At 26.6% G+C, this 60,948-nt stretch overlaps 2 protein-coding genes and 1 long non-coding RNA gene across 4 annotated transcripts; 1 reads left to right on the top strand and 2 right to left on the bottom strand.

Annotated features, from left to right (window-relative positions):
- Positions 1-3,893: 3,893 nt before the first annotated feature.
- Positions 3,894-24,932, bottom strand: LOC135926276 (ADP-ribosylhydrolase ARH3-like). Its single transcript, XM_065462082.1, has 8 exons — positions 24,799-24,932; positions 24,652-24,754; positions 24,521-24,612; positions 24,190-24,338; positions 19,725-20,005; positions 12,706-12,815; positions 12,376-12,473; positions 3,894-4,659 (listed from the first exon to the last, which is right to left on the bottom strand). The coding sequence occupies exons 3-8, from the start codon at positions 24,549-24,551 to the stop codon at positions 4,360-4,362; spliced, it is 969 nt and encodes a 322-aa protein (XP_065318154.1). The 5' UTR covers positions 24,552-24,612; positions 24,652-24,754; positions 24,799-24,932; the 3' UTR covers positions 3,894-4,359.
- A 26,256-nt stretch (positions 24,933-51,188) lies between these two features.
- Positions 51,189-52,514, top strand: LOC135926254 (uncharacterized). 2 transcript variants are annotated; one of them, XR_010571813.1, is made up of 5 exons: positions 51,189-51,435; positions 51,490-51,555; positions 51,610-51,851; positions 51,905-51,955; positions 52,001-52,514. It is a non-coding gene; the product is annotated as an uncharacterized LOC135926254 (long non-coding RNA). The 2 variants fall into 2 exon arrangements; XR_010571812.1 differs by having other exon boundaries at positions 51,610-51,974; positions 52,017-52,514.
- A 97-nt stretch (positions 52,515-52,611) lies between these two features.
- Positions 52,612-55,140, bottom strand: LOC135926491 (uncharacterized). The gene is made up of 8 exons (XM_065462380.1): positions 54,143-55,140; positions 53,899-54,096; positions 53,769-53,858; positions 53,606-53,725; positions 53,488-53,568; positions 53,398-53,442; positions 53,161-53,350; positions 52,612-53,114 (listed from the first exon to the last, which is right to left on the bottom strand). Exons 1-8 carry the CDS (start codon positions 55,080-55,082, stop codon positions 52,772-52,774), a joined length of 2,007 nt encoding a protein of 668 aa, XP_065318452.1. The 5' UTR covers positions 55,083-55,140; the 3' UTR covers positions 52,612-52,771.
- Positions 55,141-60,948: the final 5,808 nt, after the last annotated feature.

Below are 60,948 nucleotides of genomic sequence, written 5' to 3'. Positions count from 1 at the left end.
TTTAATTAAGATTTCGTATCGGTTTTCAAAATTTCCTTGACTCAGCGAAAGAGTTTGCGCGGGAATTGAAAATAAGTTTAGAAAAGCAAGGCTTTCCTTCAATAACATTAATTCGTAAATGGAAAGTTCAAAAACAATATGAAGGAGATGACACGCCTATACATGATCCTCAAAAAATATGAGATTGAATTTTTAAATCTATTTCCATATCAATTTATAAATGCGCCTGAAAAAAAGCTAAAGAGAAAATTTTGACAATTAAATATTACAGATCAAGATATATTAGAATGCCATATTAGTCCGCAAGATCTACTAATTGAATTAAAGATTTTAGTGAATATATTAAGCAATTCTCAATTCCATTGAAAATTTTAAGCTATATTAATACTAATAGGTTAAATGAAGCCTTGCCAAACATATCATTTTATTAAAAAATTTTTACTATTGTGTAACTTATAAAATTTAATAAATAACATTAACCTTTACTCAATGTTTTTTTCATCTGAAAAATTTATCAAGGAATCCCTCTGACTATATTTCAAAAAATAAATATAATTTATTTAATTAATTTTGCCATAATAACATATGATACATAAACTATATCATGAAAATAATGTTACAATTGCAATACAAAATAATGGAAATATTACAAAACTAGTATGAAATATAGTAAAGCATTTTTTTTACATTATATTACATTTCTTGTTTCTTTTTTTCATAAAATTTATCTGGCATTTCTTATTACTACTTATATTTAGTGTTGTTAAAGTTTCTCTTCAAAGGTAACTAGTTACATTAAAAGTTATAGTTACACAAATTTAATTGTTACCTTAATTTTTCAAAGTGTTAATTATGTGACTTACTTATGCACTTAACAAAAGTAGATTTTAGAAAAAAAATGCCAATAAACTATTTATTTTATATATCTATTCAATCCCAGAAATCAGCCTGAAAAATAATTGGAAAAAATCTGCAGGAAGAAAAAATTGGGGAAAAAAATCTCTAGGAATAAAAATATTGTGAAAATAATTTTATAATAAAAATCGATATATATTTAAAATTTAAATCAATTACTTAAGGTAAGATTTAAGGTTAATAATTAATTATACATGTCTGTTTTTATAAATTTTGAAATCAGCACGATTCAGGCATAAACGGTCCGTCATGAATTTGATAACGGTGTTTTAGGTCGACTGGTATAATTATCTACCCGGCCCCTCGCAAGTAATATTTTTTTTGTGAAGAGAAAATCATAAATTTTAATTATATAAGGTTTAAATAAAAATTTTGAGTTGGCCTTTAAATATATTTTGCACAAATAGTACGGCCCAAAAAATGGTTAGCATAGGTTATACAATGCGGCTCAAATGTTTTAGCCCAACTTGCTGGCAAAGATTTTGAAGTAGGCTCAGGCGAGCAGATTTCTGATGTCTATTATCTCTAGATGAAATTAATTAAAATTTCCTTAAAAAATTTATGAAATTTAATATCTTCAAAATTGAGGTTTGAATACCTTTCTCCAAGGTGTTCATAAAATAAAATTACTAATAGCGTTGTCCTTCCTAATTCCGGAATTCTAATGGTTATTTCATTTTAACAAAATTCAGTTATATTTTTTTAATTGCTCTCGGTCGATTAAAAGAAATGTTAAATTTTTGAAATTTATATAATTCTCTAGAATTATGTTTTGGGCATGCTTATATTTTTATATAAAATAGTTTATTTATATATTTTCATTAAAGTTTCGATGTGAATTTAATTTTTTGGACACAATAAAAAATTTATAAATTTTTATGGCCTCTTTTTTCTAGCGGTCTCAAATATTGGCACTTTTCGCACTATGGATAAAATGCCTACTTGGCTTTATGGCCAGTGCACCACATGAATGGAAGCCATCTATCGGTCTTAGACTAAACCCCATTGACGGGTCAGTACTAATATATTAAATTTGTATTCTTCATACATTTTATAATGTCTTATGATAATATTTATAAAGTAGATTTCTTTCCAGTGATCTTTATCAAATAAGTGTATTGAAAAGGAAAAGTTATTTATAATTTTAAAGAAAAACAGTTAATTTGAATATAAAATTTTCAAGGATAGTTTAAATTGTAAAGGTAATTGAAAGGATTAAATTGTAAGGAGATTAAATGAATCATATGAAATGATTATTGATGGTATAAATTTTAGTAGTATAGATAGTGAAATCGAAAATGTAATTCAAGAAAAAGAAAAGAGAAAGTTTTATCATTTTTACATTATATTTTTACGTTTTCGTTTTATTTATGTTATTTTAGAATAATTTTGATCAACTATATATTTAATTTGTCGTGTTCAATTCTTGATTTTAATAATTAGTAATTGAATTAAATAATCTTAAGTTAAGTTATTATTGTTAAACTCTGCGTTAGACATATTAAAGATGTCTTAACGTAGTTTATTAACAAATTAAGACAGTTCGTTTTTTGAAAAAAAAATGGTGAACGGCGTTCCTTTTATTTTTGACGAACTTTGAACATGAACGCGTTCCCTTTTTATGACGAACGCGCTCGAATTTAACGTTCGTTCAATTTTAAAAACATCTTTTATTTTTATTTATTTGAAAAATGTAATATTTATCCTAATTTTATAAGAAAAAATTATTATATTACAATCAACTGTTTTTCCTTTTCACATTTCATTTTTTTTAACACACCATTATTATAGTTTATTAATTTGAATATTATTGTTTATATTTTAATTTAATAGATTAGCATAAGCATAGATTATTATTTCAATCATTATCTGATTCTGAAAATTCAAAATCAGATGAATTAACATTACCATGGCCCAAATATGATAAATATTTTACAGTAACATCCTTTAGAAACTAATTCAATACTTACCAAATGTAAAATGTGTCCAAAAAGTATTATATCAGTTTCAAAATTTTTAAGTTCCAATTTAAAAAGACATTTGATTGTAATATTAATTATTTTATTTTATATAATATAACTAAGTAAAATTATTAAACTTGAAGAAAAAATGCATTTAAGGTTGTTTCACCCTAACAATAATGATAGTTATTTAAAATTAAAAAAATTAATGGCGTAAATTATGTCAACTATTGATAGGCGCATTATTCAATGGGATCAGTGGCGTAGCTAGGAATTTTCCTTAGAGGGGGTCCATACTTATAAAAGCCTGGGAAGCGAAGCCCCCCAGGCCCCCTTTAACGGGCCTTCGGCCCTTTTGCCCGGCCTTAGGAGGGTTTATTTTATAACCATATCTTCGATAATATATATTACATATATTTTTTAAATGCATCAATAATATGTTATTATAATTTAGTAGATTATTATCATTGACTTTTTAATAATACTATCCAGAATAATTTCAATAGTAAAATAATATCCTTCCACAAACATCAAAACCAGAAAAATATAAATATTAATGGTATTTATTTGATATAAAGTCACTTTTAAGTCTTTTTGAACGTATAATCTAAAAATAATTTTTGCTCTGGGAGGGGTCCAAACCCGAAAACCACCCCCGTAGCTACGCCACTGAATGGGATCAATAAAAAGTACTAAACCTATAATTATCAAATTAATTACATATATTTTTTTTTTAAATTTAAATATATATATTAAGATCAATATGTTCTTTCTGCAATTATACATCCAATATTCAAGCTTCAATAGCCATGGATAAAACTTCCACACGAACCTATAAAAAATAAACTTATAGCACTATTGAAAAAATGCATTGAAAACCCTAGAAATGATAATGCAAGAACTTCTAATTTCGAGATATCCTATTTTGAAATCAGATAAAAATTTTGAAAACAATTGTTATTAAAATTTAATAAGAAATTTTTTTTATAAATAATAATATTATTTTATTCGCTATATTTTATTGCATTTATAATTATATTATCAAAATAAAACTATATTATTTTTTAACATGGCTAATATATTGTGTTAAAAAATATAAGACATTTATTTATATTAAATTAAATTTTAAAAAAAATTTATCATAAAATTTTGAAAACGTGAACACGTTCACCTTTTTTTTGAAAGTGAACGCGTTCGGTTTTTGCCAATGAACGTTAAACGCTTTAGATTTTTAAGAAAAGTTTACAGCACTATTTTTAGATTTATTTAAGTCATTGAATAAATATACTGAAGAATTTTTTTAAAAAATATAATATGGCTAAAAATGTAAGCCTGATTTTATATATTTAGAAAATGGGATAATAATTTTTTTCCTATAGCGGAGTTAAACAAATACTGACCATGAGTGCAATTTCAATTGATTGGTCTTAAAATAAATTTTTAGTATTGGTGAGCAAAAAGTGAGACGATTTAAAATCGTTTTTTAGATATCTTCTGACAAGAAAGATATATGATATAATTTGCTGGAGAGCGATAAAGCGACGTCAAATTTTTCGAATTTTTCGCTCCCATTCGTATTGATTGGTAGGAGGTTTTGTAGATAACTGTTTTTATCCTGACGTGATGTAATGTTATAAGAATTTTGATCCCCATGTTCCTCCTCTATTTCGTATCCTAACCAGGAGCCTAGTAATGCCCCTGTCATACTGGCTATCGTGTCAGTGTCTCCACCTAGACTTATTGCATCGTATAACGTATCCAAGAAAAGGGTTGAAGAATTAGGCTTTATTTATTTTAAATAATATGATTTAATATTCCATATATGTTTTTTATGAAATATTTCATTTAATATCCTTTCAAACCGAAAAATGATAGTTTAAAATATATTATCGAGTTAAATACTTGTTAAACGTTATCAAATTTTTGACAAAACCTCCTTATATAATTTTTCTTTTAACTTTAAATTAAATAGCATCAACTTGATTAAGGCATTTAAAATTAGAATAAACATTTGTAATTATCAAAGACCCTTAAAAGGCAGTAAATCAGTATGATTTTAAAAATTCAGGCCATACCTAAAAATCAAGCTGTATCTAAAATAAGAAAAGTCACAAATCTGTGTCGAGCTGAATGATTATATCAATTAATCAATTAAAAATTTACATAATAAATAAACCATTCATTTGCGTCACATATTTTAAATTTCCCTTTTATAAAATATGTTATAAATGATTTAGAATGACCAAATTTTTAAAACCCAGGCCGAGCCTTGAAAAGAACAAAAAGCTTCTTTTCAATAATTTTCAATTATTGGTGTCATAGGTAGGCAATATTTTATTTCCCCAAATTTTTAATATAACAAACATTAATTTAAATGCAACTCCAAAGTAAAATTATATTATAATTTAATATTATTCTTAGAAAATACATAATTTTTATCAAATACAAAAGATAAAAAATTCTTTTAGAGCGGCATATCGAGTTAATTAAATCAAGTGACTAAAATCATATGTCATATTACCCTTGAATTCTCATGTGGAAATAAAAACGCAAGTGCTCAGATAGAGTTTGACAAATCCTAAGAAAGAATTATAATCAATGCTAAAATTTTCTTAAAAAAAAATCGCGAGCGAAACTATATATATAATCATCATAAAAATCAATAATATCCAATCGATATATATATTTTTCTTTACACTTTAATCAATAACCTAATTTTGACAAAAAATCAATACATTTTCATATCATATTACAACATGTACCCCCTTCTAAGGATAAAATCCAGGACTAAAATTTATTTATATATAAAAAAAAAATATTTACAATACAACAAAAAAAATCATGGGACCGGAGCGTTTATGAGGGATTCCTCTATTGAATCACTCATTTCCACCTCCGTTCCATTGAGCTCCGGTCCATTAATATTAAAATCTATATTTTTTCTAACCAATGACACCTTTTTGTTTTCCGCTGCTTGACCGAATTTATATAACCAACGTCTTTTTGCAACTTCTTCTGCTTCCCTCGCTATTAATCGTGCATCGTCCATTATTCTCCGCTGTTGACCTCCAGCCCATTATTCAACGTATAAGATGTGCTTACCCCACTCGCGCAATCCCTAGCTTTGTGTCCCCGTCCACTACAATTAAAGCAATTTATGTTAGTTCCTCTCATTCCCAGTTGTCTCATGGGAATAGTAGCTGGTCCAGACGCATATTTTGCATGTAAAGCCACTTTTCCTTGCGATGACATAGTACCATACGAATATGTTTGTGTTGCTCCTTCTTCAGTTTGTTACTCAATCCATGCATTGTGCCATTTATCGGCGAGTGGATTGGACATGTCTAAGGGGTAAGCACATCTTATACGTTGAATAATGGGCTTGATCGTTGGGCTGGAGGTCAACAGCGGAGAATAATGGACGATGCACGATTAATAGCGAGGGAAGCAGAAGAAGTTGCAAAAAGACGTTGGTTATATAAATTCGGTCAAGCAGCGGAAAACAAAAAGGTGTCATTGGTTAGAAAAAATATAGATTTTAATATTAATGGACCGGAGCTCAATGGAACGGAGGTGGAAATGAGTGATTCAATAGAGGAATCCCTCATAAACGCTCCGGTCCCATGATTTTTTTTGTTGTATTGTAAATATTTTTTTTTTATATAAATAAATTTTAGTAGGTACCCTGGATTTTATCCTTAGAAGGGGGTACATGTTGTAATATGATATGAAAATGTATTGATTTTTTGTCAAAATTAGGTTATTGATTAAAATGTAAAGAAAAATATATATATCGATTGGATATTATTGATTTTTATGATGATTATATATATAGTTTCGCTCGCGATTTTGAGATAGATTTTTGATATTATAATTTTGATACATATAGTTTTTTTTTAATGTTTTTCCGAAATTGTAAAAGAAAAATAATTATTTTTTTGGTTTAAAAATTGTGAAAAATATATATAATAAAGAAAAATAAAAGTGTGTTAAAAAATATTTCATATTTGACTCTAAGATTCGTATTTGACTCTAAGAAAATCCTAAAGATTAAAAATTGCCTTCTTACTACTTCTTACGTTTCTAACAGTTAGGTAACACCATTGACTACCATTGTATAGATTAAAGGCCGAAAATTATTTAAAAAGTATAAAAAAAAGAAAAATTCGAAAAAAAGAGGTAAAAATTTTTTTTTTAGGTAAGTTTATATGAATTGTTTTTTTATAATATTAATAATTATAGCTATAGTTTATGTTTTTTCTTTTAGAATAGTTAAAATTTTTTTAGTAAAATTACTAATAAGCTTACTATAATATAAAAAATTGAAATTAAAAAAAAAATAGTTAAAGATTTTAAAAAAAATGTGGAATAAAAAAATAATTACCACTAAAAATTATTTTAAATTAAAAGAGTTGGCACAGGGAGAGATATATGTGAGTATAGTTGTATTAATAATGTTATGGATTGGAGGATATTTATGTTATAAAAAAAATAGAAATAAAGAATTGAATAGAATAAGGTGTGTAAAGCAAATTGAACAGGAAAATAGGGAAATGGAAATTAAAAATAAGGAAAATGAAAATGATGAAATTAAAAGAATAGAACAAAAAAAAGAAATAGAAAAATTGAAAAAAGATATGAGAGAAGAATGGGAAGCGGAAAAAAAGAAAATAGAAGAAATAGAATTAAAGAAAAGAGAGGAAAAAGAGAAAATAGAATTAAGGAGAAAGAAGGAAGAAATACTAGAAATAGAAATGGCAGAAATAAAAATGAAAATAAAAGAATTGGAAGAAAAAATGTAAATAAAAGAATAGAACAAAATTAGAAAGGTCAAAAAGAATGTTATAATTGTGGAAAATTTGGGCATTTAAAAAGAGAATGTAATGCCAGGGTAAATCCAGGAGTTATACCAAAAATATGTAAAAGATGTGGAAATAAGGGTCATAATGAGGAAGAATGTTACGTTTTAGCTTACAAATTAGTGAATGGGAACCAAAAAAATGAAATATATTGTGGAAATTGTGGGAATTTAGGACATACTAAGGATAAATGTTATAAAAATGAACAAGGTGTTTGCAAAGCGTTTCCAGCGGTGGAATACGTAGGAAATGAGCAGAAAAATATAGTTAAACGAATTAATAGAGAAGATATAACTTGTTATAAGTGTCGAAATATTGGGCATTATGCGAAGGATTGTACAGTAGGATGACTGTATGATAGTGAAATAAAAACATTTGGAAGAGTTACATCAAAAAATGAGTTGGATCTATTGAAAGAAGATATATATAAAAATAAGATAAATGATCATATTGAAATAGAAAGAAAAAATGAAGGAAATAATAACTGTTGGAAAATGAACACGAAAGAATATACATATTAGTAATTTACCTATCTTTAAGTTGGAAGATAATAAAAATTTCGATCAATGTCCAAGAGTAAAAGTGAATGTAGGAAATAAAGAGATTTGGATGTTATTGGATACAGGGGCAACAATATCTGTGATGGGGTATAATGAATTTTACAAGTTATGGCCGAATGAACACATAATTAAGGATAGAATGAGGGTAAAACAATTTGAATGGTTCAGAAATTATGGTATTGGGAAAAGTAAATTTACCGGTATTATAGATTTTTGATATTATAATTTTGATACATATAGTTTTTTTAAATGTTTTTCCGAAAAAAAAATAATTATTTTTTTTGGTTTAAAAATTGTGAAAAATATATATAATAAAGAAAAATAAAAGTGTGAAAGAAAATGAATTTGTGGAAAGTAAAATACTAAAAGATGATGAAATTAAAAATATATTAAATATTTCTGAGGAAGTTCAGAAAAATGAAAAAATTATAAGTGATAAAAGGGGTCAGGAAAAACTTGATATTTTGGATAATAAAATTGATATAAGTTTAATACATGAACCTGATACGGAAATTGAAAAAAATATTGATTTGGAAATTGAAAATATTTCGGTTGATTTGGAAGTTGATAATATTTTGGAAAATTCAGAAATTAAAAAAAATAGTGATTTGGAAATTGAAAATATTTCAGTTGATCTGAAAGTGAAAAGTATTGTGGGAATTGTGTAATATGATATGAAAATGTATTGATTTTTTGTAAACTCCAATTATTAATTACATAAAAATTTAGACGCCAATAAAACCCAGGCCACTCATAAAGTGAATGTTTATATTAACTAAGGTTCAAAAAAATTGACCGATTTACTCCTTGTAGGGTTTGACAAATTCAATTCTCAAAACGCTTATATTTTAATAAATAAACCAAGATAAAGAAAATTCGGAATATACTATATTATAGGATAAATTTAAAGAAACTATTAAAGATCTCAGATCGTAATAATTAATCGTTTTTCTAATAAATTTTAACATGCCTGACTTTCATATACCAGACCTGATTATTAAAGGGTTAATAAATAATATTGCCAATGCAAATATAATGCGCATGATGAATGTGATCATATTTTTTTTTAAATATCGCAGAATGCGGAAGGTAATTATTAGTTAATGTACTTATCCACCAGCTGACCCAAAATGAAGTTTAGAAAAGTTTTGTTTTGTAAATCGAGAATCTTTCAATATAAAGTAGTTATTGAGTATTATCCTCCCATCTGTAAAACTTATGGCTTCTTATAGTGTTTTATGTCCCTCTTGTGGCAAATTAATATTCCTTACTAAATCAGGTAAACTATTACTCCATGGTCATAGATCATCAAGATATCTTTCACCTGGATTTCTCTTCCATAGCCCCTCTTTACCACCTTCAAGCTTCCCAGCCTTATTCTCTACTCCTTTTCTGCCTACTTTAATTAATAATGACCCAATAAGTAATAATGACCTTGATGACAATAAACATTTATCCACTGATGTCCCTCAACCCCTTTGGATCTAGAATATTATGACTAAACTATTTGTGTCTACAATCTCTAGGATACCCGTGGTGCTCGCATTTTGACTGCTAAAGAATTATTTAATCTTATTGCTTCGCATAACAATAACATCAACAATTCAGAGAAATGGAAAGAACTATTTCTCATTTAAAATCGCCTTCTAATAAAGACACAGATAATCTCTAATGCCAAATTAAAAATCCTAATGTCTTACCTTGTTCGTCATTCACCAAAAAGCAAATCAACAACTTCCAACCTTAAATGTCCCATAAAGCAAAATTGATTGGAAAAAATGTAATTTATGCAACATTAAAAGTGCACTTAACATTTCAGTTTCAATGTGTTTGCTCCAAACGACCATTCAACTATACAATCCCTTTTATCTAAACATCCTCAAGAATATATTGCCACTACTACTGCCACCACCATATCCCCAGATATACTTTCATTAAAAATTATAAAGGCTATTAAATCATTTAAAAAGGATTCGGCTGGAGGGTTAGACGGTTTCCGAGCAATTTACCTCCAGGATCTAACAAAGCCACCCATTCCATGCCACCACAGCCTAATATCAGACTTAATCATACTTCTTAATAACATTTTTAATAACCTTGTTTCACCATGCATTCTACACTTAATTTTTAGCGCTCGGCTTATTACGCTATCCACAAAGGATGGAGGCATTAGCCACATTGCTATTGAGACTATCTTACGAAGAATCATATCTAATATCATTTGTTGGTAAAAGCAAATCTTTACTTCCTAATCAATTAAGATTTAGTATCACACCACATGTCATCTGCTTTACGAATCAAACAACCTTTCTTTTACATTAGATTTTAATAATGCATTAACCCTCAAGAGAGAACATTTCATTCCTTCTTTCTGTAAAATTCCCAGATTCAACTTATATATCAGCTTGCTATGGTCACGTATCTTTTTTGAAATTTCATGAAACTACGTCAAGGTATATAACAAGGGGACCCCTTGGGTCCAGCTATCATCTGCGAGACTATTCGTACCATCACTGTCACCATAATGCAATGTCATTTTAAACATATGGTATTTAGATGATGGTACAGTTGCAGGATCTTACGATAAATTAATTAAAATTCCATTCTTTTCTGATCTGACTCCTATTAATGGGCTTTCCCTCAATCATAAAAAATGTGAATTTTATATGCCCAACAATTTTCATTCCATTCTTGATAACTTTTTTATAGTCGAGAAATCAAGTTCTACTCATCTAGGCTTACCTCTTTGAGGCAAGGCAGCAATATCCAAATTTATTGAAAACTTCCTGATTAAATTTGACAGACTTCAGAAAATCCTAGGATTTTTACCATCTCATCATTCATTCTTTCTCCTAAAGAATTTGCTATTTCAAAAATATTGCACGCCTTTTGCTCTGTTCCTCTTTTCATATTTCCAGACATATTACTAGATTTGGAGCTTAAAGTTAAAATCCCCCTTGAACCAATACCCTACCTCAAAATCTCGCCCAGTTGCTGGATGCAAACCGCTCTCCCGTGCAAATTTGGGATATAGGTTTTCGATCCCCTGTCTCACTGAGTAATGCAGCTTTTCCCTCATCATACACCCAAAATCAAACAATTACTAACAATTTTACCACCACTACAGATTCCCATCTGGGGTTGATACTATACCCATGGAAGTCAAATGCTCCAAATGCTTCCTTGCCTTTATTCTTCAGACAACAAGATTGGGACTTACCTTTAATCCAGCATTCCGTTGATTTCCTTTCGAACGCTGCCTTGAAGGGTATTTCCTCAATCTTTAACCCATCCCTCTCCAATAAATCAAAGTATTGATTCATTCCCCCCAATAAACTAAAATAGTAATTCTCCATCATCAATTCAACATTTCAACACAGGTTAATGGCTTGAGGCTATCTAGCTCCAACCTTGGTTTGCTTCTTTCCAATGAAGAACTTCGGATAGGAATAGTTCTCCGTTTAGGCTGTGATATCGTCACACCCTCATCTTGCAAACTATGTCAGCTCCGTGTTGAGAGTCTAGGTCACCACTCTTTTTACTGCCGTTTTTCTAGAGGCCGCCACCCACGCAATAGATTTATTATTGATAGAACTTTCTGAGCTAATATTCCATCAACTTTGGAACCTGTAGGTCTTAATCTCGGGGACAATATCATCCTGAAGGAATGACACTTATTCCATGGAGCAGGGTAATCCCGCTAGCCTGGGATTATAAATGTGTTGATCGGTTCGCAGCATCTTTTAGCTCTAATACCTTAGTTAGAGAGGAAATTAGAAAAATTAATAAATACATTAGTATTCCTAATATTACTCTAGCCCCCATTGTGTCTGACATAATCGGTGCTTTTGGACCCAGAACAAAAGATTTTTTCAAGGCACTCAGCCAAAAAATGGGCTTAATTTAGGTGATCCTAAGTAAGGTTTTTACCTACGCCAACGAATTTCAATGGAAATTTGTAGGTCTCATAATATATCAATCCATGGTGTAATCGTTTTTTAAATCGAAATAAATAATTGTTCAGTTTTAAAAAAAGGAAGTTAATTTAAGTTATAAATATAAACAAATTTTATAAATAACTTGATAGGCATTCTGATTTTTGTTGAAAGCAATTTTTAAAGCTCGTAAAAAGAAATAAATGGAAGTTGGGACGGATTTGACAGCCGAGACATCATTACCTAGTTTTATTATAATCATTATAATTTCAACATTCAATCTAAATGAAAATAAGAAGAAAAAAACTTCTACTATGGGAAGGGGGGGGGGGTGCTAAAATTTGTACAATACACTAACTATAGTCATTTTACATCTTTATATATAAATAGTCTTTAGAAGTAAAGTATCAAATAAGTTTAATAAAAGTTGGGATAAGAATATTTAATATTATCTATTTTATAACGTTGAATCTACCTAATTTTTTGATGATTTCAGGCCGATTGATTTCGGTAGAGTTTTGCATTAAAAATTCTTTTACTGTTTCGAATTTATCTAAAAAATCTGTCAAAGATTTCTGACATCTCCTGGCACGTTTTATTTAAAATATAATATATATAATTTATCAAATGGTCACCAGATTTATATTATTATTAATTGTAAAATTAAATTATCTAAGTAATAATAATTAAAAAGTAGATACAAATAAAATAAAAAATCTGATTATCAAAACAGGGAAATTTATTAAATAGGGCTGTGCCGATTAGAGGTTTGGAACAAAATTTTCAGGCTTGGCCTTTTTGAAATTTAGCTTTAACCCGGCCCGTTTACAATTTATTTACTAAGGTTTCCCGGCATAGCTTTTTAAATAAAAGGTCTAATCAGAAATTGAACACCAAAATAAACAACTATTTATAACATTGGGGAGTGGTTAAAAACAGTACTTTTTATGGATTACCCCTTCTATCAAATATAAAAATTCATCGATAATCAGGCCCAATATTTTTTCCCCGGTCCGGTTTGTGGTTATTTTTGCCAGACCCGGCCCAAATAAAAAAATCCGACATTACCCAGCGCGGGGATTGCAAACCTTTAATGCCAATTGGACCTGTGCGCCTCCGGCGGCCGGTATTTTTATTCACGCCGGAAAAGCCGCCGATTTTTATTATGGCGGCGGCGCGGCGTGTCTAATTTTTAGAAAGCATATTAATTATATTTATATATTAAATTATTATTATTTTAATTTGAATACTAACATTAAATCTAATTTATAATTTGTTTCATTCCAGCCCTTATTATTTTGTGTTTTGTAAATATCTTTTTAAAGTATTATTTAATATATGATTTTTTAAAACTTTATTAGAAAGGTTAAACTAAATCAAATTTATAATTTGTTTCATTCCAGCTCTTATTATTTTGTTTTTAAATATCTTTTAAAATATAAACTTAATATACAATTTATTAAATTAATTATGTAAAGCTTTATTTTGAAAGTTAATAATCTAATTTAATTTGTTTCATTTTAGCCCTAACTATTTTAATGTTTTTATATATCTTTCTAATGTTTAAAATAAATATGAAATCTAATAAGGCGAAATTATGTTTTGATGTCTGCTTAGATTTAATCCCATTTGATTCTATAAACAATAAAGGAATGACAGACTTTCTAAAGGTTTAAAATTTATATAAAATGATTATTAAAAAATAAATTGTTCAAAAATTAGAAATATAAGATAATTGATTCCTCGTCAGAATTGCCAAATAGGACAACCATTAGTCGGGATACACTAGACGATGTTTATTTATCTCTGAAGGCGCATGTTTTAAATTTGTTTGACTCTGGACCAAAATTTTGTTATATCACTTTTGATTTGTGGACCGATCATTTCAAGCGTCGAAATTATATCACATTTAGTCTTCATCATTTAGATGAAAATTTTGATTTAAAATATTTTACCCTCAACTAGAAATGTAACTCAAAAGCATACTGGGGAAACAATATTATCTGATATTGATAGTATTGAAGAGGAGTTCCATTTAAAAGCCAAAATAATACAAATAGTAACTGATGCTGGTGCCAATGTCAAAAGAAGCGTCAGATTAGGGGATTATGAGCATCATTTATGCTTAGGGCATGGACTTCATAATTTGGTTACAGTTGTTGGCATAAAAAAGTTACCAAGATTTATATTCTCATTAAAATAATTAGAAAAATTATTTCAGCCCTCAGATATCGAGTAGCTGATTTGGAATGTGAAATTGAGGCTGAACATGGTAAATGTCTGCATTCAATTTATGAGACAGGTAATATCTTGGATATTGATGATTCTGATTACCTTACCATTTTGATATGTCTGATGAATCGGATAATTGAAATGGCATTGCACCAACCAATCCAATTAATGCAAAAACTTTAAAAATAAATTGCCCAACCCGCTAGCATATTATGCTAGGAAGTATTTGCATTGCAAACAAAATTCCTATAAATAATGTTCTAAATAAAATAGGAAAACAATCTTTAAAACTCTTTAATAATGAATAGGATATGATAGATGAGCTTTAAGTAAATCCATTCCGAGAGTCGGTGGAATTTCTTTCCTCCCAAAAAGGATCTACAATAAACTCAGGGTTATCATTTAGCAGTGAAATAGAAGCTCATATACAAATTAATAAATCTGATTGCTCAGATATAATATGCTTAAAAGAAAATATGAAAAAAAAGCTTGACCATAGGTTTCCGATCACTGAACTTCAAGTTATTTTATATTTTTATTAATAAAATTATATTCTAAACATTAGATATTAGCAACTATACTTGATCTAAGATTTCAAAATCCTAATATTGTTTTACAATATTTAAATTCAAATTCTACGAAATCATTGCAATTTCTAATACGACATTTTTTAGAGCATGATAGAAATGCTCAGCGTGAAATTCAAGTCTAGGATGGTACATCATGCTCTTATATAGCGAAATTAGCTCGAAAACATTCCCTTCCTATTAACGATTATAACAATATTACTAATCTTAAACAAGAATGCCATATTTTGCTCAGCCAGAATATTATTTCAGAAGAGGATGCATTGCTCTTGGAAGAAAAAGCGACTGGAACTTCCTATGCATGCCAATTTAGCTAGGAAGGTTCTTTGCATACCTGCAACCAGTACACTCAGCAAAAAAATTTTTTCCATTGCTGGATTAATACTCAATGCTAAAAGGAGTTCTTTATGTCCTATAAATCTTGATAAAATACTGTTTATTCATGACAATTATAATTTTGCTAAATCTGAATTCTGACTTATCATATTTCATACTTCATATTTTGCCTGCATTCCAAATTTTAATTATAATAAAAATCAATAGGATATTTCTTATATGCGTTGTTGGTATGAGTCTGATTAAGTAAAAATACAATTCCTTAGTTTATTTCTGAGAATGAGAAAATACATAAATTTAAATTGGAGTGAGACGGGAGATAATTTAAGATCAATTAAACTATGTTAGCAATGTGTTAGAAAAGATCGCCTACATAAATTATAAAAAATGTAATACATTAATTTATAAATTAAATTCATTAAAAAATATATTGATTTATAAATTAAATTCATTAAAAAAAATTTTTAAATAAATATTGCGCCGCCGCCGCTGCCGAAAATTTAGTAGGCGGCGGCAAAATCGGCGCGCCGCCGAACGCCGATAAAAAATTTTTAAAAAACCGCCGCCGTTGATTGAGACATCGGCGCACAGGTCTAATGCCAATACACAATTCTTCACCGATCCTATATTACTATAAAACTGATCATATATATATAAATTGATTTTATTTACAACTATCTTTGATTCAATGTAATAAATTAATTAATATTCCTATACAAAAAAAACCAAATTAGCTTCCACGAATTATTAAGTGTATTTGTTTTTATATATTCTCGAAAATTATCTCATTTAAAATATAATGTTTACAGCTGAATGCAATGTTGTTAAACGGCTGTATTTAATTGATTTTAAAAAACGACTATCAAGATTTTAATTAAAATATTATTATCCAAGCCTATAAATTTCGAAAATAGAGGTCCAAACCTTTCTAACCACTGTGGGCTATCTCCAAGCTTGAATAGTTTATTTTTGGCTTAAATCTTAAATTTTAAAAATCGGATAAATCAAGCCATTTAACAACACTAGCTTAGTGTGACTCGTTAGATATTTTAAAAACCTTTTCAAGTTGCAGATATAACAAAAAAATTAACTTTTTAGTTACTCTAACTTTTAAAATAATTCGATTTTTTTTAAACATTACAAATAAATTGAATTTTTAGTTTTATGAATTTACTTATGATGCCTGGAAATTTCGACAATAGATGTTCAAATTTTTCTCACAACTGTGGGCAGAATCTCCAAGCTTGAATAATTTATTTTTGACTTAAATCTTTTGAGTTAGTCGTTTTTAAAAATCGGATAAATCAAGCCGTTAACCCTAGTTTAATGTCACTCCTTAGATATTTTAAAATCCTTTCCATGTTGCATATTAAAAAAAATTTAATTACTCTATATTTTATAATAATTCGATTTTTTTAAACATTATAAATAAATTGAATTTTGATTCCTTTTATGAATTTATTATTATTATGATAAAATTCAATATATTATATAATTATATATATATATAATCATAATATAACTAAAAAAACAAAAATATAGGATCGGATCGCTTTTTTTAAAAATATAGGCCCGATCTGATATTTTTTGAAACCGCTAAATGGTCCCGATTCGGCATCTAATATTTGCACATCTACTATTAGATAAAATGTTTAAAGAAATATTGGGAAAGAAATCATTTACAAGTTTCAAAGTAAAGTCTTAAAGCATTTTACCAAAAAATATTTTACAATATCTAAGGAAACAAATCATAATTTCAGGGCTGAGAACCCGAATACAAGACCCGTTAGGGTTTAACGTTCAAAAATTGTTTTTTATATTTATTTTCATTATATAACATGAAAAAAAAATTTCGTTGTATGATTTTTATTATATTTTAAATCTAATTTTTATCACTCATAAGTTTTTAAAATTTTATGTGACAAATAACATCATAGGGCTAGAATTGGGGTGCTCCACTTGCAAAATTGTTAAAACTGGGAAAACGATTTTAAAGTTTAGATTCAAATATAAGAAAACTTATAGAATAATGCAAGTAAAAAATTGATAATTAATTTATACTATTTCTAAATAATAGCCAAATTTTGCTCAAAAATTTTTTGAGGATTTTGTTTGATAAAATCAAAATACAAGTAGATAAAAATAACCACCTCATGAATTATATTTTTGTTCAAAATTTTCCGTCTCAATTTTATTTATGAGAATTTATTAAATAAAAGCAAAATAAACAGAGATACCTTATCTAAATCATCAAATTATATAATATAGGCAAACAATCTTTATTTCATTCTAATTTATTAATGGAAATAATAATTTCGTTGAATAAAAAATTATGCCAATAATATTTAACTGATAATTTTTCCATACATATTTATAGTAATTTATTTTAAAAAGGCGCACAATGGGTGATTGCATTAGGCTGGTTTTTGGACCATAAGCCCGCCCCAATGTTTTTAAAAAATTTAACCCGCCCGCCTATAGTTTTCAAAAAAATATACCCTCCCGCCCATTAGTCTTAAATTCCTTACCCGCCCGCCCATTAGTCTAAAATTTTTTACCCGCCCACCCATTATTTGAAAAAATTTTTTAACCCAAGCATGCTATTATAATATTTAATTATGGTCATTCTTTCAATTTTTTAAATATCTAATAAAAAAAAATTCAGCATTATACCTCTATATAAAGTTTTATAATTTAGTATTCAATTTAAATTATGGATAATTTATTTAATCAAATAAAATATTTATGAAAAAAATATAAATATAAAATTGATATTATATGTAATTATAATGCAAAAATTATTATGAATAGACATTTACTGGGTTCAAACACGTTCTTCTTTATTCTAAAAACCTTCCAGCAATGCTAAACCTCGTAAAGAATTGCAGGAATTGCCAATTTTTTCTTGCTATTGATAGCTTTGGCAAATCTCTTTCTTGTCGTTTCCTCCAAAGTAGTTTTAAATATACAAAAAAGTTTTTTTATTTTTAAAAAAAATATGATACCAAAAAAGAACATTTTAATTTTTAATATCCAAAAAAGTTCATAAGAACAATTTTTTATTAAATTTACTTAACCCACCCGCCCATTGTTTAAATTTCTTAACCACACCATCCACTCATAGTTTTAAAAATTTTTACCCGTCCGCCCGCCTGCCCGTTCTTAAAGTAATTTTGCACGCAGACCTCTAGTGCATATATAATAAAAATTATAAAAATTTGCAGTGTTTTGACCTGGCCAAAAATTAATATGTTAAAATTTAGTTTTAATTTATATATTTAGTGGAAAATAATCGATGAAATACACTCCTAGGGGAGCACTCCAATTCTAGACTATTGACATATTATAATAAAATGTTTTTAGAAAAATATAACTAACAGAACATAAAAGCTAACTAGCCCTAATCTCATTTTTAGAAATTTTATAAACATTTTAAAAAAATTAATAAGGATGCAAATATTCCTGACTTCTGAGAAGATAATAGTTCATTTGATATTATACATATTAGGGAAAATTGTTCTAGGCGTTTCAGCAATATAGGGCCACTATATATTTTATCAGAGACCCAAGGCCGGGTCGTATATTTTAAAACAGAATATTTTAAATCTCCATTATCAGCTATAAAAATTAAAAATAAATTTAATAGTTTTTTTTAAATTGAGCAGGGCCGAAAATTTTTTTAAAAAAAAATCCGGATTGGGCTTGAAATATAAAACCCGCAAGGCCTAAAAATTTTTTTCAAAAAAAAATCTGCAAATGATATCTCTGCAGATCTCTGATTAATATTAAACTTAAAAAATATCGGGTTAGTGTTAATCGAACATTTCACCATTATATGCATTGCTAGACTTCTTTCTTTCTATCTTATGGAAGTGTCAATAATATTTTGAAAGATATCATGATAATCGCTTAAATAAAATTTGTATAATATTATTTTTTGAATTGTATTATTTATTATAGCTATAATATAATTATGATGACAAATTATTTTATGGTGAATAATGAATATATATATATAATAAAATTAATTTTTAAAAACTGGTGTTCAATAAATAAAAAAAAATTTTTTCTATACTTCGGACAATGAACATGATTCAGGGATTTTTCTATCCTTTTCTAAAGGTGAGGATTCTCAGCCCTGTAAATAATTACACAATAAGAACAAAAAAATAATAACTAAATACCATAGGTTAATAAGTTTTTATCTTAGATAGACAAGTATATGTACCATGACCTTATAAAATTATTATATATATTAAAATCAGATTTAGTTGAGGCATTAAATATTTGAATTAGCTGCCTCTTTTAAATCGAATATACAAATGTTTTTATAATTTACTCATTATATAAAACGGAATTCTCGTTATTTTCTTCATAGAATTTAACACAACTAAGCGGGAAATAATGTAGAAGTGAACCTTCATATTTTGACACCTCTTTCAAACCTTGAGTTAGAATTTGCAAGGTCTCAAGTGCCAATGATTGACCATTTAACATGGAAGAACCTATTTTTGGAGGTGGTGGAAGCAAAATGGCCTGAGCTAAGACTAAAGCTTGACACAAGGCACCGTATATCGCTATTGGGTGAGAATGGGTTAAGAGAGTCGTTTCAATGACAGACTAAAAATTAAAATTTGTAGAAGTTTTTAAGCATATTTTATTTTAAGAAAATCAGAAATGCACTGATACCATTTTTTTCAACAAATACTAATACCATAGATACCCATTATATATTATATTGAGGAAAAAGCAAGGATATAGTATAGTAATTCATCAATATATCATTTTATATTTATTTATAATTACATGACGCACCAGCATTCACAGTACCAGCCATCATACTTTCAATTTTAACCAACACCAGGCCTATTCTCATACAATTAATCCTTATATATTGAATGGAAAAAATAGGACTACATTTAAGCCATGGAAAAAAAATCTATAAATTTCTAAACAGATAAGAATTCTTTTTTCCATATTTCTTTTTATACTTTTAAATTATTGAGGAATTAACATTATGAAGAATAATAAACGTAAAATAAATCATGGCTGTTTCATTATATGGTTTTTATGGAATAAATTTAAAAATAAATATTTTTGTGGAAATAAAGACTGGAAAGAATTTTATGATTATTTTCTTAAAATAAACTTTAGTAGTTTATTTTTGATTATATTTCAAAACTATAAAATTTGATATCCCTATCGAATATAGTTGTCGTCATCAGTACAAAAAATGCCCTGTCGTTATCTAGTAATTTTTATAGATTATTATCTCGAGTAGCTTGTAGTCCGCTACTTAAAAAAATGATTTTACATATAGCTACTTTAAGTTTGTAATATAAATTGATGGACAAAATTAAAGTTTTCGAAATATCTCAAAAACAAAAAAATATATACCAAATTGACGAATTTTCATATTATATAAAAATGACCATTTGTATTATTATAAATCCTATAATAATTTATTCAGTTTTAGAAAAAATAACTGATTATGAATGAAGGATACAGAAGAAATTCATGATATGTAGAATAATGGAGCAAATATTAATATCGGTATAAATTTATTTAAACCCAAATAAAAATATGTATAAGAATGAAATGAAGGTATAACTTACTGCCATTTTCTAAATAAAATTTTATCATATTTCAAAAATATTTAAATGAATTCTCGTTAGAGGTGGGCGCGGGTCTAATTTTTTATTCACGACTAGCCAACTCACGTTGGCAAAAATAAAATTAACGTCTAGCGCCCAATACTCAAAATTGTTTAAACCAACCTGCTCATGAAATACAATGTTTTGATCAGGCCGTCTCGCCCGAAAAATTCACGGTGTTTTTAATATCCTTCTGTATTTCTAAAAGCTTACTTACTATTATTCTTAAACTTTTTTTGAGTTTATTCCATCTTATCTTTAAGTATTTTCATTAAATTATTAAAATTGTCGTTTTTATTTCTATAATTGCATACAAATTGAAAACGAAATAACATTTATAAATCAAAATTTTACTTAAAAAAAAAGAATGTCCATATTTTTTTTATTTTAATGCTCGTCTTTCCCCTAATAAGATTTTGGCTTATAAAATAACATTTCAAAGCCGAACTTACCGGGCTGATAAATTTTCTAAAAAAGCTATTTTACTTCTTCTTAAACTTCAAAATATCTTGATTGTTATTTTTATGGCCAAGAATTGGATTTTTTTGTTTATCCTCAAAACTTTCATTAGAAGATGTATACACTCATCAGAATCAGACAAATAATCTGGGATTTCTCTAAATGTTTTATGAATACGTGGTTTTTTATAGGTGGCTGATCAATTAGAAAACTTAAAAATGTGAGTTGGCATTGCCTAATAAGTATCATCGAATTTAAAACTTTAGCATTAGTAAAATTGTAAATATGTCTGCCTTTTTTTGCGTCGGTTAAACTTAATACTTAAAATTTTCGAATCAAGCCTATCTTATGCACTGTCTGAATGATAAAAAAAATTTAATAAAAGGTAATACTTTGTTTTTTAAAGGTTTTCATTGTTATTGTATAGCCTTCTGAAGGTTGACAAAATTTTATTAATTTTTGTTTCCCATAGATAAACCTCATTTATTGTGGGACCTTCTAAACATTGATAGGAAATTATCTAGTTCCCGTATGATGTTTATAATAATTTTCGCCAATCTGATTAATTTTTGTTTTCTAAACAGGTAAGCCTGTATTTCATAATAGACAGTACTGTGGGGTATCGGTATTAGTAAAAAGGCAGTATTGGTGCATCTCTGACTAATTGTAACTTTTTGCTTGTTTTTGGAGCTTGGGCAACAAATATTAGAGAGCTGCAACTGGCATTTTTTTTTAAAAAAAGTAACAAACAGGTTTAAATATTTTTTAAGCAATGAGTGGGCAAGAGAACGTATTTTAAGGTCTGGATAAGAGCGTGGATTGTTTATCTCAATTGTTGCATATTATAAGTTTAATTAAAAAATAAAACAGAGGACATATTTTTAAAAAAAAATTATGGGCAGGAAAGTTAATAATTTTTAAAAAAATGGGTGGTTTGGGCCAAAATAAAACTCGCCCATTGCAGATCTTTAGTATATGTGTATATATATAGTCAATAAATATCAAATCGAGAGACGATTCATGGCGACTTCCCTTGGATTTAATGATCGGTATATGAGAGTGTATCATTGATTATAAAAATCTAATAAATTATAAATAAAATTAACTGGGTAAAAATATGATTTAAATTATAAAACATAATGCATAATAAATAATTCAAGGATAAATAAAATATAAACTGAATAAAAAATGACTGATAAAGATAATATATCCTATATCTAGCATTTCTACATTATAAATTTCCAATTTAATTCTCACAGATCTTAAGTCATTCTTTAATTTATTATTATAGTTGGAAGTGAGACTGAGATCTCGGTAGACAGTTAATAAGGCTAGGTTCTTGATTTGTAGAAGTTATGCTTAAGTAACTTTTAACCTCTTCAACAAGGAAAATACTCATTTTCACATGTAATGAAAAATAGGGTGGCCAATATCAGTAACACATTTTTATATTTGTCCTAATGCTTAAATGCTGTTCAAAGTTTTTAAACGCTTCAATGAGATTTTGAACATGAAGGGGTAATCAAATTAAATTATTGTACCAACATTCTGCAGTTTATAGTTACTAGCAATAGGGAAAACATAAAACGACACTAATCTCTTTATACTAATTTATTTTAGGTTATAACTAATTTTTGCTATTTACTCTAGGCAATAAAAAATTAAAATATTTTAGTATTACTATTTTGTTATTAATATATCTATTAATTCTTTTGAATGCTCAAATGCTATCACTTTAAATAAATTTAAGTTTTTGAATAGTAGCTTTCAATTTATAAGCAGATAAAATCAAATGAATGTTGAAATATTTTTGTTGTATGATCTTTTAGACCTGTTTTATTTTCAGATCTATCATTTGAAGATAATGGTAGACTAGTAATTACAAATAAATTATTTTTAGAATAAGAAAAGTTTTAAAAAATTAAATTATTCAAAAGGAAATTCAAATTATGAGCAATTGAGAGTAGTCATAGGTATACGACCAAAATGTAACATTGATACTTATTTCTGGAGAGGCATGAGCTCATACAGCCAAGGCAAAAACATCATACCTGAATTAATCTAATAATAACCTGGAGCCTAAAAGCTGCCTACATCTCGAGCCTAACAATCTATCATCGGAGGATAGTTGCTTATGTAAACAAGTTTGAACTAGGGGATGCCATTTGCCAAGTTATGCTATCGTATCTAACACCATTTGTAGTTTTCTATGATCTATATTCATTGTTGAAATAGATTAACAATTTCAATATTGTCTTTTCAAATTGAGGGGCCATATCTTTTCCCATGAGCTAGTTCCAAATCTAAAATTTGGGCAAATTAATAAGGTGCACTGCATGTACCATGTTCTAATTAAATCCATGGAAGTCTACATGAAGAACGCCAAAAAATTTGTCAACTTAACATAGAAATTGACCAATTGTCAGCTGAGTATAATAGTATTCTATATCCTTTTTTAAATTTATCAAGAGTATTTTAAAATAAATATTTATTGTATACTAAATAGGCGATCACACTAATAATGCAAATAAAGGGTTATTCTAATTTTGTTTAAATTTTTTTTATTGTGATTTGGTTGAATAAGGTACTGAGAATTGATTTATCAAAAATGTGTATATTGTAAAGAAAGTGGATACAGAACAGTATAATATTCAGCCACCAATATATAAAAATACATTTTATTCAAAAAACATTAAGCATATGATTATCTAAAACTCTGATTAATGCTTCACTATCACATTTATAATATAAAAGAGCTAAGGGAGTTATCCTCATAGATGACCCATTGCCAAAAGAACCCTCTCCATCAAACTGTTGCCTAGCATATCCAAAGAGATCTTCTAAATTAATGTGTAGATTTCAATAAAAAAAAATTTTTTTTAATTCATCTTCATTTAACCATTAATTTTAAAATATAGGCTCTTATTTTAAAATAAAATATTTAATCCCTAATTTTATTACAATCATATTTAAAAAGAATTATTAGTTTTTATTCAACTTTTATGAAATATAAGTAAATTACCATCTTTTATTTGGGATTTAAACTGTTGCATAACTTTGCCAATGTTATTACCATATCCTCTCTCAGGTTCATTATAATAGGTGATTGTAAAACTTTAAAATAAGTTATAAATAATCCAAAAATGTCTAAACTTGTTCAAAATTGATTTTATGTACACACCCTTATTTTCTATCAAAGATTTCGCCAAATCAAATGTAAACGCAGTATCATCAGAATATTTTATAAGATTTTGATCTATTGAAATAGTCACCCTTTTATAAAAAAAATTGTATTTATACTATTTATAACATCTTTAATTTCATTAATGTCCACAATTTTGTTGCCCTCAAATTTTTTACCCAAACAATCCCCTATTAGCACTCCAACTATAGAACCCTGAAATTTTGTCAATGTGTTATACTTATGATTAACATTGTGCATGGTAAAACTACAGGAATGGTATTGATTGATAATCAAATTGCAATAATATTTGACAGATCAGTGGCATTTATCAAAATGTCATTTTTTAAAAAATAAATTATTTATATTAAAAATAACAGGGTTGGACAGTATCGCGGATATTTGTATCTAATTAAAAATTTTGTAAAGTATCTAAGATACAAATTATTTTAAAGTATCTATACCTTAATCAATTTGTATTCGAAATTATTTAAAAAAAATTTTATATTACTAATTTAAAAAATATTAAAATTTAAATGAAAAATTCATTCATTCATTCATTACCACGCCTGAAATTGCACTCACCAGGAGTTGAAGCGTTCATCATGTATTTTCACTAGTATATAGATCCCATATATGATGTCTACCCGTTTTATTATAGTGGACGGTACCACTATGTAGCCAGTTAACAAAGTGAAGAAGGAAGAAGTACAATAATGGTGATGTATTAGTTCCGTTACCGGCAGAATAGTGTTAAGAAAAAAATAAAAATAATGTCATATAATAATGTACCTGCATCCTTAAGTGGTATTTAGTGAGGCAACAAAAAATAATAACCTTTATATCTTGGTAAGTATTGAGAGTTTATGTTAAGTTTGCATGAAGAGTCTCTTCCTTGTTTGTTGTTCGGTGTGCCAAATATCGTTGTCCTGTAGATCTTGTATGTGCTGTGCCAATGATATTTGGGTTCGTCCGAGTTATTGCTTTTTTATTATAACCAGTGTATCTTCTCATTGTCCATTATACAACTAATAGTTCTGTAATTGTTATCGTCATCGTCGCCGATATCGTGTGTCCAGAAAAGAAGGTCGTGGGTTAATAAGAGGAAGTTAAGTTATGTTGTTGTTGTTCAGATTATTATCATTATCAAACATACTTATTCTATTTATTGCAAGAACGTAAAGGAGAAGAACGGTTTCAATATTAATTTAGGCCATATTGTAACATGCATTGTAAATGTTCCTTTAGGTGTTTCTTGTTTTTGCTGAGTGCCATGAAATCTGCAAACGATAGGTTAATCAGGTCCATATCTTTCAAACATTTCGCCAACCAATAGTATTTAGGAGTTTTCTTCCTACCGTCAGGGCACCATTTCAAGGACGAGAATATCATATTTTCCTGGGAGTGTCTTAAGCTATGGCCAGTAATTCTTGTCTCCTCAAGGGTATGAGACGATTGATTGGTAGGATGTTGCATCTATTCCAGAGCATTGTATTTTATGTGTTGTATGGGTAATACGTTTTGGTGATTCTTCTAAGGCATTTGTTTATAAATGTCTGAATTGTGTTGATGTTACTTTTTGAGTCCTGCCAAGTCTCCAGGCCGTAGGTAAAAATGGGTACAATTAGGGACTTGAAGAGTCTTATTTTTAAATTAGTTGATATTTGGTTATGACCATAATTTCGACAGTTGATGATAGCGGAGTCTAGCATTATTCGTTCTCGATTTCGTATCTAAAAAAAGTGAGGCCTAATGATGTTATCCTGGTTCCTAGGTATTTAAAATCTGACACTAATTCTATCGTATTACTCTCATAGTTAAAAGAGTTTAAGTTACGCATCGGTATTTGAGGTGATCAGTTTGGTTTTTGTGTAGTTAACTCTTAAACCATATCCATCACAGTTATTGACAAATAATGATAAAATATTTCTTAATTTGTATTCTGAGTTGGCTAGAATACATACGTCGACCGGCATAACATAGAAAGTTTAAGAGTTATGCATATCATTATGGTGCTGTTGATCACTGTAATATGTGTTGAGTGCATATTCCTGTTTAAGGGATTTATTTAGGATATCATTCATTATTACATTAAAAATGATCGGTGAAAGGATGCATCCTTGTTTGAGGCCCCTATTTGTTTTAAAAGGTTGTGATTTCATATTTAGATACCGAGGAACTACGCTATGATTGTCGTAAATTATCTTAATTAGCGCTATCAGATGCTTATCTATTACAATGTTTTCCAACAAGGACCATATCTTATTCTGAATTATGGAGTCAAAGGCTTGACTTAAATCAATCATTAGGGCAAATATGGGGATTTATGCATTCTGGCCTTTTCCAGAATAACCTTGAGTGCCATAGTCAACTCCATAGTATTTCTGCCCTTCCTGTATGATGTGATAGCGTTAGAAAGGAACCTGTTAATGATTGGTTTAATCCTGACTAGTGTTGTTAAACGGCTCGTTTTGAGCCGATTTTTTAAAACGGCTAACTCTATTTTTTAGGCAGAAAAATATTACCTAAGCCTCGAGATTTCGATAATATATGCCTAGACTGTTGTTCCTTCTATGAGCAAAATCTTCAGATTTGTGTAATATTTTTCTGGATTAAATATTTAGTTAGCCGTTTTTAAAAATCGGCTCAAAACGAGCCGTTTAACAACACTAATCCTGACCGATATGATGTATGTGAATATTTTTAGTGTGACTGGAATCAGTGCAATACCTCTGTAATCTTTAAGGCAGTTTGGGGACTTATTTTTAGGGAAGTAGGTTTTCCTCAAAAATCCATCAAACTGGATAGTTGATTAAGGGGAGAAAAAATAAGGAGCCCTTCACACGTTTTTGGGCAAGCCGCACGTACTTGTACGCGCAACAGTCCGAGAACTGTTACTTAAACGTCTATAAGCTAATAGACAAAAAGAGATGGGCAAAACAAAAGCCTATACCCAAGAACTGCAAAAATAATTTAATTACTAGGGTGGGTGGTGGCTAATTTTAAGTTTAACATCTTTAATGTAAGCCTTAATAATTACTATCAATAATTGAGAATGTTTTAATATCAATTGAAATTAAAAATGAAGGTAAAAAGAGAAGGTAATTTATATTTATCAAATTTTTGAATTATAATTTTGAAAGTAAGGAAAGGCTCCATGATATTCTTGCCTGGACTGTAGGCACAGATGTATTTCACGAAAAGATTATGTGATGTTTGTAGAATTTGTGTCTTAAGTAAGACCATAAAGACCTTAAACGCAATAGAGGTGAAAGCTATAGCCCTATAATCTCGAAAGTTGATGGGATTAGGGATCTTTGGAAAATTGTACATAGTTGATAGGTTGCAATTTTTAGGAGTTATCCCAGAAGACCATACCTTATTAAAAATAATGGGCAGAAAACGTGGTATCACGTCTGATGCAGCTTTCAGTTGTTCTCCCATTATATTGTCCGGTCCAGGACAGTTTCTTTAGGGCAGCAGATATCTCAGCCAGTGTAAAATGGGAGGCAGATTGAAAGGTAGTATATTGTTCCGGAAAAATTATCATGGGTTTTCTAGATTCAAAGACATTCATATAATAATCAGTCCATAGGGACATTTGATCATCCTGATCTTATATAACTTTGTTGTTCTCTAACCGTATCGACGGTAATTTTAAAAAAAAAATAAAATAAAAAATTTGATTTGCAGAAATTATTGAGTTTGTTATAGTCTACCTCCTCTCATATCTTCATCAACCTCAAAGACTTTCCTAGCTACGAAGATTCTTCTATCACTCTTTAAGGACCTCTGGATGGTTTTCCATAGTTCTCTATCAAAGTAATTTGTGCAGCGAAGCTCCTCAATCATCATTGAAGTTGTCATTGATATCCATTCATTCCTAATCGGGGCATTGTTATTTGTTAAGGCCCTGCTCACTTCCTGAAAATCTTTTTTAAACATTAACCAGCATTCTTCAACTATTTTAGATAGGGCTATGTCCTCAAATCTAATTATCTTTTATACAAATTATGGTTAAACCTATCTCTAATTTCTGGTATTTGTAGATTTCTAATATTTTGTTTACTAATTATATTTATTGGAAAGTTAAATATTATAAAAATATAAAATTCTATAATATAAAGTAAATATATTCTATTTGTTTATCTGGACAAAAATTCTATAAAAGTTATAATATTCTATAAAAAATTATAAAAAATATATTTTATGAAACAGAAATAATAAATATAAAATGAAAATGTCTGTCATAAAAATAAAAAATTTAATAGAATAAGATAAATTTAATAGAATAAGATAAAATTTAATAGAATAAGATAAAATTTAATAGAATAAGATAAAATTTAATAGAATAAGATAAAATTTAATAGAATAAGATAAAATTTAATAGAATAAGATAAAATTTAATAAAATAAAATAAGATAAAATAAAATTTAATGGAATAAGATAAAATTTAATAGAAACTATGAAGTTATAAGAGGGTGAAACTATACCTGATCTGTAAGTTTCATAATAAGTTAATGAATATAGCAAAGAAAGAAGTAAAAAATATAAAGATATAAAAGGTGTACCTTCCAGATAATTTATAAAAATAATCATTATTATTAAAAAATATTATATAATATTAAAATTAATTATTATTTGTTAAATCATCTATAATAAAAATTAAAATAATATCAAAATAAAGTTAAAATAAAAGGGCTACTAAATAAAATAAAGATATTATAAGTAAAGTATCATATCAACATTAAAAGAAAGCAACTTGTGACTAAAATTAAGGAAATCATCATCATAAAAAGAAAGCAACTTGTGACTGAAATTAAGGAAATCATCATCATAAAAAGAAAGCAACTTGTGACTGAAATTAAGGAAAATCTAGGTAATTTTGTCCAACCTCTAATTTCATCTAGTATTGATATAAAGGATACTAACTCATTGTCATAATTTAGTTGCCTTTACATATTGAAATTATTTAGTGGTTTGGCAGTAATAATGGAATTCTTAAAATTTTAATAAGTTCGTATCTAAAATATAAAATAAAATCATCAAAAACAAATAACCTCCATGCTATCAATGTCAGGGGAACTTTTATCCGTTATCTGAATAACAGGTTCAAATGCTATTTAGGTCTCTTCCTTTCAAAAAATTCTTCTCATAATTTTCATTTTCAACACACGTATATCCCATTTAAAAATTTCAAAGTCAAAATATTCAAAGATGAAAATAAAGTATTTTAATAAATAAGGCTCATTGGGCTATTATCTCTAACAGGCTCTTCTAAGCCTTCAGCTTCTAGAGTATTATTAAGGATATCTAATTTTCTCTTACTTATTTATGGCTTTAATGCATTTTGATAGCAAAATTTTATTCTTAATAAGGAATCTTAAAAAAAAGAATATTAATGTCTTAAAATAAAAAGAGAATATTATAAAATAATAAATAAAATTAATTAAAAGAAATAACCTATGAAAAGAAATTTTTTTATCTAAATGAAAAATTAAATCCGAATTAAGATATTTTAAGATAATGTATGATATATGATGTTGGTCGTCATATTACACTTTGTAAACAACTATCATAAAATATTTGAATCGTTTTATATTCATCTATTTTAAAATAATGATTAGAGAAGAAGATAGAATATTATCTTTATCTTCGCCAGTTGATTTTCCTACAGAAGAATATAAATATAAATTTAAATTAAGTGTTTTAAATGGGAAATATTTTCAAGTCACTCAATGAGCATATTAATATAAATAGAATGTAAATAATGACACAAATCTATAAGTGGCTGTGCGGACTCGTCATTTAATTTTATAAAGCATCTAAAAATAAAGTGAAATATAAAATTTTATTATAAATCACATTTATAATTTATAATCATATTCATTATCATTTCATATTTCATATCAATCTTGCTAAACTTATAAATATTTTTATATAAATTTTTATATTAATGATTGATAATGAAATTAATGATCTATAAAAATCATCTATCAAAAAATAAGTAAATAAATATTGATAAAAAAAAAGAGATTAATTTGAACACAATAATATAATCCACATATGGGGTACCATCTTTATATGATAGTATATAGTACAATATTTAATCCACCTTTTATATGTATTTTTTAAAATTTTTACATATATGCTATAAACATAATTTTTTTTTATAAAATATAGATGATCATTATATTGCATTTAAAAAAATTCTTGCAAAAGTATCTTTGTAAATATATTATTAAATTTTCATTATTACTTAAAAAATTTAACGGGTAATAATTAGAGTCATTTATAAATAAGACAATATTTTTTTTATAAATATCAAAATACATCATAGGCGTAGCCAGGGGGGGGGAATGGGGGCAAAGGGAAATTCACCCCCCCCCCTTCAAAAATTTATCACTTTTTGTGAATATCATTTTAAGCTAATAAAATATATCCCCCTTAGTTCTCTCCCCACTCCGTGACCCTCAAAAATGTATGCATATATCTTAAACAATAATTTGAAAGAAAGAATGTAAAAGTTGATATTTTTTTAAACTAAAATATTCATCATAATTTATACATTTATGGAAAAAAGCATTTATATATATATAATAAGTGAACAAAATGTTTTTTAAGAAATGGAATATAAGCCAAAGATAAGATAAAAGTGAAATGTATTATAATTATTAATAATAGATTAATAAATAATATAATATAATATATCTGTCGTGATGACGTTGAAGAAGTGAAGTCAATTATTATTATTCATAGATACCGATTTTGTTTACTTGATTTGATACAATATATTCATCCTTTTTTAAGTTGGAAAAATCGTCTGTGAGAAAATGAATCATGTTGAATGATTTTTTTAAAATAATTTCCATCAATATCCAGAATATGAATGAAATAAATAATATGAATAAAAAATATAATTCAAGAATTATTATCTCCTCATACCTCAAATCCAAATTAATTTTATTTCATTTAATCTTTTTATTTTATAGACTCTCTCATAAATCTCTACCTAGTACCACTCACACATTGATGAAACTTGTTCTCTACAAAATATTCTACTCAAAATCTTATCAATACGTATGTCACAATTTTTTATACATACATGTATATTATCTTCTATAAACCAAATTAAGAAGAGAATCAAGTATATTCAAATATGTGTATATTCTTATCCTAAACTATTTCTAATCTCCAATTCCTATATATAACTTTTTCTTTATTTCTCCTCTCTCAAAGATCTCATCTATTTATCTATAAATTTTTCATTTTATTTCTTTTACCTATTAACAAAAAATTCTTTCATATCATTATAAATTTATATGATATAATTTTCTTATTTATTTACATAATCTTTTAATCTAATATCTTCTTTACCCTGGAACTAATTAATTTTTTTGAACAACATTTACTAAACATGTTATTTTTTTAACCTTCAATTAAATCGTCTGCTTTTTTATCATTTGCTTCCACTACCAAAATTTATTCATTTTTATTCTTCTTTACCTTCAAATATGCCACTCAATAAAAAAACTAATAATTTACTCTTACAATATTCCTGGACTTCTTAACAAAATTTCCATTCTAAGATAACACCTCGAATTAAATGATATTAATATAATAATGATTCAAGAATCCTTAATTAATAATAACATAATAAAAAAACTTAGAGGCTATTTCCAACCATTCTAATAATCAATGGGGTATAATTCATCATAAAAGATTCAATTTTAAAATTTACAACTAACTTTGTACCTTTAAATAACAGAATAGCCAGCATTACCTTGAATACCAAAGTAAAAAAAAATCTAATTGACAATGGAGGATCGTGTAGAGGCGGGGAAAGAGGGTCAAAGATTGATGAATAGGGAAATGGGAGGATGTTCAACAGTGACAAAGGAAATAGTTGGACCGAGGATGCAGGGTATAGAGAATGGAGAATTACAAAGGAAGGAGTTTCAAGAACAAGGAAGAGTAATAAATAACTATTGCTGTTGTGACCGCTGCTTACTTAATTTACTATAAATTCTCTTTGATAATTTTTCTTTATTTAACCAATAAAAAATATTATAATTTTTAAAACGAAAAAAAAATAACAAAAAAATATATTAATTCAAATAAAATGAATTCAAAAAAAAATGAATTGAAAATTTACAATTTCGCTCCCCTTTTATAGGGAAGCAATAATCATCACAAATAAATAATTAAAATTTAACAATCTAAAAATATCTTCTTTTACAATTATAAAGCGCCTAATCAAGCCTCAAATAAAAATTATAAGATAAAAATACATTTTTAGACATTATAAATTATCCCATCATAATGACTTTACAATAATTAACTTTTATAAATCTAAAAATAAAATGTTAACGCGATTAAACGAAAACATAAAATTATAAAAATAACAATGACTCACCAAATTAACTAAAACATAAAATTATAAAAATAAAAATGACTCATCAAACACAATACATACTGACTTTACCAAAAATCAAATTTTACAAATCAAAGTCTCCCAATTATGATTCCGATTATCCTTCCTTTATTTGTTCTCTTAATAATTACCTTAAACATATTAGTCCTAATCATTTCATTATTATTGGAGGTGATTTTAATATGAAGATAGGTAATGAAAATATTAACAAAATTATTGGCTTTGCTGCATTAGAACAAAATACCAATAAAAATGGTAAACTTATTTTAGACATCTGCAATAAATTTAACTTAAAAATAATTAATACTTTCTTCAAACAAAAAAATAATTATTATTTCACCTTTTTAACATCTAAAAGCCAATTAGATTTTTTCCTAACTAGTACTAAAATGTCCTCATATATCTCTCTCTTGAAACATCAACATATCCAATTCAAAACAACCTTCATACCCATTGAATAAAAAATACAATGTCAATAATTTAAATATTCCTCATTTAGCAAATAAATTCCATGATGACTTAAAACTAATATCTAATAATAACCCTTGGCATATCATTCATAACTCCATTATTAATTCGGCTAATCTACATTTAAATACTAAAACCTTATATCCGGATTGAATTAGTTCACATACTACTCAAATTATTTACTCTTTACCAGCAAAAAACAGAAAAAAACTAAAAAAGAAACCACTTATCAAATCCATATTAAATCAAATTAAAAAATCTATCAGAAAGGATAAACGGAATTACATTTCATCTAAACTTAACCTCATTTCTGAATTTAAATTTTCAAATGATTTATATAACGCTTTTAAAACGTTAAAATTTATTACCTCTCCAACGACAAAAAAAATCATAATTTGAAAGTAGGCAAGATCATAATAAAAAATCTTGCTGACCAATTAAATATCTTTATCGACCATTATAGATCCCTGTTTAATAATAAATTTCCCCATTCCAAATCTCTTTCTTCCCTCCAATTACTAACAACCACTCCTTTTCCTTTAAATAAACAAGAATTTATTACCATTATCAAAAATATGAAAAAACATAAAGCCACTTTAGATAATATTCATAATAAATTATTAAAAGCCTTTCCTGAAACCATCACTGATCTTCTTTTCCCTACTCTAAACAATATCTGGAAATCAGCGACCATTCCTCTTGACTGGTGCAAATCCACTATTATTAACCTCCCCAAAATCCCATATCCTTCTTTAATCCACGACTATAGAGGTATTACCCTTTCATTCCATTTTTATAAAATTCTTACAACCGTCATTCTAAATTATCAACATTATCGAAACCAATACTCACAAATCTATAGCTTCTTATAGAGCTGAGCGTAATACAATAGAACTTATTACAGCCCTAAAGATTAAACTCGAAAAAGCTCGTATTTTTAAAACTGACACCTTTGTTATCTCTAGACATTTCCAAAGCTTTTTACTCAGTCAAACATCAATTCTTAGGGCACATCCTTTTTAAATATAAAATTAACCCTCATTTTATTAATATTATTATGTTTATTTTTGAAAATAATCTAATTATCATTAAACATAATAATTTAATTTCCCCTTTCTTTAAAATTAAATGCGGTATTAAGCAAGGTTGTCCCTTTTTTTAAATTAAATGCGGTATTAAGCAAGGTTGTCCCCTTTCCCCTTACTTTTTGAATTTATTAATTAGCCACTTGATTAATTCATGTAATTTTATAAATGTCGATTGGTTATGCTACGCAGATGATATTTGTATTATTACCGAAGATTTTAATTACATTAAACACATTTAGCTACAATATCTTCCAATCTTCAACTCATGAACCTTAAAATTAACTTCAATAAAACCATTATTTTATCCTCCTCACCTAAATTTCAATATTATTCATTCCAAAGACTCATTAAATTATCTCGGTATTACAATAAACTCTAAGGGTTCAATTAATCCTAATATCTCATCTACTATTTCAAAAGCAACAAAAAAATTTTATTCCCTCAATAAATTCTGGAATTCAAAACTTATCTCAAACAAATTTAAAATTCATGTCTTTAAATCCTTCATCCTCACATCACTAACTTATGGAATTGAAACATGGGATAATTCCAGATCTAATCTATATAAAACTCAAATTTTTATCAACAAATCCTTAAAAAAACATTTTAAATATTAAATATCCTTATATTATTTTTAACTTTAATCTTTTGAACACTTGTATTATTCTTCCTCTCTATAGGCTTCTAACCTATAACCATAATTCTTGGTATGGCCACATCCTATACATTCTAAAACTCAACAATGTGAGTAATCTCCTTCCTAATCAATATATCTCAAAACAAATCAGATTTAAAATTTTGGCTAAATCAAGCCATTCTTGATTAATTATTCCTTTTTTTTCATTAATTCCAATAATAAATATATAAACATTATTTCATATATTTATATATAACTGTATTAATAATATTGTACATTTATTTTATTATCAATATTTGAAATAAATAATAAAAATAAAATTTTAATCAAAAACCAAATTTCTCTATCTTCTTTCACTTCTATACTTTCCTTTTTTTCCCTTCTATTATAATCTTTTATTTTTAGTTTATTCCTTTTTTAACGGATGCTTGCTGTTTCGTGAGAGGTACCGTCATTCCTCTTTAATTAAACGGGCCTAGACATTAGGGTAAATTTTATACCAAACAGTGAATGCAAATTCACTGCACTGGATGCGTCCTCTAAGGGGTGGTGGAGTGCCTTAATTGTGGGATGTCTCCCCAGTGTATAATATGATATGATACAATATATTCATCTTATTGTCAATTATATTTGATACGTTTACGACAATTACAATCGATATGATTATTACAATATCAAATATAATTTTTAAATAAAAGTAAAATATAATTATTAAACTATTGATAAAATAAAATCATAAATTAAATTTAAAAAAAAATAAAGCACAATACAGTCGTAGATTTACAGTATATCTAATTTTATCAATTATCATATGACAATCAAATAATTTTTACCAATATAGCGAATTATATAATTTACAGAAAACTATAAAATATTGATACGGACATCAGAAAATATCTTTTAAATACATTGTGGGATGAACAATATGAAAATTAATTTTTAATATCATTTTTTATTTAAAATAAATAGATGGCTTTAAATAATTGAATGCAAATTGTTACTATATTTATTATCAAGAGCATTGATTAGTAAAATTTGTTAAAATATTAACTGTAAAATATTATCTAAATGTCAAATATGTCTGTAAAAGTGTAATTTTACTTAGTATTTTGTAACTAATTCTATATAATAGAGGAATATCAACTATTACTTACTTTTTATAATAAATTTCTTATACATGTTTGGAATAAATTATTACCATGCTTTTATACTAATGTATATACAAGTAATATTTATATAAACGAAAAAAAATATATTTCATATTTGATCCAGGCCTATTTTTTAATTCCCTCCCCCCTTCGAAAAATTCTGGCTATGCTTATGAAATATATTCTATCTAATTTTATGATTTCAAAATAGAATTTTTACAAAAAAAATAGGGACATGCAAAATATGACTTTTTAGTCGCAAATTTACAATAAAATATAAAATTTTTATTTATTGTTTCACTGATAGAGAAGTTATTTGGAGTCATATATAAATTATACTTCAAAAAATATTACACAAATAGAAAGAACAATTTAGATCAAAAAACACTAAAATTTTCAAATGATGAAAAGGAAAAAATATCTCAAGAAAAATTTAATAACTTATTAACTTCATTTGTTGTTAATGGAATGCAGCCATTATCTATAGTTGAGTAAAAAAAATTTGTTAAAATGATGGAAGGTTAATTTAATTTTTTTCCTCTCATCCTTATCTCTTCTACTTGTCAATTTATTAGAAATACTATCTTTTATTGAATTACCATTACCAATTAAATTTCTTCTCGAAGATATTTGTAAAGAAAAATTGAAAGCTTTATATATAAAACTGATAATTTAAAACAGCTATTGAAAGCTCAGGCATAATATCTGCACTACTGCAGATATTTGGTCCACTAAGACTAGAATCTTTCCTGGAATGACTTGTTGGGTAATGAAATCATATGCTATTTTATTTATAAATTCAATTAAATAAATATTTAAATATGCTCTCAAACGATAGTTTACAAAAACAATATCACCCCATTGTTGTAGGAAGATTCATGGAAAGCCACGCAGTTGATGAAATCCATCGTGACTTTGGAATTGAAGAAATGGTTATAGCAACTGTGACATACAGCGAATCTAATTTTATCAAAACTTATAAGCAGTTTAAATATTCTATGGAAAAAGGTCTGGATAATGATTTTGACATCAATGAAGATGATGTATAGAGTCCAAAGTCATTGAAAGCATTATTTAATACTTCTTTTATTGTAAAATTTATAATGATATCATAAATTTAATAAAAAGAATTATTCAACTAAAATTAATTTTGTTTATTTTTAAGGGTCTAAAGAAGCATCAATATAATTGTCTCAGCATATTTGTCTATACCATACTATAACCCTTATTACAACAACAGATGTCGAGAAAGCTATAAGGAATCTCTTACCATTTCTAGAATTCATCATTTTGCATTAGCCAAATGTACTAAGTTATGTAATGCTAGTTAGTTAGTAATAGACCTAAAACTGCAGAGTTTATCAAAGCAGTTTTAGGAATTAGTTACACCATACATGAAATAGCATGTTTGATAGTCTCTAGTTTATTTAAATATAAAAGCGAACTTCCAAAATTATGTGAAAAATTAGAATTTCCAAAACTAAGAGATATTGAAATGAAATATTTAGAAGAATATTGCCATATAATCTCCTATTGGCTAGAGTGATTGACAAAATGCAAAGCGAAATCAACTGCTATTATGGAGAATCAGCTCCAATATTAAATGTTGTTAAAAAAATTACAAATTTAATTCACACTGATCTACATTTTTGCAAACCTAGGTATTGCAAGAGATAATTCTTTAAATAAAAAATTTATGAATTCGATAATAACTTTAAAAGCTCGAAAAAATCCTTAAAATTTATAAATTTTTGCAAATTAATAACAAAACATTTTGGACACATTCAAGTTTAAAAAAATTAAAGTATTTAAAATGCTTGATATGATTCAATTATATTTATTAAAAGATATGCAAATATTTAAATGCTTTTATTATTTTATAATACCTTTCAGTTATTAAACTATGTATGAACCTATTTTTGATAATGGTTATGTTTAAATATTATTTATATACTTAATAAATACATATATGTTGTAAATAATTGTATCAATATTTAATAAACAGATGGAAAACCAATAATAACTTTTATTTTTATTTTTCCATAAAATAATATAAATTATTATATTATATATTAAAAATGTTATAAAAGTACCACATCCAATTCTAATAATTCAATATGATATTGAATTAATGGTCCTAAATTATATGAAAGATGACAGGCGCAATATAAATATGTTAAATAGTTATAAATATATAAAAGAAATATTTATTAAATTTAACACAATATTACCATCCTCTGCCCCCGTTGAACGATTATTCAGCTTTGCTAATATGGTCAATAGACCAAATCGTCAAATTCTGAACGACATATTTTTTAAAAAATTAATAATATTAAATAATTATGCTGATTTATGATGTTGATTTATTGATATTTACTAATTAATATTTTGTACTGAATATTTTCATTATTTATACTTTTAAAAAAAATATCTTTATATCGCATTATCTTATATAACAAATTTGGTATTTTCTACAATTTATTTTCATATTTTTTATAAATTTTTATTATAGTTAAAAAAAATAAAGCTTGATACATTTTGATTTTTACTATTTAAAGTTTTAAAAAAAAGTATCTTGTATCTTAGATACTTTTTAAAAAAAAGAATTTAAATTTTACCAAAGTATCTAGTATATTCTATCTTAAATACAAAATTTTATAAAGTGTTTGTATCCGAATACAATTTTCTGAAAATTTGCCCAACCCTATATATTTTAAAGTGTAAAGCGTGTAAAAATATATTACTTAAAATAAGATTTGTAGAAAAAATTCATTTATTTTAATCGTTCCACGCTGTAACCAATTCATCTTATTTTGATATATCACATATTTTGGTTAATTATTTTTTTAGTATAATTGTTTTATACCTTATTCTTTGTTCCAGTAGCGTCACTTGGGGGTGGAGCGCAGGGGCTGGAGTTCCCTGAAAAATTTGAAGAGCCCCTCAAAATTTTGATTTTTTTTTTTCATATCATTAAAAAAAAGGTAAAATTTTGAAAAAAATTTTATAAATTTTTTTTCAAGCCCCCTGAGATTGTAAAGGCTAGTTACGCTCCTGCTTTGTTCTATCTTAAATCTTGATACAATTTAGAAATTTATATTAAAAAAACAAATAATATCCTCAAAGATCGAGAATCAAAAATGTTTTGAAGAGCAGAAAAAAATCTCAGTATATTTAGGAGTAATTGATGTTCAAATCGCAATTTAAATTCCTAAATAAAAGCTCAGCCTACGGCATGCCGTATTTATTTTTATTTCGATTGGAAATATGGATTGATGAATTAGTAAATACTAATCAGCAGAGTTGTTAAAGTATCTAGATATAAAAACGTGGTATCTGTTATAAGATAGATTTTTTAAAGTATTGTATCTAAATACTATTTTAGAGACTTTTTAAGATACATTTTAAAAATTATATACATATTGAAAAATATTAAGACTACTATAATTAAAAATTATATATATATAAAATATTATAATTTATATATAAAAAAATAAATATTCATTAAATATTATGAGACAAATTTTGATATTACAATCAGGGACCCGAACCTTTATTCAGTTTGGTTACGGTTCAGCATGTAAAAAATTATATTGGTTACCGTTCGATTACGGTTCTTAAGAAAAAATTTATAAAATTTCAGTTCAGCCAATTAAAAAGGTTGATTACGATCAGAAATTTTTTTCAAAATTATTTTTATTGAAGTAACACCTATTATGATTTTAATTATGAATATTATTTATTAAAATTATTGCCATCACTTAAGTTAATATATTGTTTATTTGTAAATAGATGTTATTTTTATTATAAGTATCTATGAATAACATATAAGAATTATAACTCATTTCTATATATTATTTGAACGTATAAATAATATATTTTCTGATTCATATTTGTTCGTTGTGACGATAATACAAATTTTAGCCCCAAAATGGACAGAAATTGTCTTGCGGGAAACGCAAATACTATAAGAGCAAGTTTATAAAATTCTGGATATTCAAATTTCTTTGATTCAATATATAAAAAATGATGATTTTTTAGATTAATTAAATGCAACTAAATCAAAAATTAGTTATTTAGATATTTTGCATACTAAAATATAGGAAATAGGAATGTTCTAATACTATATGAAGCAGTTATGATTGTGGATCAATTTAAGTCATAGTAAAAAATTAATACATACTTATAATGGATTAAACAAATATTTTGATCAATTAATAATTATAAATAACGAAGCAGATTAGGTAAAATATGTAATACACCACAAGGAAAAGAATGTTAAGAAATGTAAAATTATTTATTACCGGTTTAACTTTTTTTATAAAGATTCTTTTTACTTTTTCAAAAAATAATTATATCGGTTCGATTACGGTTAGGGTTCAGATATTTATAAAGGTTTATAACGGTTTAGCGATTTATTCTAGTTCACTCAGGATCCCTGATTACAATCCATCTCATCTACCATATTTTCAATGAAATTGATCAATTTTATTATACTAATTTAAAAAATTTATATTAGATTAAAGAAGTAATAATCAATAAAGCATCAACAAGGTCATACATAATTTCCATGGCCAATTTTTAGAGCAAATTTTAAAATAATATCTCAAAATAAAGAAAACAAATCTCTGGTAGCAGAATGTTTGCCATGTCTACAAAAAAATACGAAAATTTCAGTTAGCATTACCTCAACTTGCAACATTTTAAAACATTTAAGGGTATAGATACTAAATAAATGTTTACAATAGCAATTTTAAATTTTAAGAGAAAACATAAAACACTGTCAATAAAAATAAAAAAAAGGAGAAGGAGAATAAATCTGTCGAAGATTTTGGACTAGGTTCTTCCACTGATTTCCAAGAGACCACAGATTTAACCCAAATCACTTTAGATGAATTATGCTGGCATTAAGCCATTAAATTGTTGAAAATACTTCATTTATATGATCTAAACATTAGCTCCACAAAAAAAATATAATTTTCCGACAGACAGTGGTAGAATTTCCTGATATAACAATGAATCCCTTCAAACGCCCTGGTAGAAAGACTTTTAAGTGAAGCTAAAAATGTATTTACAGATAAACGAGGAGGCCTTAATGACCAAAATTTTAAAAATATTTTATTACTGAGAATAATAATTTATAATCATTTAATAATATATTATATTAAAATCTAAAATCATTATTTTAGTTATATTTTGATAAATGTGATATCAAATCAATAAATTTTTTACCTCATTTCATAAAAGAGGTTGTATCTATATCTAGATACATTTTAAAAATTGTATCGTATCTAGACAACTTTTTAGACGATGTATCTGTATATAGATTCATTTAAAAGTACCTTTTACAACTCTGTTAATCAGGTATTACATATTCCAGATATTCAGTGCTGTTTCTATATTTTGCTAGTACAATGCAAATATTGGCAATTTTTTTGAATTTAGTTAATAATGCGTTTTCTATAAGCATCTACCAAACAGGGTAAAGCACTGAAATGTACTAAATACCCAGAGTTGGGCAGGTCCTCCGGAAAAAGAATCTAGATACAGATACAGATTCTTTATAAAAAAAAAGAATTTTAGATACAGATACTAGCATCTTGTTCAAAATATCAAAAAGATACAAGATAAAAGATACTTGTATCTTTTACTAAATTAGAGTATCTTAAATACAAGATACTTTCAAATTATCATTACCAATTAAATTAGTATAGTTTATAAAATACAATTTTTATTAGTTATTTGTGAAGAACATAGTATTACATATATAATAATTAATAAAATATTTATTGATGAATTAATTATAATAACCAGGGATTTTAATATTAATTTTTGTCCATTAATAGCTTAAACAGGGAAGGGAGAGTAGTATATTTAATGGGAGTTAAATGTGCAAATAAGAAAAAAAATTAAATCAAATGATTTATTAGAATTTGCATTTTATTTTTTGTGTTGTTTTAAATATAGCTTATATTCGGAGTATATGGCTAAATGGCATCTATAAAAAAAATAATACTAGTTTTATTTTATTCATTATATAAGTAATTATCATTACTTGTTTGTGATATTTTTGTATTTTTTAAATTAGTTTTATTTTCTAGTATGACTTATTAATTCTTGCATTTGTAATATCATCATATATATATATAAATATCATTTAAATCTCTTTTCAAATTTTTTTAATAAATTTCTTGCAAAATCATTAATTATATATAAAAAATATTTTTTTTTAATGCATTTTAAATTAATTAAATTTTGTAGATAAATACTGTAATATAATTTTACTTATATCATAAATAAATAAAAGTAACTAATAAAGTTAAATTCTACCTTATTATAATTATTTTATTAAGAGCCTTTTAAAATTACCTAATGTTATATATCAATTGTAGCTTAAATATTTTCTCTAATAAGAACTTGCTAAAATAATTAAATATAAAATATATTTAGGATGTGCCGATATTTTTTATCGAACCGATATTTCACCCATTTTAAAATATCAATTATCGGTCAATATTATAAAATTTGATCCGATATAAAAATGGCTTCTTTAACAAAAAATAAAATGTTATAAAATTTAAAAAAATAGTTATATCTAAAATCATTTATTTTTATAAATAAAATCGAAATCCATTTTTATGTATATTTTTTTAATAATAATATTTAATTAATAAACATTCTACCATATTGTTATTTTTTTGCGCATTCTGTTTATAAAAGTATGCGATAATCTCTTCAGAATCTGTTTTTAGTGAGCTGGTGATATTGACAGTTAATATCACCGCAAGCTGACCTCTGATAAATTGGAAATATTGGTATTACTAAAAAGAAATCTTCGCTATATTAATGTTAAATATTATTTTAAATATTTATTTCAAATTTCATAATATAATTGTTTATTAATTAATATGTATATAGATTAATGTTATTACTTGTTATATAAAAGTGATTTAACAATAAAAATATTTTATATACTTTTAGAATTGCAATTGAATTGAATATAAACTATAACTGATCATTATAATATATTTAAATGATATAAGTTATGGTATAGTTAAATTATAGTTGTTATACTAATAAAAAGTATATTAAAAATTAAAACCATTGGTATCTTTACAGAATACAAAATTAGATATGATATCGGATCGGTAATCGGGATATCAATTGAATATAGGATCGGATTGATCTCTAAAAAGTGGTATCGGTACACCTCTAAAAATTATATATCCAAAATGATTTTAATTTGATAATCAACCATCTTCTATAAAAAATTTTAATAACAATTATCTAAGAGGGACATAAGTATAGGTATTATTATGTTAATAATTATAAAATAAAAATGTATAATATAAATATGTTTAACAAAGTTTGTAGAGGAGTTTGTTCAACCTTTAATAACTTTTTTACTTGTGTAATTTTGACATTCGGCTTGTACCTTGTCCTTTTTCACATAAATTACTTTATAAAATCTTCCATCTAAAATTTTAAGATTCGGATTTGATTCAGGAGAACCTATCTCCATAATTTCATCTTCACTACTATAAATGTTAAACATTCTTACAAATTAAAAAATATTACATATAAAATATAACCTTTACTTATTTAGTTTTGGTGTTGTTATTTTTAATCTATCTATCTTTGTGATCTTTAAAATCTCCAACTAATTTTGGTTATCAATATATTTAAATAGCAGAAAATAATACAAGATTTCACGAAGAAAATAAAGTTAGATTGTGTGATATGTAAATGTTTTAAATATGAATATTAAAAAGAATCTGTATCTGTATCTTTTTAAAGAAAATGAAAAAGATACAAGATTCTTTTCAAAATAAAGGATCTTAGATACAGATACTAGTATCTTATTAAAAATGTCAATAAAATACTGAGTACAAGATACAAAAGGATCTTGTATCTTAGATACAAGTATTCGCGGTACTGCCCAACTCTGTAAATACCTGTAGCAATGTGGAGTATTATGGAAATATATCTGAATATATTATGAATTTTTATATTCGATAATTAGATATATTATATAATGATTATACAAAATATAAAATAGCATCTATTTTAATGTGATATCCTTATCTATATATATATATATATTGTCGGTTAATGATGCTACCACCTTAAGGTACTACCTATCAAATTTGATGTTTATTTTTTATTTGGATAGGCACTACCAAATATATTTATAATATATATTCGAAAAATCGTGATTTTTGGAAAGCCTCTATGGCCTAGTAGGCAAGAGCTTCGCTTACTGATCCCATGGTCGCGGGTTCGAATCCGGAAATGGTATTTAGAATATTTCCATTCATTCACTTGGTAGTAAGCATCATTAACCTATATTGTCATGGTTGTATATTAGAATTAATGTTTCAGATGCTTGGCTTACTAAAGGAGGGGTGATATCAGTTTTTATTTGGCTTTTGATTCTTCTAGTGGTGGGTATAGTTGAAACTATTAATAGGTGGATTTACAAAAATGCTTTTCTAATGCTATTAAATATTTGGGTGTATTTATTTCCTAAATTCCATTTATTATTTCAATCGTAAAAATGAATTATATATTTTTTAAACTTTTAATCTCAGAGATTTCTTCAAATAAAATCTAAATATTGTTGCAGTAGTCAATGACTCGCTTAGATTATTTGATTCGAAGTCCAATATCATAGACATTTTCCTGGTCAACTTTAATAATTTTTTATGTTTTAATGATAAACTAAATAAGTTAATAAATTTAAGCTTATTATCTACGACATGTTTGTTTTAAAATAAATAAGTGACCTTTATGAAAAAAAAAACTATCAATTTAAATTTAAATCGTGGCTGTCATCAATTTCTTGTGAACCGTTGATCACTAATAATATTTTTTATTAATTCGTATAAAAATTAGTCTTTTAAAACTTAATATGATGATCTAAGGAACATGCTTTCATCAAAGCTCCCCCATCTTAACTTACATTAAAATTACAATATGCATAAAATCTAAATAATAATAAAACTTTTAATAATACTAGACACCTTCCCTATAACTACTTGTGCAAATGAAAAATTGTTTTCGTACTTTGACTACCCAAAATGTCATTTAAAAGCAACCCTGAGCCATTGGTAAACTCTTAAATGTATATCCAGAGCAGAGTTGTTAAAGGATCGAATCAAAAGATCGCCGATCCTAGATTCGATCCTAAATTTGTCAATTTTCTAGGATTTAAGATCCTGACCTTAAATTGTGGATCGTGATCGAGATCATTTTTTTAAATATTCGATTCCGATTCTTTTAAAAATTATTTTTTTTCTTAAAAAGCAATAAATAAAATAAAAATTTTGAAAATTAAATTTAAATATTATTTTAAAAAAAATATCTATCTACATCATATTTTATAAACCACCATTCCACCAGATTTTATATTTCAACAATCCCAAATTTTTTGTAAGGACAAGTTATATTTATTTATTAATTATATTATAATATAATATAAATTCTAGGTTTTAATAAAGTCCTCCATTATAAATTTAGAAGATGATACATCTACTTCTATTGATGTGATAGCAGATATAAGTGAGAATGAGAATCTTTTACCATTTCATAATTTACGTAAGTATTTTACTTTATGTGAAACGGATGGAAGTAACCATACAATGTGCAAAATTCTCTTTATGCAAAAACAAGATATCTTCTTGAAAGATTAGAAGTTCAAACCTAAAGAGGTATTTAGAAGTAATTAATTCTTATAAAAATACAATTTTTATTATTTGTGAAGATCATAACAATATGCATGTAATAAAAATTATAGATTTCCTTCACTATATGATGCCGGTAATATATTGGCAAATTAATAATTCACCCAAAATTTAAGCTCAATTGGCCTTTTATTAATCTGCCACAAAATTTAATGCTAAAAGAAAGATTAATTGCCCATTTAGAAAAAATAGAGGGTCAACTATATGCAGATCCTTCAAATAAATGCATGGATTGATTCACTAGGAAGGGGCGCGCAGGAGCTCGAGCCCCCTGAAAAATTTGAATAGCTCCCTGAAACAAATTTTTTTTTTTTTAAAACTCCTTAATATCCCCATGAACTAAAAATAAATTTTTTTTCATTGCCCCCTAAACGATTTCTTTTATAATTCTATCATGTAATATATAGATTTAATTTTATTATTTAAAAATTAATAAGACTATATAAATTTTTATTAAATGAATACTATTTTAATTATTAGATTAGATTAATATATATAAATTATATTTTCACTAGGTCAGCTTTCTCAAATTCTGTATTAAAAATAGAATATCAAATCACTCACTAAATATTAATTTAGCATTAACAGTTAATTGACTTTTATATTTAGATTATTATATAACCTTAATTAAATAAATATAATCATTTATTAATTGAAAATTAACAAATTTAATATTGTAATTAGCCGATTTCAAAATCACTAATCAACTATAGTATTCATTTTTAAATTTAATTCCCATGCATACAAATAAGTATAAGATATTTCTGTTTATAACTCTATTATATATAATTGATTATAAAATATAGGTAAAATGCCACTTTTACAGACGTATTTGACAGTTATATAATAAATTACAGTTAATATTATAATAAATTTTACTAATAAATACCTTTGATAATAAATATAAGTAACAATTTGCATTAAATTCTTTAACGCCATCTAATTTATACTATTATTAAAATTAAACATCTTATCATTCATTCCATAATGGATGTAATAAATTAGATATCTTTTCTTCTCTTTTTTACGTGTTTTTAGGAAAGCTAATTTTTTCTTCTTTGAAAAATAGTTTTGAGTTAAATTTTTAATACGAGTATATTTTTGATATTATTACAAACTACTATTATTTTAAGATATAATATACCAACTTGAGGTGGTGCGACAATTATATATAAAATCTTATTTGCTTTCTTCATATCATTCTGTTTCTTATTATATATTCACAAAATGTTTCATTTCTTTTATGGCATCCTTGCCATGTAAATAATTCAAGGTTTCAATATATTTGCATAATTTCTTCTAAAGATTTTTAATGTTTTTCTGATATGAGTTAAGTTTATGTAAAAATGGAAGATAAATCTTTTAGAAATTTAATATCTCACAATAATTTACTCGGCTACTTATCTAGCCTCCATCATAAAATCTAAGAGGAAGCTCTAACCCCAATATAATTTAATGATTTGGATTGGTTGTTTGTATTATCTATTTCCATTCTACAAAACTAAAAGGGTAACAAAGAGTTATATTAGTTTCATGACTTTTTGTCAATGTAAGTTGCTAAGAATTTTATTATATTATGTGGTTTTTAAAAACCATTATCAATTGAAGCATGTGTATGAATTAATTAACTCTTTTTATCACTTGTAATTCTTTAGACGCGAAATTTTTTATATCAGCAATCGAAAATATCTTATACTGAAATAAATAGATTTTATATTAAAAAATATTATTTTTAGAAATGTCTTTATTGTTATAATTAATTATATGCTAGTTAATTTTGTTATAATATGATAAATGACAAAATATGAAATTCAGAATAATTGTTCAGAGTTATCAAGTTTTAATAAAGTTTGATATATTAATATAAAACCCGGCCGAAGGCCGGGCAAAAGCGGGCCGAAGGCCCACAAATTAGGGGCTATGGGGGGCGCCCCCCCCCCATAAAAAATTTCATAGTTGATCTCCCTGAGATTGCAAAGGCTAGCGACGCCCCTGGATCGATACCTTTTTTGGGAAAAACTCGTTACAAAATGCTCTTTCCATTAATAATTTTTTTTATTCTAATGATGATTCAGTGAATATTTTTAATAATTATGTTAATTAAAAAAAAACTTTTATTGAATATAACACACTTTTAGTGGAGCGCTTGTTTAGTAAAGCTAAACATGTACTTAATGAAAAACGTGGTTGTTTAAATGATGATAATTTAGAAAAAAATTTATTATTAAAGGCTAATTTAATTATAAATAAATATATTCTAATTGTTATACTTATATTAATTCAATTACAATAAATTTATACCAATTTATTTATTTTTTATATTAGTTAATTTTGTATTGATCAGAAATTTAAATAAGAAAAGGATCGTGATCGTGATCGCGATCGCGATCCTATTTTAAAAAAAATTTCGATCCTGGATTTCGATCCTCTTTTTTCCAAAAGATCGTGATCGGGATTCGATCTTTTTAAAAGGATCGATTAACAAGCCTGATCCAGAGATATCAATCACATTCTAAATGATATCATAAAAGAAACATTTTAAGGTCAACTTAAGATTAAATAAAATATATATACATAAAATGGGCACATTGAATTTTGTTAAATTGGATATATTAAATTATATAATAATTTGTTAATAATATTAAATTACGTGATACGTGATAAGAGCGTTATCGCCCTCTGGTTGTGGATACAACAGAGCTACGCTAGGTTTTCCTCAAAAATCCCTCAAACTGGATAGTTAATTATGGGGGGGGGGGAGACAATGAGGAGCTCTTCACACGTTTGTGGGCAAGCCGCACGTACTTATACGCACAACAGTCGGAGAACTGTTGTTTAAACGTCTATAGACTAATAACAAAAAGAATTGGGCAAAACAAAAGCCTATACCCGAGAACTGCAAAATAATTTAATTCCTTTAAGGGTGTGTGGTGGCCAGGGTTGCCATGTCTCCCCCCATCAGCGGGAGACTCCCGCAATTTTTTAGTTTACACGCAGACATCTCTCTCCCGCAAAACTACAGCAATTGGAAATCTCCCGCAAAAATCTACAGCAATTTTTTAATTTCTCCCGCAATTTTTTTTAGTATTAAACATTTTCAATATATAAGTAATAATTTTGAGAGACATTAATTGATTATTTTTATATTTTAAAAATAAATTTTAAATATTTATTCGAAAAACATGTCTAGTTTGTAAATTTCTTTCTATCCTGTTTTATTTTTATCCAATAATAAATCAACATCATTTCATTCATATAAGTTAGTACAGGGTAATTTTTCAAGCCCGGCCCGGCCCGAATTTATTTTAAAAAGTTTTGCCGGCCCGGCCCGAAACCGAAATTTTTTTCAAAAGTTTTATCGGCCCGGCCCGACCCAAATTTATATAAATATAGAAATTAAATTTTATAATTACTCAAAATAAAAGACATATGTTATATGGCGTTTAGTCTCAATAAATAAAATCAAAATTTTTTATTTATCATAAAAAATTCAATATAAAATTGATAAATTTGGATATATTTTAAAAAATTTCCAAAATCCGACCCGACCCGGCCCAAATTTTTTTAAAAATATTAGGCCGGGCCTAATTTTGCAGATCTCTAATAGAAATCATATTGAATAAAATTTAAAATAGAGGTGCTTTAATTTTGAATTTTAAATATGGGTTATAGATTGGTCTGAAATTTTTTTAGCAGACATAGCCAGGCCTGATCAAAAAACCATATCCCATGCAACTTTCATAAATTAATTAATAGTTGACATTTTTAAAATTTTGCCAGTGTATTGAATGCACTGAACACACACCTAATATTATACATATTTCTGAATATTTAGGGGTAAATAGAACTTTAAATGCATCAAGTACCAATTCAATAGGAATAAGGTAGAACTTTAAATGGCAAGTACCCATTCAATAGTATTTAGAGATTTATTTAAATATTATTTTAATTCTTGAATTTATGTATAATTTAGGATTTTATACCATTATATTGGGGTATCTGAAAAAGATAAGAGAGATATGGAAGGGACAAAGCACACTTTGGTAACACAAACTCTTATCTAGCAAGAATAGATTTTTATAAATTTTACTTATTTGACTATGATTGAAGTTTACCTCCTATTATTTGTTAACTTAGACATATCTTTTTATTTTTTCTATGTAATTTAATAACAATTTCTTAAATTTAATTTTATATTTTGTAACTAAGTAATAAATCATTTGGTTTGTTTAAAATTTAAATTAGGATGACCATATTTTCAGAATGGTACTTTAATATATATTCGTATTATATTATATTGGTATTATATTATATTGGTATTATATTATATTGGTATTATATTATATTGGTATTATATTATATTGGTATTATATTATATTGGTATTATATTATATTGGTATTATATTATATTGGTATTATATTATATTGGTATTATATTATATTGGTATTATATTATATTGGTATTATATTATATTGGTATTATATTATATTGGTATTATATTATATTGGTATTATATTATATTGGTATTATATTATATTGGTATTATATTATATTGGTATTATATTATATTGGTATTATATTATATTGGTATTATATTATATTGGTATTATATTATATTGGTATTATATTATATTGGTATTACATTATTGGTATTATATTATATTGGTATTATATTATATTGGTATTATATTATATTGGTATTATATTATATTGGTATTATATTATATTGGTATTATATTATATTGGTTTTATATTATTATTGTATATTTTATATTATATTATTACACATTATAATAATACATTATTTTAGTATTATAGTGTATTACATTATTAGTTTATATTATTAGTTTATATTATTATTTTATATTATTAGTATTAGTATTATATTATTATTATATATTTTATATTATATTACACTATATTATATATTTGTATTTTATTATATAGGAAATATTATATTACTTGTGGTGTTTTAAATTACGTACAAAAATATTTGTCTATTTTGAACTTGGCGATTTCGTGTGGAACCATAAACACAAAATGGCCGTGACTAGAGCTAACGCCCGTGATATTTAGTAAAATATACTAAAGCTAACACCCGTGATATTTAGTAAAATATACTAAAGCTAACACCATGATAATTAATAACATTTTATCATGTGACAATTCATTTTCATATGATAACCCGCTTAATTTAAAAATATATTTTAATGTTTCAATTTTTTGAATTAGACAAAGTTAGTAATAATTTTTGTAAATTGATTAATTAAATATTAAAATTTTATTTATAGATATGCCTATAGATGTATAGAACCTCCATAGTCCATACAAGCAATTCAAATTCGGAATTAGACAAAGTTAGTAATAATTTTTGTAAATTGATTAATTAAATATTAAAATTTTATTTACAGATGATACATTTAGGAGCAATATTTTCATCATGTGATTCACTTAGTAGCATTATTAATGAGCAGTCATGCCTAGTTAATTTATATATTGCAAGGTCTACATTAAACTCCCATCCTGAAGAGCTCATAAATCTTTTTAAATATCAAAAGGTTTATTATTCTTATAAATGTATAGAACCTCCATACAAGCAATTCAAATTCACAAAAGATTGTTCATTTATATATAGTTACAATAACCATTGATTGTAAAATATTTATAAAATATTAAAATTTTATTTATAGATATGCTTATAAATAGAACCTCCATACAAGCAATTCAAATTCACAAAAGATTGTTCATTTATATATAGTTACAATAACCATTAATTGTAAAATATTAAAATTTTATTTATAGATATGCTTATAAATAGAACCTCCATACAAGCAATTCAAATTCACAAAAGATTGTTCATTTATATATAGTTACAATAACCATTAATTGTAAAATATTTATATGTGCCAATAAAATATAAACAATTTGTAATAAATTTTGAATTTTATCATGTTAATTTAAAAGAATGTAACCAATCTGGCCTAATTTTTTTTAGCTCAATCATAGCCCATTTTTTTCATACTCTAATTGTTTTGTCCCAAACTTAAAATTAAATATAAAAAGAACCAAAACATTTTTTTGCTTATTTTCTTAATTTGTTTTAATATAAAAAGTTTTAAGCCATACAACCAATAATGATATTTACAATTTTTATCAGAGACCAATACCCAAAAATAAAATTTTTCTAAGTATTTTACACATTTATAAACTGACAAGATGGTTCTGCTAATTTTTCTATTATTTTAATTTACATAACTTAATTTTAAATGATAAGCAAATAAAAGATAAAATCTAAAAGGTATATATCTTTTTTGTTAAATATATTTCTTTGCTATTTATTTGTATTGGAGAATATGTATTAGTATATTGGCTAAAAAAAATAACTTCAAATAGTGTATAATAATGTACTTTTATTTGTGTATATAGACTAAATATTTATAAAGATGTATTTATAGTAAAAAAAATATAAAAATTACTTTTGTGTATAAATATAAATAGATAACTAAAACTTTTATAGTAAAAAAATAAGACTAAAAAAAATATTCTCATAAAATGGTTATATATATAAATATATCATTTACAGGACAAAACTAAATTATAATGATAATTTTTATTCTTTATATAAATGCAACAGAAAAAATTTTTTATTTCAGGAATAATAAATAAAGGGTCAAAGGCAAGCCATTTGTCATAAAAAACAAACACTCTTGTTTGAAGCAATGTTGAGACACATGCAATTTCCACATCTGTTGCCCATGTGCCACTGCAGCCCATTTTATTCTTCACAATGTAATCAGTAGTTTTTATCCCTATAAATCCAGAAAAGTAGTTGGAATGTTGCATCATAAAAGAAATAATAGCCATCCTGATCATCTCATGATATTCCTCATTATTGCTAATCTCCTTGCTAATACATCTATAATAAGAATTAGTAAGATAATTTAAGTGATAATATAAAATACCTGAATAAACAATTTCCATCACCTAGGACTTGGTCGACCTTATCGGGATCCCCTAAGTTTGTGGATGTTAAATTTTGAGAATTTTGAGGTGCATTTAAGGTTAGGCCTAAAATTTCAGAATGATATTTTTTCCATTCCGATGTTGTTGGCTGAAAAATGAATATTGGATCTTGTGTAGATTGAATTTTTTCTAAAAAAGTTAAAATCATTATTGTCACATTATAAATTTAAAAGTACTGAATGAAGTTTTGAGAGGTCTATATTTATGTGCAATTTGATCCACTAAAATTTAATTTTATAATAGAATATAAAATCTCATAATCATACATATCACATTTGGTCTAGGTAGGTAATTTTCTAAAAATGGAATACAACCCTTTTGATTGGTATTAGAATGTGCTTTATTTACTAAATAAATAAAATAATTTTGTATATTACAACAAACTAAGAGTAAATTTTAAGGTTTGGGGTATATTGTTAGTATCTTTTGTCATTGCATTTTTAACAAAAGTCTTATTTGGTTGTGAGTATAGGCCCATTTTGATAGGTAATATTATTTTGCTGTCTAGAATTATTAATTTATTATATATAAAATTTAATTTTGTAACTTGATGATAAAATAGAGCTCAATTTTGGGTTTTCAACAAGTGTTAAATTTGGTTGTGAGTGGATGCCCATTTTAATTGGTAATATCTTATCTATAATTTGAATTTATTATATAAAATTTAATTATGTTACTTGATGATGATAATTTCCCCTTTTTATTTGAAATTCCTATTACTGATAAATCAGATTTTCTGGATCTACCTTTTTTTCTCATTTTGAGTGGTAGTTTGATACTTTTTAATTTTTGGAGAGTTTCATCAATATCTACAATTTTCTCAGTCTTAGGAATAATTGATATTGATTTTATGATAGGGATTATTACATTTGTATCTATATTCCATATTTAAAAATTTATTTATATAAAATATAATCTAACATTGTATAATGTTTATCTTTGGAATAACTATGGGATTGGGAAATATACTTTGATTCACTTCAATGATATCAAAATATTTTCCAGCTTGAACTATACTATCAAGTTTTTTTAGTTTTTCGATAAATACATCAAAAATTTCTTGAGGAAGCTGAGATGTTAAACTTGAAAAGGGCATCAATATTCTTTGAACTTGTTTAAATTTTTCATTGGTTGACAAATTTTTTGTGCATGGAAAATCATGATGTTGGGAAATGTTTAAATATGACTGAGACAGAGAAGAATCTTCAGGTGACAATATTGAGCTATCCTGTGTATATTTTTTAGTCCACCTCTCTCCACAGAGATGATTAAGATAAATATCCAATTTTAAGGCAGCATGAAGTGCTAATATGTGGCGACAAGGCAGCTTTATGCAAGTCAAAAAGCCACATGCACATGATTTTAGTGTAATTTTAAATTCTACACCCTTTTCACAGACCAACGCATGGTTTAAAATAGTATCAATATTTAATAGATGTATTTGATTATGAAATGAGATTTCATTTAAAATAATTTTAAAGGCATATGGTGTTAAAAGAATTGAATACAAATTTTCTGGAGTATAACATGCGTAGGTGACACATGGTAGCCTCTCAATACACATTATATTTCTGTGATGCCTTTCAAAGGCTTGAGAACTAACTACTGTTGATAAATCTGAAAAAAGATCATTTAAAGGAGAATATTTATTTACAACTCTTTTAATTTTTTGATTAAGAGATTCTAAACGATTGTTAGTAAAATTGAGCAGATGTGGTGACTCATTTCTCCAATATATCACCCATTCTTTTCTAATAAAGTGCCAATGTGTATTAAAATACAAAGAAACTAAGGGCAATTTTAAATCTATAAGTTTCTCGTAAAGATAATTGTATACATCTTCAGTCTTACTGTATACCATTTTTCCTAGTATTTCCAGCACTGTTTTAACTTCAGATGTAGTAATTTTTCTCTTTTCAGCTGTAATCTCTTTTTTAAATATCCTCAAAGCATGAAAATAACATATGTGAATATTTACTGCTGGGAAACTTTCATAGAAGGCACTTCTATCTGCCATATCTTTATCAGCCACAATAACTTCAAGCTTTGTTAAATTATTATTATGATATTTTATAATATCACACATTTTTTTTACACATTTATAGCTTTCACTTTGTACAAGCCAAAGTGACACTATTTGTGATTCACCATTTCCATCAATTATTAAGGTAATGAAGAGAGGCATCCCATAATTATTTAGCTTGTAGGTTGCATCCACAAACATAACCTCTGGATATCTTTTGAGATTATGTTGCATCATCTCATCTTGAAAAAAAATTCCTAATAGAATATCATTTTCTTCAGTGACCTCAACAATAGATCCTTTATTTCCTTTAAGCAGCTGGAAAATGCTGGCTAAATCATTACACTTTGATTTATTAATATTAGTTTGTAAATTGTGAATATCTTTAAGGGTGATATTTTTTCCTAATTTAAGCATGGATTCTTGTATTTTTAGCTTGTTAGCTTTTAAGTTTAAGTACTTTTCAACTGATTCTCTCTCTTCAAGAGAAAGTACTCTTTGTTTAGGAAGAGATTCAAATGTATTTTTATCTAATTATGATTATTATAAATTTATTATGTAAAATTTTACCTAAATCATGGTTTGTATGTTTATTGACCATAGTCACAATTTGTAGGAAGTGGGTAGTATCTTTGTATTTTAGACACACTGTAAATTTAAAAGAGCACATTTTACGAAATGTTGAAGTATTCCTTATATTTTTTGAGCGATTTTTTTGTATGGATCCCCCATATTTACAAGAATAATAAACCTTTTGATATTTAAAAAGATTTATGAGCTCTTCAGGATGGGGAGCTTTTAACAATGTAGACCTTGCAATATATAAATTAATTCCGAATTTGAATTGCTTGTATGGACTATGGAGGTTCTATACATCTATAGGCATATCTATAAATAAAATTTTAATATTTAATTAATCAATTTACAAAAATTATTACTAACTTTGTCTAATTCAAAAAATAGAAACATTAAAATATATTTTTAAATTAAGCGGGTTATCATATGAAAATGAATTGTCACGTGATAAAATGTTATTAATTATCATGGTGTTAGCTTTAGTATATTTTACTAAATATCACGGGTGCTAGCTCTAGTCACGGCCACACAAAATGATGGTTCCCGTTCTAAATCGCTAAAAGTAATAATCGCTAAAAATAATAAAAAATTAAATACCACTAGAAAAATAAATTAACAAACAAATATATATCAATGGGTGAAATTATGATAAATTTTAGTATATAATTACAAATTATATAATTAAGCAAGCGTTTTACAAATTTAATAAATATTTTAAATGACAATAAAAAATTTCATCAATAGTTATATTAAATACTTAATACAAATATATTATATGGGTGAAATTATGATAAATTTTAGTATATAATTACAAATTATATAATTAAGCAAGCGTTTTACAAATTTAATAAATATTTTAAATGACAATAAAAAATTTCATCAAAAGTTATTGAAATGTTTTATTAAATAAGTAAAATAAGTAAAGTAAGTAAAAGTATATTTAACACAAAATATCATGTATATATATATAATGAATTCAATCCTTCAGGTTATGTAATTTACAAACGAAAAGTTAATATTATATTCAATTTAAATTCAATTTACAATTACATTTATATTACAGTTCTCCCCACTATAAATTGAATTCATCGTGATAACGTAGTGGGGGTTTCGAAACTCTTTTTCAAGAGTTGTATTCTCATGTTCTGCCTTTTCCACTTCTTCGGTCAACGTAACGGGTATTTCCTTCTCTTGTGTATGTGCATCCCTCAATTGATCTGCATGCTTGTTTTTAACGATCCCCTCTGATTCCACATCGTACAATATTGCGCTTTTTCGTTGTAACACTTTTCCTTCATGCCACCCTGCTGTCCTTTCGTTTGCTATCCAAACTCTTTGCTGCTCTTCAAACTCCCGAAGTTTAACACTTCTATCTTTGTAGTACTTTTGTTTCCATAGAGCGTTTTCCGTGCTTTCTCTCGTTGATAATTTCCACTGATCTAATGTCGTCCTAAGCGACCTTCCAAACATCATCGGCAGGGGATTTACCAGTAGTTGCATTGGGAGTATTACGGTGAGTAATTAAAACATTCGCTAAATTTAACTGGTCCGGAGTCCCACATCTCCTTCCAGCATAGAAACGCGTCTTTATCGTCCATATATATCGTTCAGCCAAACCATTCGATTTGGGGCTATAAGGGGCCGATCTAAAATGTTTAATATTGTTTTTAAAAAGAAACGTTTTGAATTCAGATCCAGTAAACTGAGTATCGTTATCTGAGACAATGTAGCGAGGTAACCCAAATCTAGCGAAATAATTACGCAGATTATTTATTACACTCGCCAAATTAATGTGTTAAAATTGCAACTTCAACCCATTTGGTAAAAGCGTCTACGCAAATTAACCAAAACTTTCCAGATACGGGGCCTGTCAAATCAATGTGTAATCGTTCCCAAGGTCGGGTAGGAATGTTCCAATTGTATAATGGCACTTCTTTAGCTCCCGGCCTTCCTTCTTGACAACTCTTACAACATTTAACAAAGTCTTTAACATCAGTATCGAGATTTGTCCAAAAAACGTAATATCTACACAATGATTTCATCCCTACTATCCCTACTATCCCAGGATGTCCTCGATGAATCACATATAAAACCTCCTTTTTAAAAATATCTGGAATAATAATGCTATCATTATAAAATAATAATACTTCTTCGAACGAAATATTATCTTTAATCGAAATATATTTTTTTACAATCTCCGAATAATTATTTATATTATCAATATACCAATGATTTTTTTATTAATTTAATAATCTCTTTTAGGTTTATATCATTGCTCGTTTCACTTACGACTTTACTGCGAGTGAAAGATAAATCTTCTATTAAATTAATTTTTAGCTTTCTCTACCCCCAAACGGGACAGAGCATAGGCACATTTGTTATGATTACCTGGTCTATATATTATCTCATAATCATAATTTAATAGTTTCGTCGCCCACCGTATTAAACGGTTATTTGTTATTTTGTTAAGATCTCTTTTATCACCTAAAATATATTGTAATGGTTTATGATCAGTAACCAAGATAAAATGTCTTCCAAAAATATATTGATGAAACTTCTCGATAGCAAACATGATCGCCGAAGCCTCCCGATCAATTGTGGCATAATTCTTTTCAGCCGCCGAAAGTGTCCTCGATGCGTAAGCAATCGGTTTCTCCTGGCCAGTAAGAAATCGATGTGCAATAACAGCTCCTAGACCATCTTCGGAAGCGTCACAAGAAATCACGACAGGGATATCGGCTGAATAAGGAATTATTGTATCTTCTTTTGACAATATATTTTTAACTTTAGTAAATATTTCATTTTCTTTAGCTAACCAAAACCAACCATTTTTACTCATTAGTCGGTGTAAAGGCGCACAAATAGAATGCAAATTTTTAATAAATGCCTCATGATAATTCACTATTCCAAGAAATGAACGTAGTTCTTTAACATTGGAAGGTGTTTTAAAATTTTTTATAGCGCTAATCTTATCTTCTGTAGGGTGAATTCCGAAACTGTCAATAACATGACCTAAATAAGTGACTGACTTTTCTCCGATTTTAATTTTATCGGTCGTCGTGGTCAGTCTAGCCTTCTCAAATCTTCTTAATACTACTTCCAAATTAACTATGTGATCGGAATTATTCTCACCTGCAATAATTATGTCGTCTAAAAATACACTAACCATAGGAATTCCCTTTAATAGGTTTTTCATAAAGCGTTGGAATATTATCGGAGCGCTAGTCAAACCAAATGGAATTCTTTGGTATCGGTAATAACCGACATGTGTCGAAATTACTCCCTACATTCTGGACTAACTCCGAATTGTAAAAATGCATCTCTTAAATCTATTGTTGAAAATATTTTACCACCCGCGATTTTATTTGTTAGGTCGACGAAAGTTGGTAGTAAATCGTTATCGATCGCTAGATATTTGTTGATTGTTAAACGAAAAATCTCCGCATATCCGTACGGCACTGGATTTCTTTAAGATATTAACCGTTGGCGTAGCCCAAGTGATTGGAGTTATTGTTGGATCCACCTTCTCAATAACGCCTTCGTCTAAAAGTCTGTCCAACTCAGCTTCAATGGTTCGACGCAACGGAAAAGGAACTCTTCTTGCTGGTAATGCAATCGGTAACGTGTTCGGTTCTATTCGGATGACTGCCTTTTGCAGTTTGATTTCACCTAATTTTTTTTTAAAAACTTGAGGGAATTTTGAAGCAATCGTATTTAAAGAGGGAATATTCATATTTATTTTATTAATACGAACTTCTTCCGGTAGTTTTATATCAAATTCTCTAATGAAAGGCATCCCAAAAATAAGGAAATTCTCCCCTTTAACTACCCAAATAAGTAAAAATTTCGAAATATTTTTTACTTTGACTTCTACGGTACATTTACCTAGTACTTCGATTTGGATATGATTATATCCCACTAATTTATAAGCCGGTGATAGTTGTGGTCTGCCAATACGATTCCAGGTGACCTCATCAATCACACTACACGCGGCGCCGGTATCAAACTCCATAGCTAGCTGCAACCCATTTATCTTGGCATCGATGGTTGCTTTATTTGAAAATGACAGGCGAGGTGTCCGTGGCAGAATCATTTGTATGGCATAGCTTCTACAATCTTTCGCTATTTGGTTTGCCTTACCGCAACGAAAGCATATCACTTACTTTTGAATAGAGTTAGGTTTGATACTAGGTCTATAATTATTATTAGGAATATAATTGTTACTAAAGTGTTTATTATTATTGAATCTATTGACGTTTGTATAATTATTATTTCTAAAATAATTATTTTTCGAACCCTGTGTTGGCTTATTTTTAATTATTTTATTAACTTCAGTCTGGGTTTCATTTTCCAACGAAGACAGCGCGATCGCTAAACGCACGGTCTCTTCAAAAGTAATATTGCCTTCGATATACTTTGACCGAAGTTCTTTGTCCAACTCAGGTAAGCCTACTCCTAGGATAAATATATCTCTTAAAAGTTCATCAAAAGGCGGTTTAAAATTACAAAGAGAACAGACAGTTTTAACCCTAATTGAAAAGTCAATAATCGTCTCATTGCATCTTTTTAGCGTAAAAAAATTTTTCCTATTTACGAAAATGCTCGAACTATCCTTGAACACCAAATTTAAGCTTTTTATTAAAGTATCATAATTTATCATCTCTAAATTTATTGGAAAGTGAAAGTTCTTAATTTTGATAAGATTGTCTGTTCCGATATAGGCTAAAAGCAGGTCTTTTTTTGTATTTAAATCTATAATATTTCTTACTTTATAAATTAACTCCAAGTTAAATAAGTAGTCCTGAATATTTACTTTTTCTTTGACGAATTCTGTAATATGGAATTTAATAGGAACTACTTCCATTGAGTCTTTAACTTTAATAGGAACTACTTCCATTGAATCTTCAACTTTAATAGGAGCTACTTCCATTGAGTCTTTTACTTTAAATTTATTAAATCAAATAAATCTTCTCTAAAAATCGTCGCCAATGAAGTGTTTTATTAAATAAGTAAAATAGGTAAAGTAAGTCAAAGTATATTTAATACAAAATATCACGTATATATATATAATGAATTCAATCCTTCAGGTTATGTAATTTACAAAAGAAAAGTTAATATTATATTCAAT

The sequence above is a fragment of the Gordionus sp. m RMFG-2023 genome, chromosome 3, assembly GCF_954871325.1.
Source record: "Gordionus sp. m RMFG-2023 chromosome 3, tfGorSpeb1-WG-v2, whole genome shotgun sequence".
Lineage (NCBI taxonomy): Eukaryota > Metazoa > Nematomorpha > Gordioida > Chordodea > Parachordodidae > Gordionus > Gordionus sp. m RMFG-2023.
Note: the sequence above shows the minus strand (reverse complement) of the source record. Positions and strands in the feature narration are given on the sequence as shown.

Excerpts from the sequence above, each read along its gene's own strand:
- LOC135926276 (XM_065462082.1), bottom strand. The coding sequence starts at position 24,551 with ATGCAACAGTTTAAATCCCAAATAAAAGATG. Across the intron at positions 20,006-24,189 it reads TAGATAATCATATGCTTAAT|TCTGTCATTGAAACGACTCT; the intron begins GTTTTTTGAATA and ends TTTAATTTTTAG. Across the intron at positions 12,474-12,705 it reads TGAAATCATCAAAAAATTAG|GTAATGATGTCTCGGCTGTC; the intron begins GTAGATTCAACG and ends TAATAAAACTAG.
- LOC135926491 (XM_065462380.1), bottom strand. The coding sequence starts at position 55,082 with ATGGTATACAGTAAGACTGAAGATGTATACAATTATCTTTACGAGAAA. Across the intron at positions 53,859-53,898 it reads GGGGAAATTATCATCATCAA|ATAAGATATTACCAATTAAA; the intron begins GTAACATAATTA and ends TTCAAATTATAG. Across the intron at positions 53,569-53,605 it reads AACCTTAAAATTTACTCTTA|TAAATAAAGCACATTCTAAT; the intron begins GTTTGTTGTAAT and ends TTATTTATTTAG.